A 63,487-nucleotide genomic window follows, 5' to 3' on the forward strand; every position below is an offset into this window, starting at 1 on the left:
TCAGAGATCACCACTCAACAGTTTTACACTGCTTTGATGGAAAGAGAAATTTAGGATGAAAAAGGAGCTAAACATCAACAAAATTTGAAACCTCTTTCACTTGGGGGTGTAGCCAAAGCTTTATATTGCAATCATTGCAAACATGGCCATGAAACCACACTTTGTCCTAAAGTTTGTGTAATCGAACTAAATTAATCACAAACCAACCTTGTTTGATTGTTGTATCATCTCAGTACTGTACAAATAAACCAACACGAGACATAAAACCCTCACACTCTATAAGTCTAAGAACTCACATTAGAAAATATAGAGCCCTTGGCCCTACGAATGAGACCAAACAAGGGGAAAAAGTTGTCCCCTTGAAATGTAAGATTTGTGTGTTAGACTATGTGTTAGAAGAAAATCTTATCCTGGGAAGGGATTTGGCTACCTTGGTGCAAGCTATACCAAACTTTGTTAGTCAAACATGTGCCATGAAGATTTCTAACAAAGAAGTGGTGGTGCCATTTTGTGACAAGGATGAAATAACACTTAACACTCTTTATAACCTTGTTCGAAAGAGACGATTAGTCTCTACATCAAAAACCACTCTTGATGAACCATCTTCTCTGACGAAGATGCTTTACCAATGAACTCTCTTAATCAGCCATATCTCCAAAGAAGAAACCAGTCCCAAATCTACATATTCAAAGTCCTTAAACTACATATCTCCAAGGTGATCATTCCATTTCACCAAGGCTCGGAATAAGTGCCACATCTTTTGAAGGAAGAACTGTCCATGATATAACCATTGTGTCTCAACAAGAACCTCTCTTCTACAAGTGTCACCAGGGAAGCAACAACATCTCAAGGTCCACAAAACCTCGTCTATAATAGCCACTCCTAGAAACATTTCCCATACCAATGGTCAAACCTATGTCTAACAAAGAACCCAAGGATAAAAATTCTACTTCAAGGAAAAATCCTTGATCGACAAAGGAAAAGCTATCATCGTGACCTTGTCACAATGATAACCCCTCTTGCTAAAGTCCCTAAGTCTCTAATAATAAAAGAGATCGAATTCACAATTGGATTTGGTAAAATTCAAGAGATAGCCTCAATATCGATAGCCACTTCTCTGTTGAAGACTCCAGCCTTATCATCAATGCTGCCATAATCCATAACTAAAGCCTCACCAACTCATATCAAAATAGGTACAACTTCTTGCTTTCTTTTTGCTCTATTTTATGTGTTAACATAGAGCCTAGGAAATCTCATTCTAAGACCATTGAGATATTTTCAAAAGCATCAAAGGGTGGGTGGAAAAGCAAGTGCTTTAAAGATTCTATAAGGGTAGAAATCATGTTTGGCTATCTAGTCAAACTAAGCTACATTCACAAAAACAAATTCAATGGCTTGACAAGAAGAAGAAAATAAAGCGACCTCAAACATGGCATTCAAAGAAATTACACAAGAAAATTTCAGTAAAGAAAGTGTGGATTCTAACGATAATACTACAAACCCTAGGCGATAACACTGTAAGCCCTAGGCTATCATGAAGGTTTAGATCCCAGAAAGACAAACCATGCTCCCAAGCCTTGCATATCTTGTGAGGAATCTTCATCTTGCTTCTTCTTCCCCTTCTTGGAAGTTAAAAGTTTCCCCTAAACTGCACTCTGATCTTCGAGCAGCTTCCACCAACCCATCAAATCCATTGATCATGAGATCAATGGCTGCTACTACAAGATTCAATTTATTCCAAAAACCATGGACAAACCATTCTCCCACTAATGTCTTGTTGGCCTATCTGTAAGAGCCACACAACTCTATAAGGTATGGAATTTAGCCGCATAATCCTTTATCATCATCATCAGTAAGCTTTTTTGCTCTTGTGGCGACATAATTTTTTCAGCACTAGTCAGAGGATATCTTATCCTTCTGGAATTAGTGTGCACAAATAGGGCCATACTGCACATGCCAATCGGTCGCCTGCCCATCAAAAGTATCACTAAATGCATTACGCTCTTGAAGTGTCAAAATTATAAGCTGATGCAATTTTCTAGTTAGATATTCTCAAAATTTGCTACATGCATATTTGGATCCTCCTTCTTACCATGAAACTTTGGGTACTTAAGGAATATATGGTAAGCCATGACCAATAAGCTGTAGATTTAATGACGTGCCTACCTTAAGAAGAGTAAGATTTATTTTTGGTCACGTTGATGACATGTTGGTATAATTATGTGTCATTTGAGATCACAGATTTGGTCTCGCTACATTATTATTTGGGCATACAGTTTATGCAACGTGATGATGGTATATACAAAGACTGCTTACACAATTTGGTCTTGAAGAGTATAAGCCAATTGCTATACCAATAGAGACAGGTGCTAGGTGTACATGTGAACCATTTGATGTATCACTTTATGAGAGCGAGAAGTTGGGTGCCTCATCTATTTATGTAATATGAGGCCAAACATTTAGTTTGGAGTCTCCAAATTAAGAGTAGGTTTATGCAAAGTCCTAGAAATAATTATTAGAAGGACGCCAAACTGATAAGTCCCGTGGACTATTCTAGCTAAGAGGGTGTGTTAGATATCTGGTAGTACTTCATCATGAGGTCATGCACTTATGTCATAGACACTTTTGTCCCACTAGGTTTTTCCCCATGGACATCCAAGTGTGAACAAGCACCTTTGTTAAGGCTAAGAGATAACTTCGAGGGAGCAACTCATCTCTACTTACCTCAACATGTCATGGGAATATTTCTGATGGCCGCGCTCGTAACCCTTGAGGTCTACAAGTTCAACACCACCATGGGTAGCTGACTTGCATACTCCAGCGAGCATTGTCACACCGTCCTATTGCACTACGAGCACTTCTTCCTCCTCTCACCTCAAATCACTCACACATACTCACTAGCATCATGCATTAGAGAGAGATTTATCAAGAGGGATGGCTGAATTGCACAATGGGAGAGTATCCTTGTGTTATGAGAGAAATTGTCTTATATATATGGCCATAAGTGTTCATACACTTAAATTATGTCTAGACTGGTTCCCAAAGCTTCTATTTAGCCTATTTCTTGTACATTACTTTATCTCATACTATATTGATGCATTACAACACTAGGCAGATCATCCTAGCTCACTATCACATGCTCTTGGAGTAGAAAATTTTGTTAATTATCCATCGAACCCGACCATAAATAAGTTTGAGATTTGGACACCGTTGCCATTGCCATCAGACCTTTATGGGCACCCGCCCATAAATAAGTTTGAGATTTGGACACTGTTGCTTTATGGCTCATTTATTCATGAGTTTGGTGTGTCCATCCTTGACATTTGATGTAGATTACTCAAACTTATTTATGGGCACCCACCCATAAATAAGTTTTAGATTTGGACACTGTTGCTTTATGGCTCATTTATTCATGAGTTTGGTGTGTCCATCCTTGACATTTGATGTAGATTACTCATGCTTTAGCATATAATTGGGTGTGGCAACCTTGTTAACCATAAAATGGGTTAACATTTCTCCCTTCTTGATGTCAATTGCGTTCTCGTAAGATTGGATTAAAGATGTTGTCTAGAGTTGGGTGTATGCTTGGTGTTGATAAGGAAATTTTGCATGTTGTTGATCCTCCAAAGGGATGAAGAAGCTAGTTAGTAAATGAAAATGTAATAGTGAATGGAATATTAATTAGGGTGGTGTCTATTTCTTTTTTTTTAAATGTTATATTTTGTTTTGGCAATCACATGTAAGGTTATAATATTTATTGCAGTTATGGCTGTTAACAATGGCAGAAGAGGGGTAGAGGTCTGGAGGAGCATTGACAAGCAAGCCCTATGGGCACATCTTTTTGGTTTAATGTGTCTCTTTGCATATTGTTAGAGGATCTTGTAGTGACTTGACCTACTTTTTATCCCATGTGCTTTTTTATCCATTAACAATGAAGTACAAAAGGGGTGAGTCTTTAAACTCTTGTTGGAGCTGTTATAGTCGAAAGGGGTGAGTCTTATTGAAGCTATTATAGTCGGAACATTTGGAGAGGATTGAAAGGATCTAGGCACCATTCTTTACTGTTTGTTAAGCTTTAAATGGTGTGAATTTGGAATCACAACCATGATTTTGAAATCACGACAAGTTGATTTCTTGATTTTACCATGGTTTAAGCCTTTGCCAATCATGTAGAGCATGTATGCACCTTAAATGTCTTTTTTTAATACATTTTTAGTGGTGTGATTTTGTAGGTTGAAGAATCACAACCGTGATATTTGAAAAATCAAAGTGTGAAAACTTGTTCATTGTTCACTTTTAGCCTTTGGAAATGTACACGCTTGCATTTGAGAGTAAAATTGTACCTCTTCCTTGAAGCTAATTACATTTTGGTAGCATCTTTATGTTGATCTCATTTATTGTAGGCATCCTAAAAGCTTCGTAGGCTGTTGGGCACTCTTATTACTTGTGTGTGGAGGTTCTTATGGAATTTTGCATTTTCAAGCAATGTTTCTTATGGTTCCTTGGCATACGTTGTACGTCACGCAAGCAATAGGTTCCTATGTCTACCTCCAATTTTTGGGAGAGTAGGTTCTTGTATTTGCCACTAAGCTTCTACAACCTCAGTTTACTAGTTCAAAGAGTGGGCTCATGTAGACGATCTATGGGGACATCTCCAATTGCATCCTTTCATTGGATGAAGTGATGGGCAAGTCATCCTGGAGTACACAAGTGGAGTCCTCCATGGGGTGGGTTTGTGGTTGATTTAGTCGCCAAACCACAAACCCATCACTTCATCCAATGGAGTCCTCCATTGGATGAAGTGATGGGCAAGTCATCCTGGAGTACACAAGTGGAGTCCTCCATGGGGTGGGTTTGTGGTTGATTTAGTCGTCGCCAAACCATAGAAGTCTTTGGGTAACTAAAATTGATGATGAAGATTGATTATGTATGACAAATTTAGGTACCCATATGAGGTTATTACCCTCATAATATCCTTGAGCTTGAAGGATATTTGTGGGTAACCACCTTTGATGAATTCTTTGGTTTTGAGCATTGTAACTTTGATTGATAGGTTTTCCTTTTTGGTGCAAACTTTTTCCTGGGGTGCACACCTTTTCTTCACGAGCAGGAAGAAGAAAAGCCAAAAGCTAAATACCGATGATGAAGAACGACTGGTGGTAGCATGGGCTAAGCTTCAAGTGAAAGTGCAAGAGGAGATGCATCTAGATTGTGACTGGTCCCATTATAAAACATCATTTCAATTGAGTATTATTCAAATTTTCCCATGGTTCACACTGTGAATGCAAAGTTTTTATCCAAAGGATAAAATCTCATATGGTTTCATCAGTTTTTCGCTCAATTGAGTAAAGCTCATGTGATGTGCACACCACTGACCCTGGCTCGAGAACTCTTAGATGATAGTTAACTTCAAAGTTATAAAATTGACTTTGATCTCAAGTTACAGTGCGGTAAGCCATCAAGATTGGTGTTACTCACATTAAGCATAATGAGAAATCTTAAACTCAAAGCTTAAACTGTGGATGGACAATTGTTAGCTCTAAAAACATCATAAAACGATGTTCAAACACTTGCTTGAACTCATATGGGTCCAATGCAAATATGAAAATGTAAATATGAAAATGCTTGTACTCATATGAAACTCCTCATGTGTAAAACATTGGTCCAATGTAAATATGAAAATGTAAATATGAAGTCCCTAAGGAGTGTGAGGCCTCAATGTCTTGTTAGAAATATAAGCCCAACTTGTCCCTTAGCCATAAAACAAATGTGCATAGGATGAAGTGTTATCCTAAGCTCAAATCAAAGTCCATCCACATGTTAAGGGGCATCCCTACATCAAAGGAGTCATGGAGCATATTTAGGAGAAGCATCTAGCTCATCTACATCATCAATGATGTCATCCAGGACTCGATCCAAAGGCTATATAAAGCCCATGTAGCACTCACATTGTGAATAAAGCAATGCACTTATTTTTCATATTATGAATGGCTCAAATCTCTTCCCACCTTGATTTCCTTCATGGTATCAGAGCCAATTATGTTGCCAAGGCCCTCATTAAGTTAATTTATTAGTTACTTAGCATATTAATTAAGTTATTAATCACCCACCATTAGTGGAGCCAAAATAGGCTTTTTCCAAAATAGTACTACCTACCTGCATTGAAGGGCTTCCACTGCCTTCTACTACAGGCAAAATTGTGGTGCATTTTCTTCACAAGATATCTCCCTTTACTCACGACGTAGGTCGCCATCGCTTCAATTTATCAGATTCGTTGTTGCTATACGACCTAGCATTTCTGTTTCCCCCAAATCGTCATCGTTTCTGAGAAGGCGGCTACTGTAGAGCCTTGTTCTCTCTCCATAAAAGGAATTGCATCAATTCCTCTAAGCCACACATGTGCCCCAATGTGCTCTAGCTTCCCCTAAAAGGGATTGCCAAATGGTGTAGCCAATCTCCAATGCAAAGCTTATTTGCAGAAGGGGGTTCTACTGTAGATTTTCTACATAAGCATTTTAATGCTTGGTGGTAATGATCTTGCTTAATCCTTTTTTAATGATCATAATAATGTTATCTCATGCACAAAAGGTCTTTGATTAAGCATTATCACATCTCTATCCACATAGATTTTTTTTGTGTATGTGGTTATGAAGCTTGAATGCCACCTCTTGTAAAGGCATTATAGACACTGCCCCGAGTATATCTTCTTATGGGGTAAGACCTCCCTATCTATGGCATCCACATAAATAATGGCTTCTAATTCTAAGTGTCTTGATAAGTTCAATGGCATAGGGTTTCACACCTGGCAAACAAAGGTCAAGGGGCATTAAAGAACTTATGGAGCTTAGTCAACCCACAAGTAGAAGGAGAGGGAGAAGGAGTTGTCACTAGAGCTACCACTATTGCTTTGCAAGAAAAGGATGAACAAGCTTTAGGGATAATAATCACAGCATTAGATGATAATTTTATACATTATATAGATGATGCTGACACTGCGGCTCAAGCTTGCGAAACACTTGAGAAAATTTTTTGTGCTAAAGCAAAGCATTCTAAGATTAGTTTTAAAATGCAACTCTATGGTCTCACAATAGAACTAAATGAAGGAGTGGCTTCACTCATCAATAGGTTAAAGAGTCTTATGACTCAACTTGTGTATGTCCAATCTCCTATACCTAATGAAGATGATGTTGCCATCTTATTGAAGACTATGCCTTCAAAATTTGATCAACTTGTCACTGTGCTTAAAGAGAATGATCCTATTCCTTCTTTGGAAAGTGTGATAAAATCTTTACAGGAAGAAGAAAAAAAACAAATCAAAGACTTCCAAGAAGGTGCCTATGCGATCTCCACCATCAACAACAAGAAATGTGCAACCTGTTGGGAGGACTAATCACCAAACAAAGGATTTATTCACCAATAACCCTTGTGTGCACTATGGAAAGACAAATCATCCATCACAAAGATGCTATCTCAAGGACAAGAAGAAAGAGAAGGTCAACACTCTTGAAGAAAATCACTTTGTAAAAGTCTCCGGTATTGTTGGACCTGGAGATGATGATGATTCCTATGCTTTGTAATAAGGTTGTCATTGTCCACTCTTGTATGGTCAAAAAAAGCCTTAGTTGTTTTCTTCCCTTGTTGTTTGTAAAGAGTGGTCAAACCTTGTTATTATATGGTTGAGACTCTAATGTATCAAGGGGGGATGTTAGGCTCAAAACTTTTACTAGAGTGTCAAGTTTGTCTTAAGGGGGATGTTAGAAATATAAGCCCAACTTGTCCCTTAGCCATAAAATAAATGTGCATAGGATGAAGTGTTATCCTAAGCTCAAATCAAAGTATGTAGCATCACTCCACATGTCCATCCACATGTCAAGGGGCATCCCTACATCAAAGGAGTCATGGATCATATTTAGGAGAAGCATCTAGCTCATCTACATCATCAGTGATGTCATCCAAGATTGGATCCAAAGGCTATATAAAGCCCATGTAACACTCACGTTGTGAATAAAGCAATGCAGTTATTTTTCATATTATGAATGGCTCAAATCTCTTCCCACCTTGATTTCTTTCATGTCTGGCATAAGTCTCAATGGCTGCCTAAGGCTAGCTTCAAGGTCTAAATCAAACATCCACATGTGTAGGGGTAAGCTTTGACCTCCTAGACTACCCATTCTTTCCTCTTTTGATCTTATTCTTATAAGCCTCTTAGCTAAGGAGCTCCCTTTTCTCTCAAGTTTCTAGCATATGGGATCCCTCTCAAAGTCACATATAACTTTGAGATACCTTTAGGTGACAAATTTTAAACTTAAACTTGCATTAATATTTCAGAAGAAACGCAATAACAAGGTTTTCATTATTTTGTGTAAGTAATTTAGAAGTGTAGCACTCGTCGAGGCAGTCAGTTTGGACACGTGCACAAATTGGACTTCTGGGTGCAAAAAAGGGCCTCTAGAAGCTTACAGACATGTTGGGATTCTTGAGCCAAAGTGCAAGCCCCTAGCTTCTCAAAAGCTTCTCCCTACTCCCTTTTTCTATTTTAGGCTCCATCTACCTTCTTTTGACCTTGTTAACCGTGATTTTTCAGGTTTGAGTTTTCATGACCATGATTTTGTAGGTTTGCTCGTACATCGTGATTCTAGTCGTACGTAATGGTTTTTATCGTGACTACATAATCATGTCGATTTTTACCCCGTGACTGTAGAATCACGTTGCCCGTACACCTTGATTCTGGTCATACACCATGATGTATCCGTACACCATGATTTGTTCTCACACCGTGATTTTGTAGGTTTGAGTTTTCACGACCATGATTCTGTAGGTTTGCTCATACACATTGTGATTTTGGTCATACTCCATAATTTTTACCGTGACTACATAATCACGTCAAATTTTACCCGTTACTGTAGAATCACGTCACCCATACACCTTGATTCTAGTTATACATCATGATTTATCTGTACACCATGATTTATCTATATGTTGTGATTGTAGAATCACATCGATCAAGATAAGATAAGGTGTTACTATTTTTAATTTCATAATCCCAAAAATCAAGGGTGTGGGAATCTCAAGAAGATAATCAATGGTCGTGATTTTACAGGTTTTATCCAAAAAATGTGATTTTCCAGAAACTTTTCGGGAAGTTTTGGATGTTTTTGCTTAAACAAATTGTTCAGTATGGGTCTTCTAAGCACGAAGATTTGTTATGATTTTTATCTTGACTTCACTAATCAAAAAACTAGTGTATTAGTAAAAATTAGCAAAAATCAAGAGTTTTGTTTTATTTTTTTTGTAAATTAAGCTCCCTAGTGTGAATGCTTATGCTAATGTAATCAACCGTAACAAATAAGTTAACATGCAAAAATGAAGCATCTAGGCTCTATGTTAAAACAAAAAAGAGAGCAAAAAGAAAGGAAAGACCACACCATTTCCACACATATCTCCATCAAATCTCACTCTCGTTCATGACACTCCACTATTGAAGAGTGGTAGCAATGGGTAAACCATAGATTAGAGGAAAATGAATGATAAGGCTAAGGGATTTCTCCCTAGCAGGCGGTGCCAAAAATGTTAAGACTAAGAGATAGCTTCGAGGGAACTACTCACCTCTACTCACCTGACCATGTCATGGGGATCTTTTTGATGGGCTGAGCTTGTAACCCTTGAGGTCTCCAAGCTCAACACCACCATGGGTAACTTACCTGTCACATTGTCATATTGCACTATGGGCACTACTTTCTTCTCTCACCTCAAATCACTCACGCATTCACTAACGTTTAAAGAGAAGATTAGAGAGAGGTTTAGCAAGAGGGAAAGCTCAATTACACGATGAGAGAGTGTACCTACATTATAAGAGAAATTACCTTATATATGTAGCCATAAGTGTTCACACACAAACTGTGGTCAGGAAAGTGCTCAAAGCTTCTATTTGGCCTATTGCGTGTACATTGCTTCATCTCATATAATACATTGATGCATTACAACACTAGGGAGTATATCCTAGCTTATTACCACATTCTCTTGGAGTGGGAAATGCCATTAATTATTATCGATCAAACCTTCAAGTTTGAGATTTGGACATAATTGCTTCATGGGTTATTTGTACACGAGTTTGGTGTGTCCATCCTTGACATTTAATGTAGATTACTCATACTTTGGTATGCAATTGGGTGTGGTAACTTTGTTAACCATAAAATGGGTTAATACTTGGTTACATGGCATGCCACATCATGGCTTATTTGTACACGAGTTTGGTGTGTCCACACTTGACATTTAATGTAGATTACTCATACTTTGGCATGCAATTGGGTGTGGTAACCTTGTTAACCATAAAATGGGTTAATACTTGGTTACATGGCATGCCACATCATGGAATGCCATGTCATGCACCCTTTCACATCATCCTTATTAACCTTGGTGACATGGCATGCCACACCAACCTTGTTAACACTTGGTGACATGGCATACCACATCATGGAATGCCATGTCATGCATCCTTCTACATCATCCCTCCACATGTTAATCCATGTCGACATGGGGAGTAGCCACATCAGCTATAGTAGTGCCATGTGATAGGGTTAGTGCCACGTGGCATGCACGCCTGCCAACGTGGCACCTCCTCCCCCCCTTCTCATTAATTTTTTTCAATATGAAAATTTTATTTTTTATTTTTTATTTTTTTAAATTATTTAATATATATATTTTTCTGTTAAAGATAACATCATGCATGAGAAATATACATTAAAATTTTTAAAGAATAAAATATCTAATATATAAATATTAAAATAATTACATGTATGTATATATATGTGTGTGTGTGTGTGTGTGTGTGTATGTATGTATGTATATACATACATATATATGTGTGTGTATGTATGTATATATGTGTGTGTGTGTGTGTGTATGTATGTATGTATATACATGTATACATACATATGGAGCCACACACGTCGGGGGAGAGATTACACCCAGTCTATTGTTCTTGTCTGTGTGGTACTCTCTATCATAACCTTTGATGATGTTGCTATTTTATGTATTTAATTTTTCTTTGTTTAATGATAATAAGTCATGTTAATTGATTTTTAATTCAATTTCAAGTCTCTCTTTTAATAATTGATGTATATTTGTGAGGATTTAATTATTTCTTTAAGATGTACAAAAGGATCCCCATAACAATGGTATCATATATATATATATATATATATATATATATATATATATATATATATATATATATATACATGTATGTATGTATTTTAAAGGATTGTTATTTTTAAAATTATAAAAATAGCAAAAAATCAAGTTTATATTATTTTAATTTATTTTTTAAATTTAATATTTTATAAAAATATTATTCTGTGTAAGAAACACCTTTGAATTAAATTTGAAAAAATACCTTATGGAAGAAAGTATAGTTATATCTTAGAAAAGATAAAGATTTATCTTTTACAGATTATTTTTAAATATGATAAATATATAGATTTCTCAACTAGCCTTTGGCCCAAGATCCTCCCATAGTTACCAAATTTCACCGCCCCCGTATAGGCGGCGCTTATTTGTCCACCCATAGTAGGCGCTTATTTATCCACCCGTAGGCACTTATTTATCCACCCACCGGCCAACCGCCGCAGGCGATGCCGCCGAGGAAGCACCAAGGGGGGTTTTGAACCCAGGACCTCTTGGTCCTAGGCAAACACCTTCACCACTTGAGCTAACACCTCATTGGCAATAAATATATAAATTTATAAATATTTATTTTAATAATAGAATTGTTTTTATCTATATGTTTATGTTAATTATATAATCAATCATGTACTATTTAAATAGGAAATCTAATGAAATGTGAAGTGGATAAGCTAATTTTACTATTTAAGTACACATCGCTAGTATAATAGTGCAACGGGCCAAGATCTAGCATTTCAAAATGCCTCTATAAATCAGCTCTATAAAAGCTGAAATATGATCATCATCAAGGCCTATGAGCAGCATGTCATCAACATATAGCATGATCATTAAAAATTCATCTTTAGTTATGTTAATGTAGAGGGTACTGTCAGTAGGAATGTTGCAAAAACCTTATGCAACCAATTATGCATGTATCTTCTCATACCATGCTTTGGGAGCTTACTTAAGACAATACAAAGCTTTTTTCAATATGCATACTTTTCATTCTTGAACTTTCTGAATAAAAGTATGAGGCTGAGATACATAAACCTCCTCATGTAAATCTTCATTCAAAAAAATTGTTTTGATGTCCAATTGATGTACATTCTAACCTTTATGTGTTGATGATGCAATGATACTCCTCATGGTAATCATACAACATATCATCCATTCACATCCCATCTCATTCATTCACATTCTGATTCACATGACATCACATCTCATTCTGATTCAGATGACATCACATCTCATTCATTCTTATCCCGATTCACATCACGTTACATCTCATCCATTCACTCACATCGACATCACATCCTTTCAAATATACATCCTCATTCATTCTTCCACATTCACATCCACATTCGTACTTCCACATACACATCTATATCCACTCTTCCACGTACACATTCACATCCACATCCATTCTTCACATACACATCCGCATTTATACATCCACATACACATCCACATCTATACATCCACATACACATCCACATCTATACTTCCACATACACATCCACATCTATACATCCACATCCATTCTTCCACATACACATCCACATTCATTCTTCCACATACACATCTACATTCATTCTTCCACATACTCATCCACATCCATACATCCATATCCACATCCACATCCACATCCATATCTCATCATAGTCGATGCCTTTTTCCTGTGCATAACCCTTTACAAACAAGCCTTTCTTTGTATTATTCGACACTATCGTCAGCTTTACATTTAAGCTTGTAAACCCATTTCGTGCCAATGGTCTTCTTACCAAAGTGTCAAATATGTCTTGCAAACATACATTTTGCTAATTTTTACACGAAATCAAGGGTCGAATTGCATCTTTCATAAATACAACATCTCTGCTCACAAGGATCCACTTGGTAGCAGGATAATAGAGACAGTAACCTTTAGTTTTTGAGCTATACTCCACAAAAATACATTTAATAGCATTATTGTTAAGCTTGCTGTGAATTTGCTCAAGCACAAGTACATAAGCAAGACAACCAAAAATGTGTAAGTGAGCCACAGAGAACTTTCTACCATTCTAAGCTTCAAAAGGTGTAATTGTATACAAAGCCTTTGTAGGACACGTTCAAAACATATCTTACACATATGACTACTTCTAGCTAGAAACTATGAGGGAACTCCTGACTTTTGACCATACAACGCGTCATCTCCATGAGAGACCTATTTTTGTGTTCAGCTACACCATTTTACTGAGGTGTATAAGGCATAATACATTGTTGTTTTATCACATGATCAGCCATGTATACATGAAACTCCTTAGACATATACTCCCCCCCCCCCCCCCCCCCGGATCAATAAGCAAGGTACCAATCTTACACGTAGAAACATTTTCAACCATAGCAACAAAGTGCATAAAGCACATAAAAACCTTTGATTTCTATTTCAATGGATATACCTATGTATGTCTGGAACAATGATCAATGAATGTGACAAAACAGAGGAAGTCTCCAATAGATGGTGTCCTCATAGGACCACATACATCACTGTGTATAAGCTGTAATTTTTGGACAGCTCAAGTTGAACCATGTTTGGGAAATGATACTCACTGCATTTTTCCAAGAATATAACCCTTACAAACATGTTTAATAGGGGCTTCAAGATGTGGTAGCTCTCAGACACCATGTCATGCTTATGTAAACGTAACAAACTGCTAAAGTTTAAGTGACCAAAGCATGCATGCCACATCTTAGTATCACCCATTGCCTTTGTGGCATAAACTGCATATCTTTTTCTTTCATATGTATCTAGCGTGTTAAAGGCCCATGAGACAAAGTACCAGAGGTAACAATTGTATTACGATCATGAACAATACATATGTCATCCACAAATTGAACCGCTAAGCCAACCCTAGTAATGGCAGAGATAGATAACAAGTTCTTCTTGATCCTTGCTACATATAATACATCTAAGAGCATGATTGTTACACCATTTGCAGCAGTGAGACCAATTTTACCAACTTCTTTTATATGATATGACCCCCAACAATTGCCCAATGAATAGAGAATTGTGTAGACATTTTTACAAAGGCTCTGGGGAGAGATTCCCATAGCACTATCTTCATCAACTTGGCATTGGACTTAAGAGGTAGTTCACCTTGTAGACTTGGCACTCTACCAATTAGGATGCATGCTTGTGCAGGCTATGTGACCCATGTCCATAAGCCTTTGCCACATTATTTACACATGCCCATGGCCTCTACATTACATAAGGACCTTGAGAGATTTATAGCTGAGGAGGATTGGGATTTGAGAAATCTTCCACGAGACTTCCACGAGCCTATTATTATGAAGTGGACTGGCAAGGAGATGCAACGAGCCCTTCAGAAGGTTGATAATGAGGGAGATGGTGCTAGCACTTGTTTGGCACCAATGACCTATAGTGATCATGTATGCAATGTGGAGGAGTAGATACAGGCCCAATGGTTAAGGCATGTATGGCCAACTTCACTTTGTGGAGACGACATGACCACTTATAATGCATAAGAGAGGTAGAGGTTACTAGAGCTATAGTCCATGTTTAGGTTGGTCAGGTTCCTCCTCCACCTCCAATTATGGAGCAACAAGTCCTTTTGGTAGTAATGCCTAGTCTTGCTCTTCCCCATGCCATTATACCCAAACATCGTCCATTGGTGTGATGAAACTTTGCACGCATGTTGGGGGGGAGGGGGCCACATGCATGTAAAGTTTTATCACTATGAGATAATGTTTGATTGGTCAAGTAGCACCTAGTATGCATTTTAATGTATCCGAGTGCTCGAGAGGCCTTGAAAAATCTCACTTTTTCCCATGCCATCATACACAAACATCCTTCGTTGTTGGTGACAAAACTTTACAAGCATGTGGGGTGGACCCCCACATGCTTGCAAAGTTTGGTCTCACTATCGGGCGATGTTTGATTAGTCCAGTAGCACCTAGCATGCATTTTTCAACTCTCTTAGTGCTTGAAAGGCATTGAAAAATCTTGTTCTTCACCATGCCATCATACCCGAACATTGTTAATTGGTGATGAAACTTGCAAGCATGTTGGGGGGTCCCTCCCCAAATGCTTGCAAAGTTTGGTCACGAATCAGATGATATTTGATATATCAAGTAGCACTCAATGCACATTTTTCAAGTCTCCTAGTGCTTGAGAGGCCTTTTCGAAGAAGCTCCAAATCACTAGGATACTTAACTGCACATGCCACCTATAAACTCATAAAGATAAGTCTTGGGTATTGTTTTCTTTAAGATGTTCTAGTGAATTTAGGTTATTTACGAATCCTTGAGAACTATAAGAATCACTTGCCACCAATAGAAGTGTTGTGCTAACTTCAACTGTGCATGACAACCATTTGACCAAATCTATCACTATGGCCACATGACCCTGTGATCTTGTAAAACATCATCATGGGTACAGAAATAGTGTTGCATAAATGTGCATCATGTGAGCAATCATCTGATGTAAAAATGATACTCCCGAACAATGACATGGGTCTCACGGGTGCTTGCTACTCCATCTACATGTTCCTCTGCATGCCGATAGCTAATGTGGACCATAATAACAACCTAGTGAGGTTAGGCGGAGAGGTGGGTCACAAAAATCAATTATGTAATGTAGCTCAAATACGAAACAAATAATATGAAATATAACCATTACCTGCTCTTAGTAATACTCAAATTGCATCTCTTGAAAAAATGTGTAGTTCTCTACAAAATCGACCACAAAGACAACCACCACAGAATAGGGAACTCTGCTAGGCATGCTCAAAACTCGCGACCCTATCACTTTGCACAATGAGTGTGCATATGTAGGAGTAGATTTTGGTCCCTAATAAATGTCACTCTGAAGTGACAACATATTGTATGTTTGTCCACAAGATACAACTTCCTAGATTGGCCTAATAAATGTCATTGTTGTGAAGTGACAACATGGTGTATGTTTATCCATGAGCTGCAACTTCCTAGACTAGCCACACCACTTTGGAGCTGATGTTCCACACTTATAGTACCACCATGTCACTATGTATTGGTCATCACTTGCATCAAGATCTACCATCTATAGCCATGTAAGATGTGCAATTTCTCAATTTATTAACCAGCACCACATACATTCATGCATCAATCCACTAACAGTTTGCTTATCATATGATCCTTCTCCCTTTGGGTCACTTTCAAACATACTGGGTTGTGCCTAATGATCTGGTGTAATGATTTGCAGGGTCTCATAAAGCAGAGGGTGAAGACTAAGCAAGCTAGATATGGTCAAGCAAGCAAGTTACATCTTTGTGGCCTTTATTGAGATTCATTGGGGTACTAGACCAACAGTGAAAATTTGGTTTATGAAAGGGGAGGTGAAGGGAGAGGTTCTAGAAAAATAGGCTCCTAGGGGCTGCTCAACTGAAGCTTTGGTTGAGGCTTGCATTTTTCTTGGGTAACAGTTTTCTTGGGATGAATCTTCTTTTGTTTTTCAGGATGATAGATGGATTTGGTGTGTAGCCTACTTAATGGTGGTTGACTTATCTGTTGGTTGAAGGTTGACTGTGGGACTAGAAAGATTGTTATGTAAAGTTTTTTCTTTCTTTTTATAATATATATATTATTGATCCTTTATTTTTATAATATATATATATTATTGGTCCAAAAAAAGATGTGCAATTACTCTCCACACAAGGCATCATATAGTAATGGGCATTCTCCATGCGTGCACACACAAAAGAGTGGATGAAATCACGAGGACTGCAAGGCAACTCTCTATGCCCACTAAGAGAACGGATCACATAATAAAATAGTTGGATCTTAACATGGTAGTGACAACAACATATGCAATAGCCATATTTGGTAGTGATGTGTGTGAACACACTAGGACGAGGTAGGTACTTTTTTTCTCTTTAGGAGGTTTTTTCTCCCGTGCTAGTATACACCCATCTTGGGGTATACTTATTATCTTTGTACAACACACATTCCTTATCTATCTATCATCTCATTGTGTGCTCCCTTGAGCTTCTCCACTGTGTGTGTGTGTGTGCGTGTGTGCATTCATTGGTCCCTACTATCTTGAATGCATTGTCAGACTCGTATCAAAGTTTTGCTTCTACCATCAGAGACTCATAATGAAAGGCAATCCAAATACCTTAAAGTTTAAGGATTTAGTTTCTATGCTCTTAAGGATTTGGTTTCTATGCTCTTGCAAGAATAGTAATCCAGGCAAAACAAATATGTCATGCATGTAAATCAGGATTTTTGCTACCAGTTAATAAAGAGGCAAAGGTAAATCCTTTCCTCAAGGTAGTTATAAGCCAAAATCAGAGTCATCAGGCAAACTTGCTAAACAAGGGAGGCTACAAGCCAAAGAAAAAGGAAAAATGTAACTATTTTAGGAAACATGGTCTCTACATTAATAAGTGTAGGAAGTGGCTGGAGAAAGGTATAAAAAGAAAGACTCAAGTATGGTTGTAGGGATGATGCATCAACATTTAATGCAAAAACAAGAAACCTATAAACTATGCACATGATGATTGGGCTTTCATTGTGCAATGCAGTTTTGACCATTTGCATATTATAGATGTACATGTCTGGTATTTTGACAGTGGTAATAGTAAGCATATTACTTCTCATCGCAGTTTGTTCTCATCACTTAAATCTGCTTCCCATAGGGAAACACTGTTACATGTGCAAGCAACTCCTAGTAGACAAGCTCCACCCCTCCATCCATGATAAGCTTACATAATGATAGTGTATCCCAATGTGCTTCATAACTCTAATTATTGCATAGCAAACTGTTGCTCTCTTTTAAAGAAACACCCATGAATCAAAGCATGCTCAGCCCCTATAGAAGAAAGTGCCATTGTAGGCTACTTCTTATTGATCCAGGATGTAATTCGAGACCCAATAAGAAAACAACAACCAGAAATAGATTTCTTGCTATCACAATCTCTTGCCCAATTTGAGTCACAAAATCTTGTCAAGGGATTGCCTGATTTATAAGTGATGCCATACCCAATGGAATCTTTGATGTATTTCAACACCCGTATCCTTGCTTCCACTAGTTTTTAGGGCTAGTTTGAGAACAACACCAACTACAAAGCTAATGTTAGACCATGTATTGCACAGAAAGATCAAACTCCCCACCAACTTCATGGAATCCTTCATATCCACACAAGTGGAGAAGCATTTTCCACCACATATAACTTTGCATCAACCTCCATGGGTGTAATGACTAGCTTGCACTCAGCCATGCCAAATGCCTTTAGAATTTCTCCTACATACTTTTGTTGAGAAATGAAGATTCCATATGACTCTTCCCAAACCTCAATCCCCAAATAGAGCTGCATAAGCCAAGGTCTATCATGTCAAACTCTAAACTCAACATCTCCTATGTCTACCAGATCTTCTCTTCATAGTTCCCCATCATAATGAGGTCATCCACATATAGGAAAATAATCATGTATCTACCCTACTCAAAGAAAATATCCAAATGTGTATTTGATGGGAATTTAGAAAGACCAATACTTACAAAGAAAAGCATCTATCCAGTAGTACCATGCCCGAGGGGCTTGTTTTATCCCATATAATGCCTTTCAGAGTCTGAACACTTTGTTTTCTAAACAAGGTATCTCAAACCCGGGTGGTTGCACCACAGAAACTTCCTCCTTAAGATGGCCATTCAAAAATGTTAACTTCATATCCATTTGCAATAGTGGCCACTTCCCATGAGCGATCAAGGCAAGTACTGTATGAATAGTGGTTAATCTAGCTATGGGGGGAGGCAAACATCTCTTGAAAGTCAAACCATTTGATCTATGCAAAACCATTGGCCATCGTGAGCTTTAACTTGGCCATTTCCCATGAGGCTTGCCTTGGCAAGTACTGTACGAATAGTGGTCAATCTAGCTGTGGGGGGGGTGACTGTCTCCTGAAAGTCAAACCTTTTGATCTATCCAAAACCCTTCACCACCATCAGCATTGCTTGTACTTATCCAATGTACAATCAAACTTGTACTTGACCTTTAGAACCCACTCGTCGGTGCTAATAACCTTCCATTTCATAGGGACAATCCACAAGATCCCACATGTGGTTTCTCAAAATTAAGTCAAACCATGGACCCCCTCCGGTTTGGATCTACTGCTTATGCTTCCTCCAAGCTAGCTGGCTCCTATACTTTTATTATTTCAGCCATCAAGGCCATATTGACAATGCGGGCCCTCTTCTGCTCATCTATTCTCTTGGATTTGCGAATAGTTGTTGGCTCTTTTGTTATTGCCGGCAGAGCTTTGCCATCTAAGAGCTCCTTCACCCATTTAGGATATGGCCCCTTATGAGGTGTTGCAAGATTCTCTTGGATTTGCGAATAGTTGTTGGCTCTTTTGTTATTGCCGGCAGAGCTTTGCCATCTAAGAGCTCCTTCACCCATTTAGGATATGGCCCCTTATGAGGTGTTGCAAGATTCTCTTCTTCATCATATGTTATGAATCCACCTCTTGTGGAGTTGGTATTATCACTATGATTATGTCTACTAGGCTACTTCTTCGTTGAAGATAGTGTGCCCTCTCCTCCACATGATGAGACTGTTCTCCTCGAACAGCACATCATGGTTGACAATTATCTTTTTTGCCTCCGTAACCCTTTGACTCCATATCGTATCCTAAAAAGATACACTTTCTGCTCTTAGAATCCCACTTGGTTTTGGATGAGTCTGGAACATACACAAAATAGTCACATATCCAAACGTCTTGAAATATGCAACTAAGGGTTTCTTACCTGAATAAATTTCTTGATGTGCGCACTGTTGTGTTAACTATCTTTGAGCATACTCCATGCCATCTCTACACCACGCCATCACTACCATGTGGCAATGCCATGTGTCACTTGCATTGTCCGACTCTGCCTGTCGGTTGCTATATGATGTCCGGATGTGCTTGGCATATAAAAGGTCCCCCACTTTGATTGAGTATGCCTAATCACCAAATACATAAGCACACTTACTTTTTGGGGCTTAGGGAGGTTTAGAAGCTAAGCTCACCCCCCCCCCCCCCGGGCCACTCCTTACACAAATGAGTGTCATTGTTTTGAATCGTGTTTCCCTTGCCATCCTTCTAACTATTAATTCTAGCCATAAATTAGATATTTGTCAATGTTTCTTTATCCAATTTCTAATTGAATGTGTCTCTAATGTTTCCATTGACACTTGAAAGAATCCTAGAGGTTCTCCAAAATTGAACTTTCTTTTTGTGTAAAGAAAAATCCCATTCAAGATTTAAGTCTTTCCCTGAGTTATAGGCACTAGAGAGCCGCACCTAAGTCTAGAGGCTCTTGCGCAACTCTAGACCTCACAATGTGACTCAAATTAGGTATCCTCCAAGGGGGAATGTTTGGGAGAACCTAATTGCTTAAGACGGGAGCGTGTGGCTTGGCATTTGTCATCATACCAACAATTAATAGGGCTTGGAACCACAAAGTAGTCTGCCCCGTGCAGATGAAAGAAGTGGAAGAAGATGTGTGAAGAATGGTGGTGAGCTGTGATGTGAGGGCTGGTAGGGGGCGGAACAATAGGATCCACATCCTAGAGGTGGCGGTAGATATAGTTAGAATAAATAGGGTCAAGCTCATGAATCAAAATGGACTTGGGTGTAATGTAAGATGGGGGGGTTGGTGGCAGTGGGTGGTCAGGTGGTGTGTAAGTAAGAGTAAAAGAGAGGTAGACATGGTCAGCTTCAAAAGGGGTGGGTGGTTGGGATACAGAAGTCAGGGGGAGAAGGTGTGCCAAAGCTGAAGATCCCATCAAGCAGTCCACGGTGTTGGTACCTCTTGAGTAAGGAAGGAGGCGAGGGCATGGGAGGAGGGCCATCAGGACATCCCGTTATAGATAACAAGACCATGTGCAGCTCCTAGCTCTAAGAAATGTCTCACCTCCTCATGGTCATGTGATGATCTTTGTAACATCGTGTCAGAGTGATGTCCAACTCTTGTAGTCAGATAGGGTCATTCAGATCAAATAGTGGGACCTAGCTACTCCTTGTCCTAGCATTGAAGTCCCTGAATAGGAGGACTTGCCCAACTATGAGAACTCCACAATATCCCCATATAAGGGTAAGTACAGTGATTGGCCATGCTGTGTGGTGTAATGGGAGTGGCTCGCTCTGTAAAATTACACATAACAGTGTGGATAAGTTTGCCCCCGACAAGCTGTAGCCACACCTAAAGATACGGTGCATCGTCGTCCTTTTTGATGTTCTTGAGCAGAGGTGGGGTCTAAAAAGGATAACTACCCCTCCCGTGTCTCCCACTCTATGTATGGTAAACCCCTCTGAGGGATCTGACGAGTCTTTGTATAGAAAATGACATCCCTTCCTATGACAGTCTCACTTAAACCTCCTGGATTCAACCACCATAAAGTGCCATTGCAGTTCCACAAGCTCAGGTGTTTGGTCTTATAGACCTCGCATCCTTATTTAGGATAACGCTTAGTGATAATGGCCCTTCTATCTATGTGGACAGCCCACTTGCCCTCTCCTATGAGTCATCTCATGAGCTGTCACCAATGCCTCACACCACTGTGCCACCTGTGCTAGGGTGAGATCATCCCCTATGTACACTTGTGTGCCTTTGAGGGCAGCTCGTTTGTCTAAGGAGGCATGTCTGTTTGGTGGCATCACGGAATCTAATGATTGAGGGGGCCGCTCTTACAATATTTGAACCACATGTGTATGAAGCTCGACGTTTGAATTTTAGTCTAAGAGGAAAAGGAGATGAAATATGGATGCAACTCTCTCTCTCTCTCTATAGAGATATAAACATTTATATATAATTTTCACTAGCATGCAAATGGCATATGTAAATCACGTAGCACAATTAGTTTGATCAACTTTCATTTCCTTCTATCGTACGCGCGAGATTCCTCATCGCCATGGAAGGCGATGACCCTCAGAACGAAGAGAAGCGGCGTGCTGCCATCACCACTCCGGACTCTTCCTACCTGCCTGATTTCGCCAACGAGGAAGTCCGAATCCTTAATGACCTTGTCATCCAAGCCGAAAAGGCGCTACGCGATGTCGAGGTTTGTCTCTGTGTGTGCGTGTGCGCTTTTGTGTGTGTGTGCGCGCGCGCGCGCGCTTGGATGCGGAGCTTTGTATCTGCATTTGCTTTTTCCTACGTTGTACTTGGAGCTTTCCATCTGCTTTTTGCTTTCTTACGTCTGCCCGTGGAAATGAAGAAAAAATGTTTGCCCTTGTCTGTGGCTCCTATGCTCCCAGAAGCTTAACACACACACACACACACACACACACACACATGCACATACCCATACTTCAACCTGAAAATTGACGCACGTGCCCATGCCCGTCAAGCACACGCATGCGCTGGAAGGTTTTCTTTTCTCCAATTTACAAGGTCATGTGTATACTAGGAATCTGTGGAAGAGCAAGAGGAAAGGACGACCATCATGGAACAACACATGCAGAGATTGGAACAGGAAATCTTCCAAACGCAGTGCCGATCTGATGCCAAGAGAAGGGAGATTGCGACAGAGGAACACCTCAAAAAGCTTGCTGAAATGGAAGTGGCCAGGCTGCAGGTAAAGCCCTCTTCAAAAACAAAAAGAATTTATTTATTTTTAGAATGTTCCTCGGAAAAAAAGGTTTATTTCTGAGTTCTTATGAAGGGATGGTGTTCTCTATGGCAGCGTGATCTGGTTAGGGTACAGAAAGAAACGGAGGAAACCATGAGCTCCATACATTCTCTTAATGCTTCCATGTTCAAGGCCAATGAGAAGATGGACAAATTTCAGCTCCTCATGCAATGGAACAAGGTTAGCACATTAATCTGATTAATTAGGGCTGAAATCAACTTCGGATCTTTGGGTATAATTCAGGTCAGTCTGATTGCATAGAAATGGCATCTTAACTTTGCTTTGATGTTCTTGCTTTGGAGATGCCATGTTCTCATTTTCATTGCCAGTGACAGAACAGGAAGAGCTCGATCAATGGGCCAAAGCTGCAGAGCAAAAGGATGAAGATAGTTTTGCTGTCCAGATGTACGCCAAAACTGATAATGCAAAGCTCAAGGAGTTATACTTAGAGGCAGAACGGGCCTCTGCCAATGTGTGCACCATGCAACAAACACTGGTGGCTGAGGTCACGGCTACCCAAAGTGCGCAAATAGAACTAGACAAAACTGCTGAAGTATTCAGGTATGCTGATAAATTTCTAAGAACTCGGCCCCACAGGACTCTCTTGGAACCTTCGTGCCCCATATTGGTTGAGATCATCCTACATCTTGGGATGATGTCTCCTTTTTGTTCCAGATTCCAGCCATGAGTTCGTATGGTCTATTCATACTTCATAGAAGTCTCCTTTCTGCCCAAATTTTCTTCTTCTTTTGTTCTTGCTCATCCATTTGTACTCCTTTCAACCCTAATTTGGCATTAAGACAATTAAAGGAGTACACAATTGCGGAGAGAAAAGAGCTCACTTGGAGAGAAATGTTCTTATTAAGGTAAAATCTTTTAGAAATGAAGGCAAACGGTTGATTCTCACAACAGTTTGCATTGACCTTGGAGTCGCAAACTGTTGTTCTGGATGTTTGTGGTTGGGGATTGATGTGGCTGCTAGGGTGGTGTTGGTCAATGAGTGACTTCGTGGTTCTGAGGATGGTGGTGGTTAATCAAGTACTTCTCTCCAGATCTTGGTAATTGCATCTTGCTTGTGCTTCTTACGCTTGTATAGGGAAACTTAGGAGACTGATGGGCAGCTAGGTATTGTCTGGACCAGACGCTAGAAATATATTTGTGTAAGATACTTTCATTTTCCCCAAGCACTTGGGGATCATTGATGAAAGGATAAGTGAGCAAAGCATTGTCTAGCAAAATGATAGTGCAAGGCTTCTTCTTCATGACCAGCCTTGAAGGCTGGCCAACCAATTTGTTCATAGTATCCACCTCTGGCAGGCAGATATCAGGGTGGCCTCTTCCATTTATGTGTCTATCTTTAAGACTTTGGCACAAGCTCTAGACAGGTTTGAGAGTCATTGAGCCACCTAGACAACCCATTATGTGTAATCATCCTATTTGAGATGAGCCCTAGCAGCTAGTGGATAAACATGGTAGTGATCAGCCTCTTTAATGGGCAGAATGAGAGAGAGTCTGTGGAGATCTTTGTGGGGTTGAAAAGAGTATCATGCAGTTGTGTCGGCTCGTGGATATATACGGTAGTGATTAGACTTTTTAATGGGCAGAATGAGAGAGAGTCTGTGGAGATCTTTGTGGGGTTGAAAAGAGTATCATACAGAGTGTCACAACTATTCTTGTGATTTTGGAGTGGTAGAATGTGCCTAGAGTAATCTCCAGCTATGAAAGGAAAAGATAAGTCTCTCCCAAGATGCCCTCCAAGTAGGTGAATGATGCCTTCATGTCCCCCCCTTCTTATCTGTGGGTTGCTCAACCATGTTGAAGTCACCTCCAACAATCCAATGATTTGCCTGAGGGATAGAGTCCATGATGGCATTCCAAAAATGAATTCTTTCTCTTCTGAGGTTAGGAGCATACACATTTAGTACACCAATTTTCAATCCATCCTACATAAGCATAATCCACCGTGCTTTGCAGGCTCTGGCAGGGATAATAACTCCATGACCAATTATATAAGGAATAATTGCAGCTGTCATTGAAGTACATACTCCACCATGCCTAGGGCTGCCAAGATTTGTACTACTATATGAATATACTAAAAATAGAGCATCTCTCTCTCTTCTCTTCATATCTTCTTTGCGTTTTGCATCAGGTTGTTCCTATATGAAAGGTGTCTAGGGCTTCATCAAGTTTAGTAGAAGGGGATGTCATATGGACATGCTCATCATCCTAGTGCTAATCCCTAATTTGCAGCATATAAAAGACAAGATTCTAGAGCTTCAACAACTATCTAAGGCATGGGAGGTATGGTTGGGGAGCAGGGCACCTGTTGGCCAGCAGATGAGCATCTGAGGGTTGGTGTCGGCAACAAGGGAAATTATTCATGTCCAAGGAGCTGGTTGACAGTAGGTTGGCCAGTTCACCTGTCCTTCAAGGGGCCTATAAAATGCATGGACATGCTCATCCCAGTGCTAATCCCTAATTTGCAGCATATAAAAGACAAGATTCTAGAGCTTCAACAGCTATCTAAGGCATGGGAGGTATGGTTGGGGAGCAGGACACCTGTCGGCCAGCAGATGAGCATCTGAGGGTTGGTGTCGGCAACAAGGGAAATTATTCATGTCCAAGGAGCTGGTCGACAGCAGGTTGGCCGGTTCACCTGTCCTTCAAAGGGCCTATAAAATGCAAAGGATGGCTCCTAGTTTGTTAGGTGACATCTTCAAGGTGTTAGGTCACAATAGGTCATAGATTCTCTCTTCTTTGCGTTTTGCATCAGGTTGTTCCTATGAAAGGTGTTTAGGGCTGAAAGAAGACACAGGGCTTCTGTGCATGTGACATTGGTATTAGAGCTTCAGGTTCAGCCATTGGCGTACAGTCGTACGATATGGTATGATACGATATCATATGGGAATTTACCATACCATATGAAATTTTGAAATACGATAGTAAAGTACAATTCTTTAAAAAAAGCACTTATAAATTTATAGATTATCAATTTGAAAGGATAGAGAGCTCAAAGGTTGTTACAAGTCAAAATTCCATTAAAAACAAGTTACAAACAAAAGTACAAAGCATAGTACTAAGGGTGGCCGTTGGCTAGACCGTAAGATCAGTGCAATGCACGCTAGGTGCAAGTACAAAAAAAGTGAGTAGAAAAAAATGGATAAGAGGGTGGAGGCTAGAATCTAAATCCAAGGACCTAGATGGGGAAGGCATCGTCGCATCACTATCAGAGCCCTTGTTGAGATCATCTGTAGGAGAAGAGGGCACCTCCGAGCCCTTGCCGAAGTTGCCATCGTTAAGGAGGTTGCCATCCTCGTCAAACTGGGGCTCTCTGACCTCATGTGAGAAGCCAAGGGGAGCATCCTCATCTCCAAGAGCGGCTGAAGAGCTACTGGAATTGCACCGCATGCAGGTCTGGACTGTCCGTGTCACATGCGGAAGCTTCTGTGGCCAGATCATTACTCAACGGAAACACAACACTCCCACTGGATGCTTGATGCACAAAAAACTGGATAAAAACGCAAGAGAGAAAGCAGTTACCTAACCTACTCAAAATCTTATTTATATACTTGTCTGTTACAATGCCATGAAGGAAGCTGAGCTTCCCTTGAAAAGGTAACTTGTACTTCTACCTAATGACCCAAGTCCCAAGTGGAAACTTGAATGAATAATTAAAAGATCTGGCCCTCTTTATATAGGCCCTTATAAATCTGGCCGACTGGACCAACTCTGGTCGACCGGACCAAATCTGGCCGACCAGCACATTCCTGGCGTTTTCCTCCTGTCGGGCTGCTGTTGGCTGTTAGCACATTCATCCCCAGATTCTGCTCTTTTATGGTGCCCATTTGGTCCCTTTTGCATGGCCCTTGCTTGTGGGCTGGCCACCCCTTTTTCTAGATTTTTTTGGGGATTTTTCCCAGCTTTTCTGGCATTTTCCAGTCGGCCTGTCCATAGCTCCAGTCAGCCTGTTTTGCAGCTCCAGTCGACCAGCTTACCCCTACTATAAATAGTGGGTGCTGGCTTCTCATTGTTCATTGAGTCTTGTACATATTTTGCTCCCTCACTTATGAGACTTGTAGTGTCTCTTGCTTGGGACTGTTTTGCTTCAGTATATTCAGCATAGTTTTCTCCATATCTCTCTCTCTCTTGCACTCTCTGTTCAGCACATTCTAGTGCCACTCTGCTTCCGCTCTGTGCACTCTTTCATGGTATCAGAGCTCCCGGTTGAGCAACCTCTTTGCTGCCCCAGATTCAGCACTGTTTTCAGCACCCTCTCCTCTGCGTTTTCTCTCAGATTTGCAGCCCTTTGCTGCTGCGTTTTCTGGACAGCACTTGCTGGTCTTTTCGCCTACAGATTGGCTTCATCAACACAGCCATCAGGTACTTGTTGACCGGCGTTTTCTTTTCCACGTGGAGATTGGACATAGGCGGCCTGTTTTTTCAGGACAGCAGCCTTCTGTGTGCTGCGTTTTCCTCTCCAGTGGGCTTTCCCCTTTGTAGAGGGGGTCTTTTCAGGCTTTGATGGCACCCTTGGTACCTGTGGAGGACACTTCTTCTTTAGAGTTCGTGCATTTTTTGAGATTGAGCCCAAGCTTTTGTGATGGCTGCACCGACTTCTCTACATATGTTTGCTGAGTTTGCCAAGTTGGATGGTTCCAACTACACTCTATGGAAGGTGAAGGTGAAATTGGCCTTGCGTGGCGTGGATCTTTGGGATTGGCTTGTTACACCGGCCAATGCCACCCCTCCCACCCTTGCAGGCACAGATTGATATTTGGCAGTCGAATGATCGACACGTTTTCTCCTTTCTAATGTTGAACTGTCAGGATTCTGTTCTCTCTCATGTGCGTACAACAGATGTTGCACATGAAGCTTGGAAGGCTTTTGCAGATCTCTATGAGATGGCGTTGGAAAAGCAACTTATGAACTTATCAGTTTCTGCCTTTCCATCTTTATCTGCTTTCATCTCGAAGATGAAAGATCTATGGGACGAGCTTGCTGTTTGTGGCAAGGACATCTCCACAGAGGACATGGCTATTCGGCTGCTCTCCAAACTTCCAGAGAGGTTTGATGCATACTTTCAGTCTCTTGTTTCTTCTTCTCGTCCTGTTCTAGTTACTTGGGAGGAAGTTCTCCCCTCCGTTATGCAGATTGATTCTCGCTTTGAGGAGCGGACCGGCACCTCTGGTGGCCCTGATGGAGCTTTGGCAACACGAGATAAAGGGAAGAATCAACAAAAGAAAGGAAAAGGGGGTTCTGACAAGAACTCCAAGGATTCCGACAAGGATAAAGACAACAAATCTTCAAAGAATAAGGACATTGAATGTCATTATTGTGGCAAGAAGGGTCACAAGTCACCCCAATGTCACAAGAAGAAGCGTGATGAAGCAGCAAAGAACTCTTTGTCAACGGCGGTGTTTCAACCCAAGAAGGATGATGGCATTCTTCTCTTAGCAGGTACTCGGTGTATACTTGCTCTTGTGACTTCTCAGTCACGGTCTTGGATTGTTGATAGCGGTGCTACTGCTCATATGACACCCCATCGAGATTGGTTCGAGGACTTCAGCACTATCCCTATCTTTCGTTCTGACGAGGACAAGAGGTACTTCTCTGACGTTCTATATATTCCAGATTTGGCTTTTAACCTTTTGTCATTGAGCGCTCTTATAGCTCAGGGTGCGGAGGTGATCTTTTCTCATTATGAGATTACCATTCGTGATAAGGCGACTGGTAGCATCTTGGCTCAGGGAATCCAAGATAGTGGTCTCTACAAGTTGACCGCTCTGCTTTCTTTTGGTGCTTCTTCTGCTCTTTGGCATGCTCGGTTTGGCCATTTGAGCTATCAGCTTCTGCAGCGAGCTTTGAAGGATGGGTTGGTTGAGGGATTACTGACCATCAAGGCTCCGTCTACTGCTTGTTCCTCTTGTTTAGAGGGGAAGCAACACCGCGCCGCCTTTTGGAAGGAGGTGACACACAGATCTTTGACATCACTTGCTCTCATGTAGGTAGATCCCCGAGAGATGGGCCAGCCACTCATCTACCTAGGTACCCGAGATATCAGTTTACACGTGAGACAGTCGGGGTTTATTGGGATGCAGAATCTGATGGCTTGTTCGCTTTAGACCCGCATAGCCCTCTGGACGAGATCACGAGAGGATTGGCAGGTGTTCTACTTGCATCCGCCTCATATGCGTTTCCCTACACTATGGTCCCTTCCATCCACCCCCGCAGCACTGCCCCACAGAACAGTTGGTATGATGATGAGTGTCGTGAGACACGAGCACAGCTACATTGTGAGATTGCCATTGGGTCACACACATAGACAGGCCAGGATGATCTTTCGGCGCCTTGTGCGGAGGAAGAAACGAGCCTATCTGGCTAAGCTAGAGGAGGAGATCTACCAACTCTTCCTGGGGAGGGACAACAAGAGGGCATGGAAGATGTTTCAGGAGAGACAGCCTGGTACTCCGATTACTGCACCTGAGGCATGGCATACTTATGCTAGAGAGCTATATGATGCACCAGGATAGCCCCCCACCCCCCCTCCACTGGGAGCTAGACCGGCTAGCAGCACCTGTTTTACTATGCGGATGGTGCTAGATGCGATAGACAGGTTAATGAATGGAAAGGCACAGGATCATGATGGGCTAGTTGGAGAGCACTTCTCATATGCACGAGACACTTTGGCTCCGCTCATCGTACATGTGTTTAATCGTGCCATTTGTGAGGGTTTCCCGACAAGCTGGACAGAGCATATCATTATAACACTCTTTAAGAGTGGGGACCCCATGGTACCAGGCAACTACAGGACGATCATGATTGGTCATTACTTGGCCAAATTATATGGCTCTATATTGGAGTCGGAGGTGAGCCGATGGGCAGAGAGGCATGGTCATCGAGCACATGGATAGGTTGGCTTCAGGAGAGGATTTACTACCTTGGATCACATACTGACACTTCGGGCACTTATTGAATTGGGCAGGGCACAGAAGAGAAGGATATATTGCTGCTTTGTGGACTTCCGCAAAGCCTTTGATACCGTACCACGTGCCAGGCTTATGCACAGATTGCATGAAATTGAGGTACCCGAGGATATCCAGTGGGGGATATATGCTTTGTATGTGACAGGTAGAGTCCAAGTTCCGGACTATCTGATAGGGTGACCAGCACGATAGGGGTGAAGCAGGGATGCCCGCTATCGCCCACCCTCTTTGGACTGTACATTGATGCGGTCTCTGATTATGTAGACAGATTGGGAGGCCTAGGGGCATGCTTGGCAGGGGTGTTGATACCCATCTTGTTATATGCTGATGATATTGTTATAATCTTAGACTCTTCGGAGGTATTACAGAGACACCTGGATGCATTACAGGCTTTGTGTGCGGATAGAGATCTGACAGTGAATCTTGGGAAAACCAAGGTTATGGTGTTTAATACCACATAGGCATGGGTGACGAGATCAGAGCCTCAGTTCACTTTCCGAGGGGAGCCGATAGAGTACGTCAGGTCATATGTCTACTTGGGAGTTACTTTCACAGGACCGCGTTTCTCCCTGAAGGAGGCAGCAGCAGCTAGATTAGCTCGAGGGCATGCAGCCTTGGGGGCACTTGAGAGGCAGTGTGCACACAGAGTTTCAGGAGCCACGCACCAAATTGTGGCTATTTGATATGCTTGTCACACCGACCCTCTTGTACGGAGCTCCAATTTGGAGACCCAGTATACATCACAGATCTCAGAGAGGGACAGATGAGGCATGGAGGCAAATGGAGAGACCTTTGATTATGATGACTGCCCGCATGATTCGGAGCAAATCATCAGTACCACATGAGATTGTTCGGGCTGAGCTGGGTGCCCCACCAGTAGTAACCGAGGCCCTATTCCAGGCAGTTACCTTTTTATAGCGGCTATGGGAGCTCCCTCAGCAGAGGTACTCCTGATTGGCATTGACCTCATCCATACAGTTGGCAGAGGATGGAGATACTCATTGTTGGTACTCTCAGATGAGATCATGGTTTGACCTACATGGTTTGCAGATAGAGGCACTACCACCCTTTCAGTATAGTCTGGATTGTCCATTTTTGGATCTCACCCGCTCAGAGCAAAACCGCGTGATCAGGATGGATATCATCAAAGTGGACACAGAGAGGACATGGACTAGCCCCCTTGAGCCCTTGGGCACGAAAATGGCTCATTACAAGAGCCATTTTCTACACCTCTCACCGGATGATTTTATCACCCGCCCGGCGTACATGGATGTACACCTATCACATGGGATACGTTGTGCCATTGGACAGATCCGGACCTCATCACACTAGCTACAGATTGAGACAGGGCGATATGTGCATCAGTTCGTGGATGACCGAATTTGTCAGCTATGCTACCAGGAGGTAGAGACAGAGGAACACTACATTTGCCGATGTACAATCTATTATGAGATCCGAGGGAGATATCATTGCCTCTTCCAAGAGGGTTTTGGGCCGTTACGTAGGGTCATGGAGTTTGAGGATCAGAGATGCCTGGGATTGTGTCTACTTACACAGAGAGACCCTCTTGGCAGACAGGAGGCTGAGCCATGATGTACCTAGACAGAGGACCCTGACAGATTTCTTTGGCACCAGCATTCGCAACCCAGCCCACACACCTCCTGATACCTCCTCCATTGGGCCATTAGAGTACCGACCACGCTCCTAGGGAGTCACCACTGATAGAGCAGTTATCTTATGTCATGCTCGTCGACCACGCCCACCAGGATCCCGACCACGGCATCCTCACCATCGCCAGATCAGAGCCATTATTGCTTGGCATCGGAGGCGCCTACCTTGCTTCTACGACCTCTCCTTTCCAGACAGCCCCATGGCGGAGATACTTGATCTAAGGAGAGGGCAACACTTCAACTGATCAGCATACATGGATCTACGTGATATACATTTTTCAGTATTTTCCAGTATTTTCTACTCAGTATCATCTCGGAGTCTTACAGTTCTGTTCTTATAACTGTAGGACAATCAGTTTATTGTACTTTTTAGTCTGATTTAGTTGTTCTCTTTGATGAGACACCACCTTCAGATGTACTCTTAGTTTTGGTCTCATAGGCCACTATGGCCTCTTAGAGACGTTAATATATCATTTAATTTCATTTCATTTTCATCTCTCTCTCTCTCTCATACCCAGGATGGGGGGGCAGGGGGCCAGTCTGGCAGGGGTTTGGATATCCATACTGCTATATGCCGATAACATTGTACTTATTGCAGACTCCCTTTAGGGTTTGCAACAGCATTTGGATGCTTTGCAGTCGTTTTGTGCAGAACTGGACCTCACAGTGAACCTTGGGAAGACTAAGATTATGGTCTTCAATACCACACAGGCCTGGGTGACTAGATCCGACCATTAGTTCACTTTTAGAGGTGAATCAACGGAGTACACGTAGCCGAAGTGGGCTGTAGCAGACATTGGTTTTTAAGACTGCTGTGAATCGCCTTCGAGCCCCCCCCCCCCCCCCCCCCCCCCCCCCCCCCCCCCCCCCCCCCCCTGCTTCTCGCCATCGCGCCCCCCTCTCCCCCCCGCCAGTCCGCCTGCATTGCGCCTTCTCTCCCCCGCCTTCTGCCTCTCGTCCTCCCCTGCCTTCACTCCCCCGCCTCCCTCCTCGCTTTCGCCTTCTTTCCCCCCGCCTTCTCTTCCTTCGCCACCTTCCACGCTGCCGTCCCCACCATTCCCCCCGCCGCTTGCTTCCTTCCCCCGTCATCTTTTCCTCCGCTTCTCTAACCCCCTTCGCCTCCTTCTTCCCCGCCTCTCTTCTCTCCCCCGCCTCCTCTCCCCCCTCCGCCTTCTCTCTCCTCCCTTCCGTCTCCCCCCTCCGCCTTCTCTCTCCTCCCTTCCTTCTCCCCCTCCTCTCGCCCCTCCGCCGTCTCTCTCCTCCCTTCCGCCTCTCTTCTCTCCCCGCCATAGCCCCCCCCCCCCCCCCCCCCCCCCCGCGCCCCGCTCCCGCTATCCTGTAGCCCTCCGCCTCTTTTTTCCTCGCAGGGCTGTGTCCCTCCCGTTGGTGACCCCGGTTTCTGGCCTTTTCCCTTTGGAGGACTCCATGGAAGCCGCTCCGACTAACCCTGCCGATTCCGGTCTCCGTCTGGAGTTCACAGCTGAAGATCTTCAGTTGTTTGTTTCCACAGTTTCCGCTCTTGAGGCCTCCTCCTTGGTCTGCAAGATAGTGGGTAGCCGTCCGATGCGGAGAGAGCTTTGCGACCTTCTGCAAGGCAGCCTTGTTGGCGTGCCCGCCAAGATCGTCAGCGTAGATTTTTTGGGACGTGGCTACTACCAGGTGGATTTCGAGTCCCCACAGGCAGCTCAGATGGTGCTGGCTCGGAGCCCCATTGCCCTCCGCTCATCCCGGGCGTTCCTGGCGCGATGGACTCATGGTTTCGACCCCGCTTCTGACCCGCTAGCAGGCGCGACAGGTTTCCCCGTCACTATCTGCTTTCCTGGACTCCGTAGGGAGTACTTGCCCCTCTTGTCATCCATTGGCAAGGCGTTCGGGCAGGTGGTGGAGACGCCTCAGACAGCGGCTTCAGTGATTGCTCGGGCAGCAGGACTCCCGGCCATTCGGGTTGTGGTTCCGTCACCGGAGTCCCTCCCGAAGACGATCCTTCTCCCTTGTCTTTCTGGAGGTCATATGATAGAGCGCGTGGAGTATTCGGGCTTCCTCGGCCAGTGTTACACATGTCGAGAGATGGGCCATCTCGCACGCGCCTGTCCCCGCAAGGGGACTCATCCTTCACGCTATGCCGCCTCTGGACCCCTGCAGGAGTCGCGAGGGGTGGCCATCCACTTCAGAGACCGGACATCCCTGGCTCGCCACAGCAGGCGCCATCATCTGACGAGCAGGCCCCGGCGGAGGATGCCGCGCAGTCCCAGGAGGCTGGCGGATGGCAGGAGGTTCGCCGGCGGAAACGCCCGGCCCGCAGGCAGCACAGGCTGGCGGACAGGCTGGCGTACAGGCACCTACCCGCACTTATGCTCCTGTCAGGGTTAGGCGGCCAGCAGGTCCCACCCCGATGGACGAGGATTCAGACTCAGTGCCCGTTGAGGCCGCTGGAGGAGCCTCCCACGTGGAGACCCCGCTCCCGCCCCCCCCCGCAGGGGGCCCCGCCCCCTCCTTGGAGCAGATTCCTGAGGATCCCGGGCCGCACTCTTCGCCCCCCGGCTCCCCTTCCCCCCACCCGGAGAGCACTCCTTCCACCCTCCCCTCTCCCCCCCCCAGCCCCCCCCCTCCCTCCTCCCCCGGCGGCCTCCCCTGACACCTATCCTCTGGCAGATGCCTCTCCATCCTCTCCTCGCTCTCCCCCCTCCTCGCCGCGAGCCCCCATCCCTCCCTCGGCCTCTCCAGGATACTTCGCCAGACCACCCACTGCCCCGGGGCAGCGCAGCTGGGTAGGCCAGAGCTCAGTCCAGCGGCTGTTCCACCGCCACTCCGGGCCGGTGGAGATGGCGATCCTTGCTTCGCCCGCCACAGAGTTAGCTTTCGGCAGTCACCCAGGGTCCTGCCCTCGGTGCGGCCATGCATAGGAGTCGCAGCGGCACTGCTTATGGGATTGCCCACAGGCACAGCAGGTCTGGCAGCGCGCTCTCAGGATGGTTTTTGCAGGCTCACCAGGCGAGATGCTGGTGACGTGGGGTGCGGTGGCTTGGGCCACGGACAGCGGCCCGGCCCTTGGATATGAGGACGTCCCTGGCAGTGCGACCATCCAGGTCTCTGACAGGGTGATGGTGGTGGTTCCGACGCCAGATTTCTCTTCGGCAGCCCCTCAGGAGGGGGTCGGGCACAGATGGGAGTTGATCAGCAGCATGACGGCTTGGCACATTTGGAGAGCCCGATGCAGGGAGGCCATTGACCGCCAGGCGACTCCACCGGCGGAGGTCATACAGGCCCTCTGGGTGGACATCATTCATACCTTGAGAGGACACTGGGGGAAACTCCAGGGCGACTCGGACCGCATGAGAGGGCGCCGCAAGGCTTTCCTCCGCACTTGGCAGCCTGGCCCTTTCCTCACCGCGAGGGGCGAGGATGTCACTTGGCACTACAGGCCTCCAGTTTGGCTTTTCTCACCTCCCACATGTACTATTAGGTAGCCCCCCCCAGAGAGCGGCCAGCCACGGGGGTGGAGCTCAAGAGTTCACTGTTTTTATCCCTCCTTGCGAGGTGAGCTTTGTAGCCTTATGGCGTTTTCTCATTAACTAATAGAAGGATCTTTTTTCCGGAAAAAAAAAAAAAAAAAAGAATCAACGGAGTACACCAGATCATATGTGTACCTAGGAGTCACATTCAGCGGACCATAGTTCTCTATGAGGCAGGCAACAGAGGCTAGATTGGCACGTGGATATGCAGCCCTAGGGGCACTAGAGAGACAATGTGCCTACATTTAGTTTTAGGAGCCGTGCACCAAACTCTGGTTGTTTGACACATTGGTCACACCTACACTCTTATATGGCTCACCCATATGGGTACCCAGCCACATGAGGAGGGAGCTGCTTGTCGTCCAGGTTGGACCAGAGAGAGATTTCTATGATGGATGGCAGGTACTAGAGAAACCACTGGTGACTATGATCGCAGGCATGATTCGGAGCAAACCATCGGTACCTCATGAGATTGTCAGAGCAGAGATAGGAGCGGCACCAGTGGTTACCGAAGCCATGTTCCAATCAGTGACATTTTTGCAGAGGATATGGGAGCTCTCCAGATAGAGATACCCACACCTAGCACTTATCTCTTTCAGATAGTTAGCTGTCACGTGCACACCAGTCAGGTGTGCAGTGACATGGCATCATTATGGCATCATTCTAGCATCATTAGCATCATCAGGATTTTATCAGGCATTTAGTCATGAGTTATTCAGGCATACATGAGGGTGTTTTATCACCAAAATCAGCATGACATCCTTTATGAGGCAGCTGACTACCATTTATGGTATTTTATGGTATTTATGAGCACTTTAAGTACTGGCCGACTGCAGTCCATCTGGCCGACCAGCCCTCTCACCCATATATTTATAGGCGCCTCTCCATTCAGCCAGGGCAAGCGCATCCTCATCTGGATCATCAGCATTTCAGCCCCTCATCTCCGCAGATAGATCAACGCATCTCATACAGAAGCATTCAGCAGCAGTTACAGTTAACGCATCATCATCATCAGCAGCAGGTACAGCTAACGCATCATCCTCAGCAGCATCATCAGCAAACGCATCATCATCAGCCCTCAGATCTGCAAACGCATCAGCGTTTCATCATCAGGTCAGCATTCAGCATCTGTTCCAAAGCCTCCCTTCAGCGTTTCCTTCCCAGGAGACAAGGGAAAGAGTGGACAGCAGTTCATCCCGCATATTCAGCATATAGGCAGCATATTCAGCAGTACAGATCCATTTGGATCTCATTGTAACCGCATTCATTCATCTAATATAGCTGCATTGCATTGACACATATTTGTCTATCTCTTGAACATCATTAAGTGCAGTTTAGTCAGACTAAGGTTGTGATTACTACGGTCTTAACCCCTCACATGTCACATTGGTATCAGAGCGTTATAGGGTAACCAGCCTTAGAGCATGTTCAGTTCATCAGTCATTCAGTTAGACATCATTTTTATTGCTTCCGCACAGTTAAACCCAGTTCTCAAAATTTTGCAAGCCACCCTTAGGGATTTTCCCTTAGGTCTGCATCAGTAATCCATCCATCTGCATTCTTGCACAGCATATAGGGTTGCACATGGCTTGCATAGTAGTCATCTTAGCAGTCAGTCTTGCATACATGTTGCCCATGAACTCTTGGGGAAAGAAGGACATCCATCATCAAAGGAGGACATAAGTTTGGACTTCAACTGGCAGCAGCAGGGGGTTTCTCTTCCACAGAAGACGGAAGTTTGCTCCAACATCGCCTCAGGAGGTTCAGAGCTTCAGGTACGACGGAGATGGTAGGTGAAAGGTTTCCAGAGGCAGGTCAGGGGTGACTCAGGTATTTGCCATTCAGTTCCCGCAGTACATAGAGTCTTGGCTCAAAGGATTTCACTCCTGCAGACGGCCTCAGTCCCAGCAGAAGACAGAAGGGGGCAGTGGTTCGGAGGAGAAGGATCACAGAGTAGTTGAAGGTTGCCAGGTATCCACCCAGCAACAGTTTAGCAGCGGGGAATGTCACGTGTACACCAGTCAGGTGTACAGTGACATGGCATCATTATGGCATCATTCTAGCATCATTAGCATCATCAAGATTTTATCAGGCATTTAGTCATGAGTTATTCAGGCATACATGAGGGTGTTTTATCACCAAAATCAGCACGACATCCTTTATGAGGCAGCCGACTACCATTTATGGTATTTTATGGTATTTATGAGCACTTTAAGTACTGGCCGACTGCAGTCCATTTGGCCGACCAGCCCTCTCACCCATATATTTATAGGCGCCTCTCCATTCAGCCAGGGCAAGCGCATCCTCATCCGGATCATCAGCGTTTCAGCCCCTCATCTCCGCAGATAGATCAACGCATCTCATACAGAAGCATTCAGCAGCAGTTACAGTTAACGCATCATCATCATCAGCAGCAGTTACAGTTAACGCATCATCCTCAGCAGCATCATCAGCAAACGCATCATCATCAGCCCTCAGATCTGCAAACGCATCAGCGTTTCATCATCAGGTCAGCATTCAGCATCTGTTCCAAAGCCTCCCTTCAGCGTTTCCTTCCCAGGAGACAAGGGAAAGAGTGGACAGCAGTTCATCCCGCATATTCAGCATATAGGCAGCATATTCAGCAGTACAGATCCATTTGGATCTCATTGTAACCGCATTCATTCATCTAATATAGCTGCATTGCATTGACACATATTTGTCTCTCTCTTGAACATCATTAAGTGCAGTTTAGTCAGACTAAGGTTGTGATTACTACGGTCTTAACCCCTCACATGTCACATTAGCAGCAGACGACGATACACGATGTTGGTACACCCAGATGTGTACTTGGCTGAGATTACATGGCATGACGATTGATGCACTCCCTCCATTTGATTACAGCCTGGACTGCCCCTTCTTGGACCTTAGTCGCTCTGAGCAGAATGGGGTGATTAGGATGGACATTGTGAGGCTAGATGCAGAAAGGACATGGTCCAACCCCCCCCACCACTAGGCACGAAGATGGCCCACTATCGGGACCATTTCTACATCTCTCCCAAGATGGCTTTGTGACACGGTCTACATACATGGACACCCATCTCTCACATGGCATTCGCAGTGCCATTGGACAGATCCACACTTCATCACATTAGCTGAGGGTAGAGACTGGCATATACGAGGGGATGAAGCCAGAAGACCGCATTTGTCAGCTGTCACCAGCAAGTGGAGTCAGAGGAGCACTACATATGCCGATGTATTGTGTGCTATGAGATACGAGGGAGATACTGGTGTCTCTTCCGAGATGGTTTTGGACCATTACGACATGTGATGGAGTTTGAGGATCAGAGGTGTTTGGGGCTTTTCTTATTGGAGCTCAGATGCTATTGAGAAGCTCTCCTATGAGCCAGGACAACACATCACGATCCACCCCGCTAGTGAGCCATGACGGATTTTTTTAGGGCCAGGACCACCCCGGCAAATACAACCAGGACCTCCACTACCCCCTTAGAGAGCCAGACGTCCCATAGACGTCCTTTAGGAGTCACCCTTGACAGAGCCATAGGACTTTGTTGAGCGAGACGCCCACGCTTACCAGGGACTCGTCCACGGCCGCTTCATCACCGGTGAATTAGAGCCATCATCACCTGCCATAGGAGACGATTGCCCCGCCACTTTAGTCTCTCTATCTTACAGCACCCCATGAGAGAGATACTGAGATGAGGAGATTACACTAGTCTTATGCTAGTTGTAGATATTATACACTTTTGTTGTACCTCAGTAGGAGTATTTTCCTTTCATAGCTGTTTAGGATTGTGTTAGGACTTTTTTAGTCCTTTTTGTCTTACTTTTGATGAGACACCATCAGCTGTGTACTATGATTTGGTCTCATAGGCCACTTTGGCCTTTTGCAGATGTTAATATATCTTTCTTTCTTTTTTTCTTTCTTCCTTTTTTTATCTGGACACCCAGAGGACATTGATAGTTGTACATTGATTTGTCTCATAGGTCGAGTTCGGCCTCTAGTAGATGTTAATACAGCTTTCTTTCTTTCTTTCTCTCTCTCTCTCAAAGGTGATGATTCACAGTTGTATCCAGACACATGCACACTTTTCTTTTCTTTCTTTTCTTTCTTTTCTTTCTTTTCTTCCGATGACCGGAAGAACAGAGTTGTATTATTTTTTGTCTCATAGGCCGACTTTGGCCTTTTGCAGACGTTAATATATCTTTCTTTCTTTCTTTCTTTCTCTCTTTCTCTCTCTCAACTTTCACCCTCTCTCATGGCATCTTCTTCACAAGCAGCCTTCGGCTCCGCATCTTGTAGTGGTGCTAGAAGAATCGACGGTTGGTCATGGTGGGAAGAGGTTAATGCCAACCGCCCTGGAAGTGGAGGAGGTTCACGCCCGTGGTCTTGCAGGCTTTTCCCCTATAGGCGGACGAGTGGGTCAGACAAAGTGAGAGCCCACCTTATGCATGAGTCCGGGCATGAGGTTCGATTTTGCACGGGAATCACATCGGAGAAGAGAAGGGAGCTTCTTGAGTGCATTGCCGGGCATGAGGCTTTGAGGGCTGCAAGGCTGGCACGTGTGGCTATGGATCGTGCAGCATTTGTGACACCGCCCGAGGGGTCTGTTTCAAGGTTAGGGGGTGTATCTACCACATCTACACCACGGCCACATGGTGTAGGTTCCTTTACGATGCCCACACCCGCGCAGCAACGACAGAGTACACTTGAGGGAAGTTGGGATCCTAAGAAGAAGGAAGAGGTTGATACAACTGTGGCTCGCTTCTTCTTCCATGACCATATTACTTTCCATACTGCTAGGTAAGCCTCGACTCTTCCCTCTTGACATGATTTCTAAGTTTCATTCTTGAAAGTTCACTTGTTTCTTTTTGTGATCAGATCCGAGTACTTCAAGGCTATGGTGAAGAGGATTGGGGAGTATGGTCCAAACTACACCCCCCAATCATCGGAGTCTTTGCGCACCACATTGCTCTACAAGGAGAAGCGCCTTGTCGAGCAAGCTGCAGAGAACACAAAACGGCTATGGGCAAAGAATGGAGTGTCACTCATTTGCAGATGGATGGAGTGACACGAAAGTGGTCCATCCATGGCCTCATTGCATATTCCCGTGGTGAGATGTACTTTATTGCTTCACATGATGCCTCAGGGACAGGGAAGAGTGCAGACGTGCTTGGAGTGGAGTGGGCAAGTGGCATTGAGCTCATGGGCCCGGAATGTGTGGTGGGTTTTGTTGTAGATGGCAAGGTTGCAAATAGGGCAGCTGGAGCTATTATTGAGGGCATGTATCCACACATGACTGTGTCATATTGTATGGCACATTGTTTGAACAAGCCAATCAAATGGTAACTTTTGTCTTGAACCATCAGTTCCTCCGCCATGAGTTCTCCAAGAAATCAAGGCTCTTACTTCTCAAATACTCAGACACCCGATTTGCCTTCAACTTATTGATGCTAGCCCGCTTCAGGGAGTGTAGTGGTGCATTGAGGTAGCTCTTCATCAGCGACGAGTTCACCACTTCTACATTGGCTTCGACAGCCATAGGTAGATTATGTAGGGAGCATGCAGAGAGCACTTCCTTTTGGGAGGATGTGAAACGCATTGATGCTATGGTGAGGCCTATCGTCCACTTGTTGAGGCTTGTAGATGCTATGTAGCCATGCATCGCGAAGGTGTATGAGGCGATGGATAGAATGATAGAGATGTTGCAAGAGTTAGAGCCCGATGAGGACAGATACAAGGAGATTCGTTCCTTATGTGTGACGACGTGGAACTCCTATGCCTCTCCCTTGCATGCACCTGCATATATAATGGACATTGAGTTTCAGGGTAATGGACAGGAGAGTGACAGAAAGGTCAGTGATGGCTGGAGACGCATCTTGGATCGTCTAGTGCCAGATGGAGGCATTAGGCGCAAAATTAGAGATCAGCTTGCTGCACACAGATCCTTTCTTGGTGCTTTTGGTTGTGCGGATGCACAGGAGGATAGGTTGAAGGTTGCGGCTGCTTTGTGGTGGAAAGACTATGGTTCAGATGAGCCTGAGCTGCAACACTTGGCTATCTGCATTCTCAGCCAAGCTGTAAGCTCCTCTTGTTTGGAGCAGCTTTGGAATTCTTATAGCAATATTGCATCAAAGAAGAGGAACTGCCTTGGTGTAGAAAAGGCCAATGATCTTGTCTTTGTAAGCGCAAACTTGTGAATGCTTTGCAAAGGTGCGACTGCAAAGGCAGATCCCTTTACCCAGTGTGAGATGGAGTAGGAGGAGGGAAATGAGCCATAGTCACCAGATTCGAGAAACGGGATCAGAAACGTTTTAGGAATGGAAATAGGGAAATGAGTTTTAGGGGTGGAAACGGCCGTTTCCTGTGACAAGAAATGAGAAACGGCCATGGAAATGGATAGGTCCTGAAATGGAGAAACGTGTTTCTAGGGGCTAACACGACCGTTTCTTGTGACTATGAAATGAGCAGGCGCGGCGACAGAATAGACCCCAGAGGACGATGCCACTACCTTTCAGACTGGTCATGTAGGCAACCATGATCATGACACTAGTACTTCTCACACTCCAGCCTCCGATTGAGCATTGCAGGCTCTAGGATTTATCATTTAGCTATGTTTCATTGTTTTGACTTTTGAGTCTTGACTCGGCACTTTATGTACATTGTAGACACTAGTCTTTTGTTATTTGATAGTGATCATCATTCCATGCTTATATATTGGTTTGTTAGTGTACTTATTAGCGCCTGTTCGGTGTTTGCGCCACGTATTGTACATTTACTAAATAACTCAAAACTTTAAACTTTAAAGTGATGCCTTGAAAGTTCAAAGTGTGAAAACATAAATGTTCTTTTATTTAGTGTGCTTTTTAGTCAATAAATTGCATATTGCATATGCCGTTCCCGTCTCCCTGTCCCCATTCCCTGCCTTTTGCCATTCCACGTTCCCATCCCCATCCCCCGTCCCATGTGACTATGGCCTGAGGGAGAGGCTAAGGCCTAGGGGGGAGAGAAAAAGAAAGAAAAGATATATTAACGTCTACGGAAGGCCGGATTGGCCTATGAGACAAATCTGTATACAGCAAGTCCATGTCGTGAGAGGAAGAAATGAAACGAAATGATATATTAACGTCTCTAAGAGGCCATAATGCCCTATGAGACCAAAACTGAGAGTACATTTGAAGTTGGTGTCTCATCAAAGAGAACAACTAAATGAAACTGAACAGTACAATAAATTGACTATCTTACAGTTATAAGAACTGTAAGTAAGACTCCTAGATGATACCGAGTAGAAAATACTAGAAAATGTATATCAAGTAGATCCACATGTATGCTGATCAGTTGAAATGTTGCCCTCTCCTCAGATCAAATATCTCTGCCATGGGGCTATCTAGAATGGAGAGGTCGTAGAAGCGAGGTAGGCGCCTCCGATGCCGAGCAATAATCTCTTTGATCTGGTGATGGTGAGGATGCCGTGGTCGGGATCTTGGTGTGGGTGTGGCTGACGAGCACGACATAAGACGACTGCTCTATCAATGGTGACTCCCTAGGAGCGTGGCTAGTGTCCTGATGGCCCGATGGAGGAGGTATCAAGAGGTGTGTGGGCTGGGCTGCTGGTGCTGAAGAAATGTGTTAGGATCCTCTGTCTAGGTACATCATGGCTCGGTCTCCTGTCTACCAAGAGGGTCTTTCCGTGTCTCCTGAACAATCCTAGGCACCTCTGATCCTCAAACTCCATGACCTTGCGTAACAGCCCAAAACCCTCTCGGAAGAGGGAGTGATATCTCCCTCGGATCTCATAATAGACTATACATTGGGAAATATAGTGCTCCTCTGTCTCTACCTCCTGGCAGCATAGCTGACAAATGCGGTCATCCGAGATCTCATGCACATATTGCCTTGTCTCAATCCACAGTTGGTGTGATGAGGTCCGGATTTGTCCAATGGCACAACGTATCCCATGTGATAGGTGTACATCCATGTACGCCGGGCGGGTGATAAAACCATCTGGTGAGAGGTGCAGAACACGGCTCTTGTAATGAGCCATTTTCGTGCCTAAGGGCTCAAGGGGACTAGTCCATGTCCTCTCTGTGTCCACTTTGATGATATCCATCCTAATCACACGGTTTTGCTCTAAGCGGGTGAGATCCAAAAATGGACTATCGAAGCTGTATTGAAAAGGTGGGAGTGCCTCTATCCGCAAACCATGTAGGTCAAACCATGATCTCATCTGAGCATACCAGCAATGAGTATCTCCATCCTCTGCCAACTGTATGGATGAGGTCAATGCCAATCGGGAGTACCTTTGCTGAGGGAGCTCCCATAGCTAATGTAAAAAGGTAACTGCCTGGAATAAGGCCTCGGTCACTACTGGTGCGGCACCCAACTCAGCCCGAACAATCTCATGTGGTACCAATGATTTTCTCCGAATCATGCGGGGAATCATCATAATCAGTGGTCTCTCCATATGCCTCCATCCCTCATCCGTCCCTCTCTGAGATTTGTGATGTATGCTGGGCCCCCAAATTGGAGAGAGAGAGAGAGAGAGAGAGAGAGAGAATGGCTATAGCCTATGGCTTGAGCTTATCTATGGCTTATGAATGGGGCTATAGCTTGAGGCTTGAGCTTGTGATGGAGAGAAGGTGGAGGGGAGCTTTATAAAGGGAGGTCAAAGACCCACCCAAGGCCAAGCAAGTCCCAAAACGGCCTTCAATGGGCAATAAAAAGAAAAGTCAAAACCAACAACAGTCGAAAATTGGGCAAATTTTCTTTTGTTTTTTTGGACGGTACGATACTGTACCATAGGAATCGTACCATGACTTAGTCATACGTGGCACGAGAGCAACTATGAGTTCAACAATGCTAAACACTGATGGTGTCGCAGATCAAGGTGCACAGTCCAAGGAGAGTAACTGTCATGGCCCTGTGAAAATGGAACAGTACAAGTGTGGGCATGGTGGTTGCAGAGTCAGAATATTTTATGATTCACATGGGGGGTGCCCGGATAGAGTTTAAGATGTGTGGACATCCCTAGGTGTGAAGGGGGGAACTAGAAACATTAAACTTTAATGTTTATTAAAGTTTGCCCCTAGGCCTTAGTGGCCCTAGGGAACTTATTAAAGTTTGGGGCCCTAGGGATTAATTTGGGAAGAGGGCCACTTTTGGAGTAAGTGCTTCTCTCTCCTCCCTCTCTCTCTAACTTTTTGGGAAAGGAGTCGTGGAGGAGCCTTGAAGCGCATGTAGACAAAACGTGGAGAGGTGGAAGAGCAAGTCGACTGCAGATTTGGAGGGCTGTTGCTGTTTTTCTGAGTGTAAATCAGCCGTACAGCACTGTACGGCCAGATTGTGCAAGTACACTCTCTCTCTCTCTCTTTGGTACAAGCTGTGAGACTTCTTCACTGCTGGACTGGCTGCGCACAGGCCCTACACAGGCTGTACAGTCAGATTTTCAGCAAGTACAGCACTGTACGGCTGCCGTACAGTGTACGGGCAGCCAGGTACAGCAAGTACAATTGCTGCAGGGGTGCAGACAGGTGCTGGACAGGCCTAGTTACTCAGATTCAGGCGACCAGAATCAGGACAGCAGACTGTTTGTGCAAGTACAACTCCTGGCATGTATCCCGAGGCGGTACAGACGGGTACAGTGCTGATTTTCAGATCTGTATTTTCAAGGACAGCATAAGAGTGAACATCAGGAGGAGGATACAGGCAAATACAAGCACATGTGTGAAGCAGGGTTGTGGAAACAAGTGCCTGCAAGTACAAATTGGTGCTGTTGCTTCCTCTAGTGCTGTTTCACGAGCTGAACTTGGTAAGCCTTGTTTCTGTTCATCTATCTCTCTTTCTACTGCTTGATGTCTGTTGCAGATATGAGTTATCTGGCCCCTTGTGAGAGAAGGGGTATGGCAGATTGACAAGAGTTGAGACAGAGTTTGGACAGCACATGTATGTTTGAGCTGAGATGATGTATCATGCACTTGAGTTATGCCAGATGTATGCCCATGGCTGGCCTGCTTAATGATCTTGGCTGATTAGAGGGAGACACAGTGTGTTATTGTGGAACACAGATCTGTGTTCATAGATCCTCTGTGCTGAGAAGGATTTGTGGGCCGTCAGATTGGACTTACAGGTGTAAACTCTTGGCTGATCTTTGTGTTGTACTCAGCCATTCATTTTATTATAATTGAATAAAGAAATACCGCAAGGGGCGCCAAGCTTTGGGGCCAACAGGTGTCGCTGTGTTTTCAGATTTGGGCACTCTAGCTCCAATCTGTGTTCTTTTCACATCTAGACTACAAGTGGACGGGTGACTGCTAGTCTACCGCACTCTGGTTTTCTATCAGAGGCCGGTTTCAGTAACACAAGACATGGAAGAAGTTCCGAGGAGGTTGGTTGGTAGTGTTCCACAAGACCCAATGGGAATGGTAGCCGTGTGAGTTGGATGCCACTTGGGGCATACCAAGAAAGGCTTTCAGGAAAATGGTTCCAAGGGATGATGATCATCCAAGGGGTGGAGTGAGGGTGTCAGACTCTAATACTCGGGAAAAGAATACCAAAGAAAGTGTTCAGGGACATGGCATGAAGGGCTAGGGCACAAAGTGGAATAGATGCACAGATCTTCATCTAATTAGGAGTGGAATTGGAGACAAGGCAAGGTTTTCAATTAAAAGGTTGTCAGGAAGGGAAGCAGGAAGGGAAGGATGACAGGTATGGGAGCCCATGTGGAGGTGAAGGGGGATGATGACAGTGATCCAAGATTGGAAGTTGGAATCTAGTCATCAAGTTTAGCAGAAGGGGATGTCATGTGCATGCACATGGACATGCTCATCCCAGTGCTAATCCCTGATTTGCAGCAGATAAAAGACAGGATTCTAGAGCTTCAACAGCTATCTAAGGCATAGAAGGCATAGTTGGGGACCAGGGCACCTGTTGGCTAGTAGATGAGCATCTGAGGCTGGTGTCGGCAACAAGGGGAATTATTCATGTCCAAGGAGTTTGCTAGTTTGTTATCTGACATCTTCAAGGTGTTAGGTCAGAGTAGGTCATTGATTAGGTGTTTGCTACCTTTCCATGGGCATGCTTAGGGGATGCTGAGACTTGTACCTTTTTTGTACTATACGAATATGCTGAAAATACAGCTTTCTCTCTCTCTCTCTTCTCTCCATCTCTTCTTTGCGTTTTGCATCAGGTTGTTCCTATGAAAGGTGTTTAGGGATGCAAGAAGACACAGAGCTTCCACGCATGTGACATGAGGTTTGGGGGGCAACGGGGCCTGGAGGGGTCATGGGCTGTCGCTTGGGGGGCGCGTTTGTGCTGTCTCCTTGACACTTGTATGGCCCTGGGCTTTGGGATAGTGTATGGCAATGTGGCCCTATTGTCGGCAGACAGTCTATCGGCAATCTCTATACACTCTTTGAATAAAGAGCCATTTGGTTTGGCAGCATCACATGATCATCTGTAAAACTAGGGTCATTGACGAGTATCATGACTCGTGGTACCTCATCAACACTGGCCGTGACAGTTGCTGCAGCCATGGAAGGTGTCTCTGGAAGGGCGGGGACTTCTAGAACTTGTCCAAAGGCTGACTTTACGGAAGCCAGAAACTTCCAGTAGATCTATGGAAGCCCGGGGGACCTGAGGAAGATCGGACAAAAGTTGTGGTCCTCTAGCACCGGTTCGAAGTTCAAGCAGTATCGGAAGAAGAATAGTTTCCTTGGGCCGAGAGGAAATGTGTTGCTCTCAAGAGTCTATGAGGTTGTTGCCTCTACCAAATTGAAATCCGCTTGAGAGAACCCCCTTCCAAGCAAGCGGGCATCGGTAAAATGTGAGGCAAGCTCTTTGGGAAGTGTCACCAGGATCCAATCTGTAGCTTGAGAGGGGGAAGGATGAGACCCGTGTGGTCTTGACTTCTTTATCAAAATCTGCCTGCGAAGTCCTAAACTTGTCAAGTATTGATTGGCTTGGGCAGAAGCCATAATACCAATCAAATATCAGTTGGCTGACTTGAACAGAGTAAAAAACTTTCGGTGTGCAAAGAAGCGGGAGAGGCAGGAGGTGAAAGAAGTTTTATTCAAAACCACTGCAAACAATTTCAATTAGGGTTTTGTCAAGCTGCTCATTGTGGATCCAACTCCTAGTTCTGTTCTGTTTGGAAGGTTTTGTAACCCTGTTTCATGTGTCTTTTTGACTGTAGTCTAGCCTGCACTCTTGGTTGTCTTCTCTTTCCCCCCCCCCCCCCCCCCCCCCCCCAAAAAAAGAAACTTCTATTAAGTATGAGAAAAACATACAACAATCATAGCTATAAGCCAGAAGAGAATAGAATCACCCCAATATGTAAGGGGATTTCAACCACTGAGGAGCATCATCATGCCATGTAAGACTTGTGGTACTAGAGGAAAAGAAGATGACATGGTCCCATTCCCGCATAAATATCACACGCTTCGCTTGCGCAGAACGAGAGGGTTGTATCACTGGAAAAATATCATAGCTCTCGCAACAATGAGGCCTGAGAGTAGGGATCCTATGCATCTGTCGAGTGAGGAGAAGCCTGGCATTCCGAACAGTGAAATTGAAAAAAGGGAAGGCTTTTCAAAGGATCGAAGGCATCAATCCACTCCCACTCTCTTGGATCCCACTGAAGATATCTGATAGGACTGCCACCATATAGCTACAAACACCAAGAGCCATGAGTCACTATCTGAGGAGAAGGGTCAATGAACCAGTGCTTCCCCGAGCGACCAACAATCCTCACTGGACTAAGCCTAGTATTTGGTATGATCTCCTCCATACTACATCTCCTCAATCTCTCACCAGGCATGATAGAATAAATGAGGAAATCTGTATCCTCCTGGCTTGGGAGAGCAATGACTTGCAGAAGTATTCCTATCCTCGAAAAAACTCACAGCCAACTCGGATGATAGTCTCTGTGAAAGGTCTGAGAAAGCCACTCATGCGGAATAGTTGCATCAATCTAATCAATACGAATGCGAGAGCCCCTAAGACGCTGAGTGGATGCAACTCTCTGATCCTCCGGAAGACTCTTAAAGGTCTTCCAAGCAAGAATTGTGTATGCGCATCTCTCCCATCTTGACCATTGCATATAACGAGATGCACCAAGTGGCTGACCAGCCTCATCCCTAATGAACTCGTTGTTAGAAGTCATCTCCTATCTATTTTTATACACCAGGGCCTTTGTTGTGGGTGTGCCTGCCCTTATGAGGTGTTTTCTCATTTTTCCCCACTCCGCATTTTTCCCCTATTTTTTTCCATTTTTCTGTGGCTTGGGAGGCAGCCCTGAGATGGCAGGAGGACCCAGTAGCTGGCCGACTGATGGTACTGGTCCACGACTCCATATCAGAGATGGCCGACTGCAGACAGCTGGCCGACTGGCTGTATTTGCTGGTCATGGAGGTTTAGGGCTAGTCGGCTGCCTTTAACACAGGCCGACTGGGTTTTTGGGGCCATATAAAATGGCCCCATGGCCCCCACTCCATTTTCTATCAACTCCGGGATCTTCTTGTGTATATAGAGCTGAGTTACACGCTTCTATCTCTTTCTCTCTCTCTCTCTCTCTCTCTCTCTTGTGCTGTGATTTTTTGCACTGCGTTTTGCTCGTGTTCCCAGATCTGGTCATCATCTCCGCTGCGTATTCTGACATGGTATCAGAGCCTAGGCTCTAGATAGTTCTTGGGATTTGTGTGAGCAAGAGGGGGACTGTTGTGTTGCTGATTGGTGGACTGTTCGGGACTGTTCGGGAAGAGGAGAAGCAAGAGGACGGCGGGCTGATTTGTTGGACAGCCACTTGCAGGTGTTAGTTCTTCTTTGTTCCCACCCACGCACCCTTTTCAGAGTACATCCCCACAATGGCAGATCTGTTTGAGATGGCCGAGAGGCATGTGAAGATCCCGACACTCCCCACGTTCCCTGTAGACCGTCAGTTGGACGGGAGCAACTACGACATATGGAAGGTTATGATGGAATTTGTTCTGGAGTCTTACGACCTCGCTGATTTCGTCATTGTTGGGGTTCCACGGCCGGAAGTAGAGGAAGGGGAGTTACCGTCGATCCGAAAGGACCGGGAGGCTCAGACACAGATGTGGGATCGTGTCAACGCAACGCCAGGGTCCGTTCGTTTATCTTTCTCAACTGCACACCGCAGGTAATCAATCATGTAAAGCATATGACGCTGGCTAGAGGTATATGGCAGCATTTGGCCTCTCTTCACAACAGGGTATCGCCCATGAAGAGGATTTCCTTGGAAGTACAGATGCGGATTATGAGCCCTCCAAAGTCGTCGACGATGCGGGAGCATATTAACAAGCTGCAGGTTCTTCAGTAGGAAGTTCTTCAGGCTGGGAAGGAGATATCGTCAGAGGACATGGCCTCTCAGTACTCAGCATTTTACTCGTCTTTGATTACCAGTGGCAGGCTCAGCACCATCACGTGGGAGGAGCTTGTGCCCATAGTCCTGGACCAGGAGGAACGATTCACGAACCCTCCTCAGGATGGAGGTTCGGAGGCCTTAACTGGCCAACGGTTGAAAGGCCGTAACACGGGCAAAGGGAAGGCTTCGTCAGAGAAGTCTTCTGAGAAGAAGTCCGTTACTGACCGCGAAAAACTAAAGGCAGAGAGGACCTGTAATGATTGTGGCGAGAAAGGCCACTATTGGAGGCAGTGTCCCAAGCGGAAGACCAAGAAGGGTGAAGATTCCTAAGCAGCAATCATGAAGACTCCGGCTTTTGTGCACCTGGAGGTGGTGGACACCGATGTTTCATTTTCTTCACGCAGGGAGGAGATTGGAGGATTCTCCGCAACGGATACTTGGGAGTGGATTCTAGACAGTGGTGCTTCCAAGCACATGACTCCTTCCCGTTCTGGTTTATAGGATCTCTGCAGGTTTTCTGGTCACATTCTTACTGGGGATACATCCTGGCAGAGGGGGGAAGCATTCCTCCCGGGTGTTGTATGTTCCGTCACTTGGTTTTCATCTATTGTCAGTGCATCAGGTTTGCAAGACTGGCGTACGGGTGGAGTTTGATGAGCATTTTGTTGCTCTCCGGGACAAAGCAACAGGCCAAGTGGTTTGGGAAGGCGGAGTGGAGAATGGAGTTTACAAGCTTTCAGCACTCTCTCTCCCAGGTCCTCAGTTTTGTGATGAGTGGCAGTCTGGTAATGGCCACTTAAGTGTGGATACGCTACAGGTGCAGGCTTTCCGGGACCAGATGGTGGATAGCTTGCCAGTTGATGGTAGCAGTTGGTAGGAGCTCTCCAGTACTGATGTTGGTAGTTCTTGTGTTCGTCAGTCAGAGGAAACTGAACAGGTAACTTATGCTCTGATGTCTCGTAGTATTCGGGACAAAGAACCTCCTGTAGATGAGGATGTTCTTTCCACGGGGACCTTTTGGAAAGCCAGGCAGGTGGCAGTTGATTACTTGCAGAAGGAGGTGGTTTCTCTAGGCTTTGTGGTTCCGGACTCAGAGGGGGTGGTTGACAGGTTTCAGAAGGCCTTGCGTGGTCTTCAGCAGGTTTCCAGGACTTGGTTTTGCACCGTAACAGGTGTTGATCCTTGTGAGCAGTGTGATGCCTCTTTGACTCAGAAGCAGAATGGTTCATTGATCTGGTTGATGGACACCAGATTGGACTGGAGCTTCCTGATGAGGCAGTTGAGCTCATGGTTGCGGATGACTCTTTGGGAGGCAGGATTGCATTTCCTGTGGTTTCTGCGGCATGCAAAGGATCATGGACTCTTGTACACAGGAGGGGGATTGTTGGATGGAGTGTGACTCCACGGTTGGAGTGACTCAGTTTGGGGAGGAGATCTGGACACGAGGAGATCTACTTCAGTCCCAGGAGCGGTTTCTTGGAGGAGTAAGAGGCAGTCATCTTTTGCCTTGTCGAGGACAGAGGCAGAGTACTGGGCTGTTTGTGATGTTGCTTGTGAGGTGGTGAGGATTCAGAGGTTGCATTGCAGGATTGGGCTTCCATTGGAGGAACCCATGGTCATCCAGAGGCACTTTGTTCGTGTATAGATCGTTGTTGATGACATCTTGCTAGAGTTCTGTTCGACGGAGGACAGTACGGTGGACCTCTTCACGAAGTCGCTATCTCAGGAGTTGCTCAGGCCTCATCCCAGCTCCCTGTGGTTGGTTTCACAGCTCGGAGCTGAGAGGGGATGTTAGAAGTCATCTCCTGTCTATTTTTATACACCAGGGCCTTTGTTGTGGGTGTGCCCGCCCTTATGAGGTGTTTTCTCATTTTTCCCCACTCTCCGCATTTTCCCCCTATTATTTCCCATTTTTCTGTGGCTTGGGAGGCAGCCCTGAGATGGCAGGAGGACCCAGTAGCTGGCCGACTGATGGTACTGGTCCACGACTGCATATCAGAGATGGCCGACTGCAGACAGCTGGCCGACTGGCTGTATTTGCTGGTCGTGGAGGTTCAGGGCCAGTCGGCTGCCTTTAACACAGGCCGACTGGGCCCCATGGCCCCCACTCCATTTTGTATCAACTCCGGGATCTTCTTGTGTATATAGAGCAGAGTTACATGCTTCTATCTCTCTCGTTCCACATAATAGGTTGTCGGTCAGCCTCGTCCAAAGACCTAGGAAGCCTTTGTCGCAAAAAATATCTCATGCTTCTCCATGCTCTGACAATGGCTGCAATAAGAGGGGAAGATGGTGCCCTAATATCAGCCTCTGTGCTCTTGGCTGCTTTTGTGCGAGCTAAAAACATAAACTCCTAGTTCCCACTCTTTCAGCGCTTGCAAAGGTCCTAGAGAGCACCAGGACCTGCACGAACTCAAGAAATGAAGCAAAACAGGTAGATTTAGAGGTTTGAGAAGCTGTTGCATTTGTGTAGCTGCTTGCTTGTGGTGGGATCTCCTTGTGCTGATGATAGAACAAGGACCTAGGGAGATGGTGGGGCAGTCCCAACGCCTCCTTCCATGACAATGGTTTTGATCTTGCAGGGGTCAGAACTGCATAATTATAGGTTTGCATAGTTTGATCTAATCTGGAGGGAAAAATAGGGCCTCTCTCTGCATAAAATAGATTATGCATCACCGTATGTCGGGCCCACAGTTTTTTTTTTGCAGTTTTGGGGGTTGGGGAGGATGGAAAATTTATAAGCAGGAGGGGAGAAGCTTGCAAGAAGGCAGGAGACTCTCAAAAAAAAAATGGAGAGGGAAAGGTGGGCAGGCTGCAGGGTGCATGGAATGCTTCAGCTCGATTTGATTAACAACACCAATTTTTTAGTGAAGACATATGGTGTCCTTTGAATGTGAGGATTTGAGCCAAATGTACAGAAGTCATGTAAGGGTACTCAGATGTTCATGTTCAGTCACTTTCTTTTTATACTTCCTTCTCGGTATCTTCTATATGGAACTGCAATCCTTCAGGCTGTCAATGCTGCATCTTTTCTTTGATAGGATTCCACTTAACATGCAAAAGTGTGATAAACTTTCTATGCAGGACTTTGCATCGTGAAAGGAAAGACCTGGTACAGCTGTGGGAGGATTCTGTGGAGACGATACACAAACGAGATGAGTCCATTCATATAACTGCTGAAGAGTTTGCAAGAAACAAGTCTCAACTTAGAGAAGAGAAGCGCCAGCTAGATGACCTGGCAGAAAAGCTTGCCAAAGAATTTCACATGAATGTGAGTCCCATGGTCTTCTATTAAACAAGCAACTCTCGCAAATATGCTTTATACTGCAGGATTCTAATGTTTAACTCTTGTTCTGAGTTTCTAATCTTTCGCTTTACTAGGGGAAAACAATGTCAAATTTCTCAGCCTTTTATTTTGATCCTAATTCTTCCAATTGCCTATCTCCTCTTTTTGCAGAATGAGCTACAAAAGCAGGTTATGTACAAAGAAGAAGAAGCTGTCAAAGCCCAGGATTATTTCCAAAAGGAGTCAGCAAGGTAGAGTTGGTTACACTTCTACAAGATGTTTAGAGTCAAAGCAATGCCAGTTTTTTTTTTTTTTTTTTTTAATATATACATCATGAATCTGTGTGCCTTCGATCGCCTGTGTACATCTGGCTCACCATATCTACCAAGCAGTGATGCTAGCATGGCAGTGCTCTCCCAAGAAGTGTCAAGCTTTCCAAAGGAATGAGTGGGGTGTAACTGGTACATCTCCGGGCCAAACCTCTGTGGATCATGAAGGCAAAGTCATGGTCCTCGCCCTCAACAGAAGTTTGATTTTCAAAACTTGTATGTCTTAATTGCCAAGCAAAGAATAAATGGCTCCATAACCTTGATGATAAGGCTATCTAAACTAATTTTACAGACATGAGGGTCCTTGCTACTGGCCAGTCTACGTGCGGGGTGGGGTAAATATAGAGAGCTTTTGAAAAATATACCTATGGTAAGTGATTCATTATAGGCAATGGAATAGCATAGGTCATGCATTATGACAACCAGAGATGCTTGGGTCTGTACCTAGTGAGCTTTGCGGCCACCAGGAGACCATGCTCAGACGGCACCTAGGGAGTGAGAGCCAACGAGATGCCTCTGAGATATCCATTACAAACTTCTTCCAATTGCATGCCCATGCTAGAGAGCACCATCCAGGATTTACAGGGTCCAAGGGATCATCCGGGTCAGAGACTACACCCCACCCGCTCACGGGATCCTATGGCATCATGCACCCATGGCATCACTCCCTAGGTGCCATTTGAGCCAAACGCCCTTGCATTCTGGCCTTTTGCCTATCAGCTGCAGATCCAGGACATACCACTTTGAACACCACAGGGAATTCCACTTTGAACACCACGAAGGCATGGACATCCAGGGTGGCTACAGGTCGCCCACCACTAATGGATTCACCATCCTGGTGAATCACCAAAGAGAAGAAAGGGATCATCGAAGAAGAGGTTTGTTGGGTATACCAAGGTCATCTTGCAATACAAGTAACATGATTGAATGAAACCATGAAATTTGAATTTGAGAATTAATATTGCTTGTGCTCTGCCTCCCTCTGCTTCTTTCCACCTCCTGCCGCCTGAGTCTTGCTCTCCTCTCCGCCCCTCTTCTCAGCTGTCCTCCTGCTGCTCCCTCTCCTGCTCCCTTGCCTGCGTTAGCGTATGGAAAAATCTTATTAATTGGTGGATACTCAGCTGACGTACGGTCTTTCTTGTCCTTGCGTTGGGCATTCATATTGCTTGTTCGAGAGAGGCAGTGGAATGGGCTAAAGCGAGCAACCACTGCTTGACTTTGAGAAAGCATATGATAGAGTGATTTGGGGTTTTTGGAAGGAACCCTTAGATGCACGAGGTTATCTTAGGATTGTATTAGATGTCTTTCATACTTGTATAGTGATGCTTATAGCTATATACTGGCATGTGGTGATAGAGGAGAGCGCTTCCAGATCTCCCCATCTGCTCCTTGGCCCCCTTGCTATATCTCATTGTGGTTGAGGCTATGAGTATATATCTTGGATCCATTGCTAGGATATCTAGCTTGAGTCTACCCTTATGGAGATTGCCTTAGAGGATTTTTGTCTAGTTGTAGGAGCTCTTATCAACTAGCAAACATCTGTTGGTTTTTGGGGTTAGTGATTGAGTGAGAGTCAATTGGGATGCATAATGCAGGACTCGGATTTACTTGGATTGAGAAAGGCAGCATTGCGATATCCTTGGGATGTTAGGTTGGGATCGATGTATCCCCTACATGTAGTTTGCACGAGTTCTCATGAGCATAAGGAAAAAGCTGCTTCATTGGAGCTCTAGGAAACTGGACTCAGCCTCTAGAGCCTTGGTGATTAACCACCTATAACCAAGTACTACTTGCCTTAGCCTAGTATATCTTCTCCTGTTGGTGATTCTCACAAGGATGCATTGGTCACCTTTGAGGACTGGTCCGCAACTTTCGTTGGCCGTGTTTTTTTTTTCCCCCTGAAAGGAGACTTCTATTAAGTATGAATTTTTTTTTACAAAATGGAGATTTCACACCAAGAAAGGTGGAGATCTCAACCAATCAGGAGCCCTGTGCTGCCAATAGGTTTGGATGGCACAATAGATACTCGAGCCAGAGTTGTATGGGAGACTATCATTTGTCCAGGCAGGAAAGGAGGGCTGATTATTATAGATCCAGATATCCAGTGCAGAGCCTTGCTTTGCAAGCTTCATAGGCCTTCTTCTAGGCGCTGAGCAATGGAAGAACATCTTTCTCTCTCAGATCTTGAGATGTACGCCTAGAGATTAGATGCCCACAACACATTTTATCTCCACAGAGGCAGATTCTAGAGCACCTTCATCTTCCCTCATGTCAGCTATTTCCAGAGCTTGGAGTAGGATGAGACCCTTCTTGAGACAAAGGCTCCCGATATCACAGGATGAGGCAGACAAACAACCGGTTATGTGGTCTGATCTTATTAGAGATGGATATGGCCATCCTTTGGGTGCCTTTGGTTATATGCAGTGGCAAGGTTGGGAGAGATGTACACCAACAGTTAGGCATTGGAAGACTCTTCGAAGTATTCCCATGGATTAGAAAGATGTCTCCACCCAACGCCTAAGGGGGAATCATAGACTGATTTGAGTAGATTGATGCAGCTATCCTCCATGAGTGGCTCATTGGCACATTCCATGATGAGTATCAGCCAAATGAATGGGTGCTTTTTCAAGGATAGGTGTACTGCTACACGTATTAGCCATGCCGGACCAGGACTAGGAGGGAGACTGCATATTCTATACTATTGTGGTTGGATGGAGATTGATGAGATCTGGCACCCATGACTTCATTCTGGATCTGTCCTCTGCCTTGTGAGAGTTTTGGTCGCTTAGGGAGGTAGTGGTCTATTGACCCTCCCTGTGAGTCTGTGATTCTTTATGGTGGATGTCCCATTAAACATCTCCCATGGGATCCCGGTGAGTGGGAATGGATTGATGACTTTGCCTTTCTCTTAGCTACACACTATGAGGAATGCAAGACTATTACTACTCAGATATTCAGAGGATCTCTACCCTCAGGCCACATTGGGAAAGCTTTGGGATTACTCCATTGATTGAGAAGAGGTTTCGGCATCGACTTTGGCACTTTTATAGGAGGAGCCAGATATCCCATTTCTTCTGGTTACTGCTATACGGTGGTCTCCTTGTTAACCAGTGGACAGCTATCTTTGGTGCGGATCCAGCTTTCCCTAGATGGTTGATAGTCTATGAGACTATACAACATTGTCTCTGGGGTTATGAGTTGCTGGATCACAGTCTGACTCCGCCATCATGATCCAGAGAGGGACGGCCCAGAGGTGCACAGTTCAGGATATTCCTTGGTCACATTTCACACAGTCCTTGGGGAGACTTGGAGATAATTGTGAGCATCACTGCCTGGTGGATATGGAGGGCCAGATGTATGGAGGTGATCAAGGGCACCCGGATTTATGACACGGAGTGCATTTGTACCATTTGGGGAGGTATTATTCATACCCTTATGGCACTTGGGCCCGTATACAGGGACCTTCTAGATTAGCACAAGAAAAGTGCGTTCTCTTCATGAGGGAGTGGGATTATGGGATCTTCTGTACGACTCCCTGCTGGACGCTCTTGGCATCATCGAGCCCCTGTCTGGCTGTGATTATGTTGCACTCTGTGATGAGGATTTTCGGCTTCTTCCCAAATGAGAGGGAGAAGCTGAGATTTGTAGAGTGTGAAGAAGGAAAGTGTGGGCTGAAATGGCAATTTGAGGGGTAGGGTTAGGTGTGGGATGATTTGACAAATGGTAGGACAAGTGTTAGGAGAAGTGTTAGTTGGGTTGCCAACCTTGAAGACAGTGGGCTTTATTTGGCACTTGCCCTTTCTGTGGAAGTTTCCTCTTTCATTTTTGTGGTGTGAAGGCCCAGAAGCCATAAAGAGTTAAGTACATGTAAGTATGCACCCTAATATTTCTCCCATTTTCTGGAACAAGCATTTTCTTTTTGAGACTCTTAAATTACAGGACCTTCTAAATTTTAGGAATTGTGCAAAGTTTAGGTACCCCTTTAAGTTGGCAATCTTTTAAAGTATATCCGAATCCACTCTCAAGACATGCGAATGAAGCATGCAGTGTCAAACAAATACTTTATGACCTTCATGCCAGACCCTCCAAATAGACTCACCATCTTATTGATTGTAATTGTTCTGATCTAGCCCACACTTAGGCCTTGATCCTTTTTGTGCGAATGAGACCCTGATATGCATGAGTTGTAGCCATAGGCACACCCCCAATCAGTGCATATAGGTGGAAGAGTGAACTATCAATGTTCTAACCCACATTGCAGATCCACCATAACCTGTGCCTCTCATCTGTGGCCTGGTTCATGTGCAGCATCTATCCATGGATATGGATTTGTTCTTTCTGTGAGTGTGGAGGTTGACTTTAACATTTCTAGAATCACGGAAATTCGATAATGATAAAAAGAATAAAATCAGATATAACATCAAGAAATAGAATAAACAAGCGAATAAAAAAGAAATTTGTGCCATGTCTGCAGTACAAAAGAAGCAGAAGAAGAGCTGGTCTTGATGAAAAGAAATTTAGAGCTTGCAACTGCACAGCTAGCTACATTTAACGCTCAGAAGTGGCAAGCTGAAGAGGTTTTAGAGAACTTTTATTGATGTTAAACAAAAGATGAAACGATTTAATATCTAAACAAGGGACAAAGGACTTTCTGTATTCAAAAAATAGAATGATTGAAAAGTAGAATCATAAAGCAGCCATGTAATTCGCTGAAGGCATTGATTTTTTACACAATCATCATGTTTTTATGTCTGCAGGATCTCACAAACAAGAGGGAAAAGCTTCAAGATGTCTCCAAAAAGCTGCAGGAAACAAAGCGCAAGGTCGAAGAAGAATTTTCTCTTTTAGACACGTTGGATAAAAAGCGTCAAGAGCTTGAGAGAATTTTAACAGAAGAGGAAGTCAATCTAAAGGCAGCTAAAAAGGAGGTGAATTTAGTAAAAGAAAAGCACTACGAAGCCTCTGAAAAGCTGAGTGCCATGTGCGACAAAGGTATGATTTGATAAATAAGTGGCCTTATGGTGACAGTTGGTCTCTTAGTGATACATGAAAGTGTGTCAGAACAAGGCATATGGGTTTAGTATTTATGTCATCCTTGTTGTGTCATTTCAATTATTTCACTCTTTCTTTAGTGTGTGTGTGTGTGTGTGTGTGCACGCATGCACACGTACCCTCATATATACATAACTATCTACCTACCTATATATACAGATAATTGCCTTTCACAAGACTAGCTGCAGTTAGTACTTTATGAAAGAAAAAAACCTCGTTTTCCCAGGAATTACTAATTTGGGAATACCACTTGCAGAGAAAGATACAGTCTATGAAATCAAAGGAGCTAACACCCAGTCAACAGCTTTGACTAATCAAATACATCAAATGGAAGAAAATGTATTGAAACTCGATGAGCTTCTTTACACGGCAGAGTTCCAGATTCAATGCCTTGAAAGAAAAGTTGCCAGAGCTAGTGGAGAGAGGAGTGATTTCGAGACCAAGGAACTGAGAGAGAAGATGGTTGAACTTGAAAAAGAGCTGGAAGAAAAGAAATCAGAAGAGACTCTAGTGATTTCCCAGGTCTGGTCATTTATGATCCTATTAGTCTAAAATTTGCCATGTAGGTAAAGGGCTTCCTCTACGACAGGAGTACTCACGTGTTACACAATCTTAGAAACAGTTTAGATACCTCAATCTTGGTTCCATGCAAGCTTATTTGTGCCAAGAGCCTTGATGAAGATGACCATATGACTCTTTGTTGGGGAGCAAATCAACTTTTTTGACACAATCCTTTTGCAAACAAAGTGGGTGGTAGTAGACTGAACTGTACCTCTATATGCTTTGTGCATGGAAGACCAGATTTTTTGCAAATCCCATGCATTTTCAACATTTTTCTGAAGTCCCATTGTCTGGTCCTCTGTAACTCCCAGAGGTCTATCATAACCCATCGCAACCAAATTGCTGTTGTGCATGTTCCAAATGAATCCAAGTGAACAGTAGTATTTTCCAAATCTAAATCGGTTGTACAGTCCAAGGGAGTAACACATTAATGTGTAGCCTTGATGCATGCATCTCCGCCTTACAATAGCTTTCCTGTGCTTGATTGGAGAGCTGGCCAAATATTGAGAAGATAGTCAGAGGGTTAGATGAGAATCCTGACAAGCCTTTACCACCTCCATGGGTAGTGATGGGGGTCTGTATGTACCGTGTTTGTTCAGGATTTTCATAGTCATACCATGCACGTACCATTCATATAAGTTTGGACCATACGTTCTGTACACTAGACATAGTTATTTGAGACTTTCCATCCTCGTACACCGAATGGTCTAAGTGTGAATCCTTGCAGAATAACTTTGGTCCAGACTTCCCCAGACATGTATCGCACACGTATCTTCTTTCAAAATGAGAAGTTGTTATGTTCTGATTTGATGTATTAATCTCAAACTCAAGATGAAACCGAATAGGACAGGTAGCTGGCCAAATATTGAGAAGATAGTCAGAGGGTTAGATGAGAATCCTGACAAGCCTTTACCACCTCCATGGTGGGTAGTGATAGGGGTCTGTATGTACCGTGTTTGTTCAGGATTTTCATAGTCATACCATGCACGTACCATTCATATAAGTTTGGACCATATGTTCTGTACACTAGAAATAGTTATTTGAGACTTTCCATCCTCGTACACCGAATGGTCTAAGTGTGAATCCTTGCAGAATAACTTTGGTCCAGACTTCCCCAGACACGTATCACATACGTACCTTCTTTCAAAATGAGAAGTTGTTATGTTCTGATTTGATGTATTAATTTCAAACTCAAGATGAAACCGAATAGGACAGGTAAGCCAAATCAAATTTTTATTTCCTTTGCTTAACTATTGACCTCATTGATGTTACAGATAAAGAAAGCAGATGAGGATGGGAGGGTGGCGAAGAGGAAAAGTGAGGAGTTGGAGAAAAAGCTATCCGATTACGAACAGAAAAATTCAGAGCTAACCCTTGCATCAGAGACGGGCCTACATGCGGTGAAGGTAACCATGTTAATCTAGATTATGTATTTCAGTGTAAAACAAAATAATTTTAATCTAGGAACTTTTACAAGGTCAACTATATGGTTCTTTTTTTTTTGAGAGAGAGGGGTATTATATTCTCAGTTATAGCTGTCCAGTGGGAGTAGTTTGGTGGGATTTGAACCTAAGTTCATACCCAGTAAGTCCAATCCCTCTACCACCAGGCTACATGCCCGTTGATAGTGACTTTCTATTATGTCAATTTTTGTGCAAATAGGGAATTTCCACTCCAACTGCCATCCAGGAATGGCACATTGATCTAGCACTGGCCAAGGTGGCCAGGGAGCGATTATGGCAGCTATGGATATGGGAGTGCCGACCTCTCATGTGCCTTCAGTGGGACCTGGGAGAGTGGACTTGGCATGATCCAGCGGATCGGGAGAGACTTTGGATGCCCCCTTTGCATATACTGCACGGCTAGGCCGCAAGATCCAGATGCTTGAGATAGATGGCACACCAGCACATTGGCAGTCTCAGGGCCTCTCATAGTGTTTCCTTTCAGATTTCTGGAAGAGACTTTGGGACAGCTTTCGGCCTAGAAAGATCACCCTCTTTCTTTGGTTGATGGCACATAGGATTTTGGCAGTCGTTACTCGTGCCCGAAAACCGTCACTCTCACTCTCTGCGTTCCAGGTGCGCGCGACTGTGAACCATACCCAACTTTTCCATCATCTCATGTGTCTAGAACACAAGATCATAGAAGTCCCATAAGCAGATGTACTGTCAGCCTCAGTACCTTCGGGTGAATACAAAGATGTCACCAAGCGACTCCTAGATAACAACTGAGCCTGTCTGTAACAAGGGAGCGGAGGTGCTACCCCCCTCTTGAGCATCAGGCAATGCTCCAGACCTAAGCTCTGCTGAACCTGAATGAGCCGTAACAAGAGTCGACTCCAACTCATAGGCATCAAGATAAAGCTGCAACTCCTCAGGTGAATCTGCTAAGTCACCCTCCTCCATCCACTTCGCATCCATCAGTGAACCTCCTCCATCCACTTCGTATCCATCAGTGAACAGCTCTTGAACTTCACAGGATAGCGACGGGAAACCTTACCCTGTACCTTTCTTTCCTTATGTGCCAGTATATGCTCAGGAATAAGAACCTCGTCAAGTTCCTCCACTTCCATCTGAGCCTCATCTGATACATCCTCAGGCACCCAAAACCTGCTTGCACTCCACCCAAGTGGTAAGCACAAGTCCTCGATGAAGCATAGTAGATCACCACTAACATAGAAAGAAACTGTCTTCCGAACCCATGAAGCCTCTATGAAGATACCACCGGTGACAAACTATCGAAAGCCATAGCCTTCAACGCATCTCCTGCACCATAACACTTCAACTGCTTCTTGTTCCTGGCCGACTACTTCTTGTCCTTGGTGTCTTTTCTCCTGAACTTCATCTTCAGCTTTTGCTCTTCACCTCATATAGGCAAAGACACAAAATCCTGTACTGTGTCCTGCACTTCCTTTTCACTTTCCTCATGTTGAAGCTTTTGATGTGACTCTCATGAGACAACCACGAGCTCGCCCCCTTAGGAAAGTTGGCGATTGTCCCGACCAAAGCAACCACGGACTCGCCTCCTTGAGAAAGTCGACGATGTGTCCCGGCAAACGGAACCTTGAAAACCGGCCTTCAGAAAAGCAAAGGGCGGTGGAACAAACATTTGCACATAAAACACTTCAACACCATTGAGGACCTAGAAAAGGAAAACCAACAGGGGGAGCTAGAGTGCTCCTGCAAATAGTACACGGACACCGATTGGCCCCAAATCGCAGTGGCGCCCCTTGCGGTATTTCTTTAATTGAATTTAAGAGCTTTGATTACAATATAAGGCTGGTAATTCAGCCGTCCCAGTAGAACTCCTGAAGCCTGCAAAGAACCTGCATCTGGCTTCTTTTCCACACGGCATCCACAAACAAGTCCAGCCCGAAAGACTCTTCACATTGAGTCTGCATACAGAAGCTTTCTCCCATGATCAAGGCTGCCACAACCATCCATAGCCTCTCACACTATGAACAGCATCACACCCTGACACATCCAGTGCTCCTGTATCACAACACAGACTCCTAAACTGTCTCTCAAAAGAGAACTCGCATCACAGCACAGCATACAAAACAGTTGACACACCTGTACAAACCCTCTCTACCTTCCAAGGGTACTATCCATCTCTGTCATGGATTCCCTGTCCCCTGTCTAATCAGTAGCAAGGCTGTACCAAACATGTGTCCACTCCTGTACCTTCTGCCTGCATGTGACCTATCTCCTGGAGAAACCCAAAAACATGTTTCCTCGAGAAAACCTACGACCTGTTTCCACATGAAAACCCTTAGGCCTGTTTCCCTTTGAAACTCCTGTCCTGTTTCCATACATCTAGTTGCCTGTTCTCTCATGAAACATCTGGCAACATAGAGATGCTCATAGCTTTTGGTCCCTCTGTTCCTTTCTAGCAGGAAGAAAACAATCTGCTCCATGTGCACGCAGCCATGTGAGCTTGCATCACTCCCATGCCAAGAAACATATTCAAGTGACCTGTACTTGCAGCCATAAACCCAAGCACATAGCTGAATTTGCAGCCAAACAAAAACAGCCCATAAACTGTCCCAAAACAGTCCCGAACCAAAGCATAGAGAAGCTGAAAATTCCATCTGATGAACGCCATCGACATGATGTCTATGTTCATGAAAAACCAGCCCCTCCTTTCTGTAGAAACACGGCGTCCTCCAAAAAGCACACACATGGCCTAGCTTTCTATGCGCCGCCTGTATCCTGGTGATGCGCCGCCTGCAACAGTACTCAACCTGCAGCCACCCGAATTCAGCTGTCGTACAGCCTCCGTACTGGACTGTACCTGCTGTCCGTACAGGCCTGCAGTTACTGTTCCAGCCACCAGCCCAAGACCTGCACAGTAGGCGCCAGAATCTGCACAACCAAAACTGCAACATGGACAGTACCTGCAGACAGCCGCCTGGCCTGCCACGTGGACTGTACCTGCACAGCAGCCGTACACTGCCACGTGGACTGTACCTGCAGTCCAGTCCTTCCATGCGCAGCCAGCATCTTCTCTTTCCAAAGAGCTCATACGTGGGTATGCTGCAGTTGACTTTGAGCCAGATAGAGAGAAAGCCCACGTGCTGTTCATCCCCATGCTTCCTTGCAGCCCACCTCTTCCAAAAAGCACACCACCCCACCAGAGTTAGGCGCCTCCTGCTTTTTCTGCCCAAAAAGCACACGTGGCCCCAAATATAGCGTAAGGGCCACGTTTCTTTAATAAAGGGCTTAATAAATGATTTTAAAGGTTTTTAAACCTTCAAAGCTAAAATTCCTTTGCCCCCTTTCACACATGGGGTTATCCACACATGGGCCTCCATCTTCACTCCCACCTGATGCCATTCACACTGTCCACCATGTCCCCGTGCACATCTGCATCTTGTCCAGAGAAAAACACAGGGTCGTAACAGTCATA

General features: G+C 44.5%; 1 protein-coding gene across 1 annotated transcript; it reads left to right on the forward strand.

Moving 5' to 3' along the window:
- Positions 1-22,045: 22,045 nt before the first annotated feature.
- LOC147610989 (coiled-coil domain-containing protein 39-like) lies at positions 22,046-60,445 on the forward strand. The gene is made up of 11 exons (XM_086785319.1): positions 22,046-22,235; positions 22,584-22,751; positions 22,860-22,985; positions 23,146-23,366; positions 52,436-52,622; positions 52,809-52,888; positions 57,441-57,543; positions 57,724-57,958; positions 58,275-58,540; positions 59,854-59,985; positions 60,242-60,445. Exons 1-11 carry the CDS (start codon positions 22,086-22,088, stop codon positions 60,443-60,445), a joined length of 1,872 nt encoding a protein of 623 aa, XP_086641445.1. The 5' UTR covers positions 22,046-22,085.
- The last annotated feature ends 3,042 nt before the right edge of the window (positions 60,446-63,487 follow it).

Source organism: Cibotium barometz, chromosome 48 (assembly GCF_041138505.1).
Source record: "Cibotium barometz isolate CiBa-2024 chromosome 48, ASM4113850v1, whole genome shotgun sequence".
Classification (NCBI taxonomy): Eukaryota; Viridiplantae; Streptophyta; class Polypodiopsida; order Cyatheales; family Cibotiaceae; genus Cibotium; species Cibotium barometz.

What these genes read in the sequence shown, in the direction of transcription:
- LOC147610989 (XM_086785319.1), top strand. Translation starts at nt 22,086, where the DNA reads ATGGAAGGCGATGACCCTCAGAACGAAGAGAAGCGGCGTGCTGCCATC. An exon ending in GAGTGCCATGTGCGACAAAG is followed by an intron (nt 57,959 to 58,274) that starts GTATGATTTGAT and finishes TACCACTTGCAG; the next exon opens with AGAAAGATACAGTCTATGAA. An exon ending in AGACTCTAGTGATTTCCCAG is followed by an intron (nt 58,541 to 59,853) that starts GTCTGGTCATTT and finishes TTGATGTTACAG; the next exon opens with ATAAAGAAAGCAGATGAGGA.